The sequence below is a fragment of the Spermophilus citellus genome, assembly GCF_964194105.1.
Source record: "Spermophilus citellus genome assembly, chromosome: 17".
Taxonomy (NCBI): Eukaryota; Metazoa; Chordata; class Mammalia; order Rodentia; family Sciuridae; genus Spermophilus; species Spermophilus citellus.
Genome location: NC_138199.1, coordinates 1674953 through 1725936, shown reverse-complemented (window position 1 = coordinate 1725936; position 50984 = coordinate 1674953). Strand labels below are relative to the sequence as shown.

General features: G+C 46.0%; 1 protein-coding gene across 1 annotated transcript; it reads right to left on the bottom strand.

The window, feature by feature from the left end:
* Window positions 1-4327: 4327 nt before the first annotated feature.
* On the bottom strand, window positions 4328-42982 carry USP22 (ubiquitin specific peptidase 22). Its single transcript, XM_081270810.1, has 13 exons — window positions 42335-42982; window positions 29392-29524; window positions 20130-20243; window positions 19624-19725; window positions 18811-18980; window positions 16241-16388; window positions 13698-13803; window positions 12309-12467; window positions 11000-11126; window positions 10155-10246; window positions 8797-8859; window positions 8191-8340; window positions 4328-7344 (listed from the first exon to the last, which is right to left on the bottom strand). Exons 1-13 carry the CDS (start codon window positions 42503-42505, stop codon window positions 7302-7304), a joined length of 1578 nt encoding a protein of 525 aa, XP_081126936.1. The 5' UTR covers window positions 42506-42982; the 3' UTR covers window positions 4328-7301.
* Between the last annotated feature and the right edge of the window lie 8002 nt (window positions 42983-50984).

The following is a 50984-nucleotide window of genomic DNA, read 5'->3' as shown; positions in this document are numbered from 1 at the left end:
TGTTTGAAAAGGCTTGCTTTCTTTTCTACTTTTGAAAGACATTCTTTCTAGGTATAAGATTGGAGATTGACAGTGGTTTTCCTTTTAGCATTTTAAGGGTGTTACTCTGTTATCTTTGACTTGCGTCATTTCAGACAAAACACATGCTACTAATCTCTACCTTTGGTCTCGTAATGTGTGCCTTTTTAATATTGTTTCAAAGTTCTGGTGCTTTATTATTTTGTTACCACTCATATATATATATTTTCTTGTGATTCCGTTTGGATGCTTTCCATCAACCTTCAAGTTCACTGATTCTCTCTTCAGCTGTGTTGAATCTACTCATGGGCCCATCAAAAGCATATTCTTTTTTCTATCTTGCCACTTTTTCTTTTACATTTCCATTTCCCTCCATTGAAGTGTCTCTGCTGAAATTCTTCATCTATTTAAGCATGTGGTCCACCAGAGCCCACTGTTGATAGATTTGTCTCTTGATGGAGGGCTTTTTAAAAAAACTTTGTTTATTTTTACGTAGTGCTGAGGATTGAACCCAGGGCCTCACACGTGAGAGCTCTGCCACTGAGCCACAGCCCAGCCCAACGGGTTTTGCTTGCTGTTTTATCTTGCAGCTTTTGGTTGAAGGCTAGATCTGCAGAAGAGCAAAGACTGATGAAATGTGCCTGTCTTCCTCCTGCAGTCTCTTAGGGTGAGGGGTTGAGTCATCTAGGCAGGAATCCAGCTGGGTTTGGATTTTGAAGTCACTGTTTACTTTTAGGGGCTTCAAGTTACCCTGGTGCTATGCTCTTGGGTGACAATGCAGGTCACAATATTCCTGTTCCACCCTGGGTTTTACTCCTTTTGTATGGACCTCTGCTACCACGTGGGTGCTCTCCATGCTTCGGGCCCTCCCTCCGTGGTAGACCACTGTTGATGATCATGACTGTGGGGACAGGGGGATTGTCTATAGTCCTGTTCCCAGTCTCAGTCTGAGGCAGGCCCTGGTCTCCCACTCGGCATGTGAGGACCCAGTGGAAGCTGAAGTCGTGGAGGAGAACTTGCATGGGTGTGAACTGCCCTGGGCTGTTTGGATACCACCACCACCCCATGCCCCCAACACCAAGGCTCCATGTGTTGAAACTTGGTCCCCACTGGGCGGTGCTACGACGACGAAGGAAACTCGGTCCAACTCTTGCGTTTAGAGATGTGGCCTACGGAAGTTGCTATGGGATAAGGTCATTAGAGACCCTGTGACTGAATCCTGGTGGCTTTATGAGAGGGAGAGAGACCAGAATAGACACATGTTCCTGCTGTGTGCTGCCTCAGGACTCTGCCAGGGAGACCATCAGCAGAACTGTGAGATAAATGAAAACCTCTTTTCTTTACAACAAACCCAGTTTGTGGCATGGTGTACTAGCAACAGAAAACGGACAGAGACTCTGTGGAAGTCCCCTGAGTTCCACACCCAGCCTGCCCTACACCCAGCCCCCGGCAGTTTTTACATTTTCCCCATTTTAAAGATGAAGAAACTGAGTCTGGAGAGCTCAAGTGACTTGCCAAAGACACCCACAACTGGGACTGGAGCTCAGGCAGCGGGGTCTGTATTACCCAGTCGTTGGCCTCCACTGCAGAGGTTAAACTTAACCCTGGACTGATGAGGGAGGCTGGAACCTCACATGCAGCGATGAAGGCTCTGACCAGGCAGAAGAAACCGCATGCACACACTAGCACAGGAAGCATGGCGAATTCCAGCTAGACACCAGGCAGTCACCCCACTGGCTCACAGTGAGCACCAGTCTGTGACAGAGGTACAGCTGACTGTGCCCACACTCCACTCTCAGAACTGACTCGATGGATAGACTACACTGAACTCCCCAGGGCGCCCCATCCACAGCCAGGTGTTTTACCTGGAATGTCCCACCTTGATGGCCCGGTACTCCTCGGGTACTGCAGGCCTCGGCTCCAAGGTGGTCACATTGAAGACCTTTCCCCACCCACGCTGGCCCTGTCTCCCTGCCTGTGCCTGTCTCCATAGCACAGCACAAGCCCACTTCTACCCGCCCGCCAGACCGCGCCCTCTACTTGTGGGGAGGACTTCGGCTTTGGTCCCTTCGGGATATCGCACATTGAATAGTTGTTGAAATGAATGGACTTGAGGGTCAGACAGGATCGTCTTGTCTTTTTAGACTTTCCAGTTGTTAACAATCCACAAAAATGACTTCCTCTCTGCTGTGGTGTGTCCCCAAAAGATCTCATGCTGGATATCTGGTGCCCAGGGCAGCAGTGTGGGGAGCCTGTGGCAGGAGAGGCTGGGCTAGCAGTGTGTGCAGCACGTCACCCTGGGGTGCCCACCACGCAAAGACGTGGCCCGGAGCTGCTCGGCAGATGCTGGCACCATGTCTTTAGACCTCAGACTAACCCCCTCCTCTCATTTTCCAGAAGAGGGTCTGGGGGCCTCAGAGGGGAATGGCTAGTTCAGGACCCCGCCGAGCCCCAGCGAGAACTCCCATCTGCTGAGAAGCTCTTGCTCTCCACAGCATCCTGCTTCCTGTGAGCGGCAGGATGGGGTGGGAGGGGCTTAGTCAGAGCGGGAGGGGCTTAAACACTCCGGATTCGCCTTGGGGAATTTGTTGCATGGATATTGTCTCAGATGAGTTCCCAAGTCCTGGAGTAAAATGGGTGTGATTTCAGGGGTGTGTGTGCACACTTGAAGGCAGCCATTGAGCTGGTCCAGATTGGGGCTTCAGGTTCACTCTGGTTGCAACTCTGTGCCTGGTCCTTTCACCCCCAGTGTATCAGTGAAAAAGATGGGGCCCACAGCTCTCTTCCTTTGCAGGTTGACATTCGTATGATACCTTCGTGACCTTCTCTCACTGGTTTAACTTCTCAGGGGTGCCTACAACACAGTTCAACTAGTCTGGCAGTCCTTAACTGTAGGAAGTGATCTGACCTGCTCCCCCATTGTCCTGAGGTGGCTGACGGTGGAGTCTGTGAAGGTTCAGTGTGGTCTTTCCTCTCCCCAGCCTCTTGGGCCTCAGCACTCACCAGGACCTCTGCGGCCCCAGGACTTTTGCTTGTGCTGTCCTGTGTGGAACCACCAACCCCCACCAGCTCAACTGTCACTTCCTTGGCTGGGATCCCAAAGCACTAAATGTCAGGGAACACACAAAGTGGGCTGCAGCACATCATCCTTGTGATGGACAGACCTCTCAAAATAGGCAGACACTATGAAGATGTCTATATTCATGCTCCCTTTGACCTCTTTGGTGGGAGCACAGAGAACTCCCACAAGGGACACTTAAATGGCGTGCCTATGCATGTGGCCCACTTCTCTTAGCCCTTCACTTGCTCAGGGGGCCTGTGAACATGGCCACTGCACAGCAATAAGGCCCAACAGGATCAACATCATCTGCCCTCCCTCACCAAGGCCCACCAGGTGGCACTCCCAAAGCTCCTCATCTGCCCCAGACAGACTCTGGCCAATTCTGGGCCCAGCATCTCTTTCAGCATGAAAGAGCTGTCTGCCTTCACTAGAGGCCAGCCATGTCTAGGTACGGATTCGCCTGCCCTCCCATCGGTACCTCCACCCTGTCTCAGGCCCCCACCAGCGACTGCTCTGGTCAAAGCCCGATCCACAGCGAGGACCTGCAGGAACAGGCACTCATCTGTGGGACTTAGCTGCTCTAACACACCACCTGGAAGTCGCTGGGCTTACGGAGAACTTGGTAATGGTGAAGGGATGGGGCTGTGACAGGGGAAATACGGTGCTTTAACTATTATATGACCCACCCCAACCCCCCGACACAGCCAGCCAGCACACAGGTCTGAGAATCAAGGTATGAATGTGGAACTGCCTCTTAATACACCCAGCTGGGCTGGCGGTGTGGCTCAGTGGTAGAGTGCTGGCTTATCATGCACAGGGCCCTGGGTTTCATCCCCAGCACTGGAAAAAAAAAAAAAAAAAAATCTGACAGACACAAAGCCATGGCTCTACTTCTCCTCTGCTTACACCCACAGCTTTCTCATCATTGGGAAGCTTGCTACCAGTGCACCTCCTGTGCCACAGCCAGGCCAGCGGATCCCACCCCGGCACGATTCCTGCCCCTGAGGGTCCCCGGGTGACTCTCATGCACGCCAGTCTGAAGGCATGTGGCTGTCCTGAACCCTCCACGTCCTCTTCCTGTCCACACAAGGAGAAATGAGGTCAAACGGCAATGGGCCAAGGAAGGGTGCACAGGGCTTCCCAGGCCTAGCACGACCCAGGGGCCAGGCCACTTCTCCAGCTGCTGCTGGCACTCCGAGGCTCACACTTCCGGCCACCCTGTGTCGGTAAGGAAAGAACAGGCCAGACTGCAGAATAAAACGTAGCTTTATTATGACATAGGAAAGACTACAAGCCATCAGGGAGCAGAGTGCCAAACAGCCCCTCAAAACGACAGGGAAAGGGCAGGTGAAAACATCTTGGTAATAAAATCTCCAACCACAACACAATCATTGGAATTTTTTTTTTTACAATTTTTGTTTTTAAAGTTATAGTAAATGAAACGAGTCACTTTGAATTGTCAAAAAGAACTGCGATTTTACACAAGTGAAAGCATACACACCAAGCCAAAACACAAGAGCACTCGGGTATGTCTCAGGGATGCTGCTAACAGGGACGCGCAGGGGCCATCCTGGGGTCCAGGGGAGCAGAGCCCGGGCCCGGCCCCCGGCTGCTGCCTGGCTGAGGAGTCCCAGGCACAGGGACGCTGTCCACACCACCCTCAGGCCCCCTAGGCCCCTCGCACTCCACCCAGCTCAAAAACCTTGCCTCCAGTTTCCTGAAAAGGGTGAGTCCACCTGTCTCACCATGAAGCACTGAATGACAGCCAGCATCTCAGACGTGCAGACTCTTCCTAGCACACGGTCATGAACGTGCAGGGGGTGTCACCCAACGAGTCCCTTCACGGTAAGACAACTTTGGGACAATCTGAACACCTCCCTACACAGGGTGGTTAACTGGGAAATGGCAAAACCGTTCTTCTGACTGATGAGCCAGACGGGGAGCTAAAACAAGGGATCCCTAAACCCATCAAATAAATATGCTGCTCCTCACAAAGTCAAGTCACATGAGCAGAAACACGGACCCAGTGCTGAGGGTCCTGGCCGAGGGCAAGGCCCAACACGAGCTGAGTGTCCAGGGGCCTCCCAGCTGGACAGAGCTAAGTGCTAAGAGTGCCAAAGGCTCAGTAAAGGAGGGAATCCACCTGAATACGACGTCTCCAATGGTGCCTATAAAGAGGAGCGCAGCTCCATCTCCCTCCCCTTCTACAGTCCCAGTGCAGTGGCACAAGCTGAGACCGGAGGGGTGTGGCAACACAGGACACAGGCCCAGCCCAGCCACATTCGTCTGTACACTCTGCAAGTCAGGGTGCTGAGGCTCCCCGTTCAGACGCCTGCAGGCTGCCTTCAGTTCAGCCTCCTTTCCAAAAGATTTGTTCCTGATTAAAAGACAAAAATCTGTTCCCAAGAAGATCTTCACAGCACAGTACACAGACGGGCCGCCTGGGGCTGTGCCTGAGAACCTGGCCGTCCATGCTTTCCAATAATGCTTATTTAAAAAACATGCTTCAGTTTATATTCTTTGAACACAGAAACACAACAGAGATGAACTGGGAAGTGTTCACAGACCGCACCACAAGGCTTTGCCGTACCTGCCGACCCCGTGGCAGGTGTTTGGGTTTCTTGGGTTCTGAGTAAGCAGCAGCTTCTCAGCTCAGGTCCCCTGCCTGCCTTTGTGTGGCCTGTCAACTATGAGAAACTTTCTTATTTTCAAATAGTTAAAAAAAAATTATTTTCTTGACACATGTAAATTATACAAAATTCAAATTTCAGGGCCCATAAATAAAGGAGTACTGGAACACAGCCCAACTCACTGTTCACATATCACCTATAGCAGAGACCCTAGAGCCCACAAAGCCTCAGATGCTCACCCGCCGGCTCTTCATGAGAAAACTCTAGCTAGCCCTGAGACCGCTCACTTCCTTCTCCCCAACACCAGGATCCTGCAGTCCAGGCAGACAGCGCTCCCGGGCAGGCAGAGCCGCAGAGATGGCCATTCACACACTAGGTCCCAACAGCGCTTCTGTCCCCAGGTCCCCAGGCTGTGATTTCTCAAAAATGGACTAACAATCTAAGTTTGGGTTTGAATAGCTAGATACATGCAAGATATCTTACAAGGAACTTCCTCAACCAGCTCCGAAACAACCTCATCACAAAAGCATTTCATTCCTGCTCCAACTGAAGTCACAGCAAGTGCAGAGAGGCACCCGGCCTCCAGCACGACCACTCAGCTTCAGACCCAACACACCAGCCACCACGCGGCCCTACACAGGCAGCAAGACCAAAGATCAGGAGGAAAACGGGGGAAAGGGACCATGGAACCACGGGACAACGCTCCATTGACTCCAAGATCAAGACGCTGGATCTGAGCTGCAGCCCTGTCCCCCGTCCTCCTCCGCCACCTCTGCCTGCTGCGAACCACGGAAGGGGGAGAGCGGCCGGGCGGGGTGGGAAAGGGCACAACAGAACAGCACCAATTAAAAAGCAAGACTCACTCTTGAGAATAAAGAAATTATCTAGATTTCATTATAAACTCAATAGTCATTCACTTTACTATCATTACATTTATGAAATACACCATCGTGGAAAAAGAGAAAAGGGAAAGGGGATAAGAAAATGTCTATTTCTAGAAAACTGAGAACATCTGGGCTGATGCTTCCACATGCAGTTGACACTAAATTACCTGCAGAGCAGACCAGCTTGGAACCTGCACCAGCGCCCCCAGGCCCTGGGCCCCGGGCCGCCTTCCAGCTGCAGGAGACAGTGGGAGGATGGGCTCCTGGCCCACACTCAGCCCGCCGCCACCCCAGACCTCTGCCCTGGCCTCCACCTTGGTCTACACGCGGTGGACCCATTATTTTCATCAGGTGGGCACCTTTTTAAACTGTGTGCGTGGTAGGACAAAAGGAAGCACCAGGCAGAGGCAGTTTTATGCCACGAGGGTGCCCCAACCCCAGATCTCCCAGTTTTAAGGAGCACAGGAGAGACGCCAGTGACAGACTCCCTCGGCTCCTTTCCCATCCAGGGCACCGTCCTGACGTATGCTCGGGAGGGCGGTTCACGTCCACTCTGACACCTGACTCCCGGGTGCAGAAGGATCACATGGGCAGGCTCATCTACACAGGAGGGGTGCCGTGGTGGTGCCATGTCGGGGAAGCTGGGGGTCTTCTGGTGAGGCTTGCCAACTCCTCGCCCTCCTTTTCTCTGACCAGCTGTGGATGAGGCTACTCGTACTCCAGGAACTGTTTGTGGTAGAACAGCAGGTATCTGAGGAGGCAGAGGAATACTGGCCTTATTCCAGTTCCTAAGACATTCAAATCCAACAGCCCACGCCAAGCAAGCACGTGTGCCTGTGGCCTGCATCTGACTTCTTGGCTGGTTCTGGTTTTTGAGTCCTCAGGGACAAGAGTCCCCCTGCTGAACTGCCCTGTCCCCATCAAAGCGGCCTAACCACCCGTTGCCTGCCAGGAAGTCACCACAGCTCATCCGACCCCCGCAGCCCTCTGGCACTGCCTCTTCTGTCCCTGAAGGACACTGCCCTCACGGTGGGCCTACTGCTCCTGTGACCACCACGACAGGGCGGCCGACTCCTGCCATGCTCTCAAGGTTGCACTTCATCAACACACAGACCTACGCTGAAAACCTCTGCGGGGGCTACCCGGATGCTCTGAGTCCATGTTCATCCCCAAAGGAGCTCCTGGCAGCTGGGCGGGCCTCACCCCTGGGCCAGGAATCCTGCTGTCCAATCAGGAATAAGGACCTAGGGTAGCTCAAGGTAAATGAGAGGGGTCCCCTCAGTCCCGGAAGGGGCAGAAGTTTTCTGTGCCCAAAGGAACAAATCCATGAGAGAAGAGAGGAACTGATGAAGAGCTGACGGGCCCGGACCACAGCGTGGGTGCTCTGGGAGTTAATGGCACGCTCTCCTCTCCACCGCCCGTCTAGGTGCTGTCCTACCTGGAAGGAGCTCTCATTATTTCAGGAAATAATGTGAACATCAAGAGTCACTCTGAGGCACTAGAAAGAGACGCGGCTTTGGACCCAAATGACAAGGGGGCAGAATGGGATACGGCTGCAACCATGAGGCCTCCTCCAGCCCCCACAGGAGCCACGTACCCTTCGCTGTCCAGCACGTCCTTGATGCTGGCCTTGGTGATGATAGCATCATCACACTTGAACCACTGATCCTTGTGCTGACGGATGAAGCTGGTGTAGTGGCCACTCTCCAAGGTCCCTTGGTGGTTGACGACAGCAAACAGGGAGTACCTGGTAGGAGGAGGAGTGGGGAGAGAAGAGCTAACTGAGGGCACTCCCAGCCCAGGCAGGCCAGGTGGCCACTGACCTGACCTAACCCAACACCAGCGGCAGCAGGAGGGAGCCGGACCTGCCTTCTAGCCCTCCCAGCTCTCACCGGGGTGCAGCGAATCCCCAGAGCCACACTCAGCAGAAGTGGGGATCAGTGGTGGAGGCAGTGGTACCCACTCTACCTGTGCCACCTTTCTACAGTACCAATGGCAGGCAGAACAGAGCCCCTTAGGCCTGAAGAAAGTCAGAAGCCTGGGCAGGGGCAGCCCCCCACCGGAAACAGCCTTTGCTAACAGAGGTAACGGGAAGCAGGCGAGGAAGCAAGAGGCCACAGAAAAAGGGACTTCTGCTGGTGCTGCTCCCCATGTGCCCACCCTGCCAACCCCGCCTGGGACATCCCCACAAGCCACCGCGTACTTGTTGTCGTTGCTGAGGCTGTCCGTGGGCTGCTGGTACTGCCCGTTCATCCTGCTTTCTTTACTGTAACAAAGAGCAGCAAGACTCAGCATCAAAGAGACAGGAGGCTCTGACAATCACCAACACTGAGAAGGGTTCCAGAAACGCCGCGAGAGGGGGCACGTCACAGGCTCTAAGCAGAGACTGTCCATGCTGCAGTGGGGAGTCTGTGATGAGCCATCCTCCCACGGGTGGAGTGAAAGTTAGACCATCACCAGCTCCCTCAGAAAGATCAAAGACTGCTTACCCCTCCACCAGCACTTGGGAAAATGGGAGGGGCTCCTGGAAACGAGAAGTCCCGAGTTCTGTTTAAGGCATTCACCCACCAAAGGCTAACAGAAGGCAATGAGATCTCTGAGACCTCACTGCGTCACCTCCCCGACACGGGAGTCAAGGTCACACTGACTCGTTTTCCCAGGGTGGGCTGACAACGCAGAGCTGTCGTTCTGAGGATCTCATTGTATTTGGGATGGAAACCTGTGGACCTCGGGGACAGGGCCACCAAAAGAAAGGACACGGGAAGATGTGGATACTTAACCACAAAGACTTGCTTGAGATGGTGCAGTGAGCTGAACTATAGACCCTAAAAAAGTAATGTTCACCTCCCAATCCTCACGACCTGTGAGTGTGACCTGGTTTATGAATAAAGGTCTTTGTGAACAAGGACGCTGAGCCTAGATTACCTGGGTGGGCCCTAACCCTAATGACCAGTGTCTTTATGAGAGAGAATCTGAGGGAAATCAGACTCAGGGGTAGACCCCGAGGCCAGGGAACGGGAGGTGGTGTGGCCACAAGAGGATCTGGAGCCACCAGAAGCTCGAAGAAGTGAGGAACAGACGCTGCCAGATTTTCAAAAGTGGGCCCTCTCCAACCCCGATCTCTGGCCTCTAGAACTATGAGAAAATAAACCACTGTCACTGCAAGCCACCAAGTTTGTGGATGAAAACAAATACATCAGTAAGCAGCTTGGTTTATCTAAAGGTTAAATTTTAAGTGTTCTATAATATAAACATCTGAAAATAAAGAAAACAGAATCCACAATCAAAAAATTCAGCTGTTTATCAGCACTTCAAAATCTGTTCCTTCTCCTCATATCTCACCTTGATGAATTTCCAAGTTTGAAAGCTGATAAAGACTTGCTAGAGAAAAATTCAAAACAAACTATCCAAGGAAAAACAACTCATTTAAGTGGATCTTGGGTAGGATCAGGATAAGTAATTACATTTATGAAAAGTAAGCTTCTTATTACTTGTGACAAATGCCTCACCCTGGAAAGCGGGTGCTGCACGACCACCCCAACAGGACACAGCGACTCCTACCTGGAGGCCATGAAGGGTGTCATGTCCAGCTCCAGGGGGAAGGACACGTACGTGGTGATCTTCCGCCTCAGCTTGGCCGAGTGCTCAAATCGCTACAGAAATGGAGGAGGGAGAGGGAACAGCAAGGAGACTAAGTGACAGCAGCCCGTGGGCTGTCAGGGCGTCCCCTTTTACTTTCTGAATTGCCTTTGGGTCACATCTAGTGCTTACAGTTAGATTCAACAACCCAACGCTGACCCACACAGATCTGATGTATGAAGTTCAAGTCAAGCCTTGAAATGATGATCATGCTCCATGATAAACACCAGGGGTACAAGAAAGTGGCCTCATGACAAACCCAGCAAAGTGCAGAAAACAAGACAAATACCCTAACCTGTGGCAACAAAAATGAACAGTTCCTCCATCAAATGAAAGGCATTTCTAGGACTATATGTGGGCACCCAAATCCAGCTGTAGACCTAGCACCTTTCTTTTAGCATTTTGAAGGTGTGTTGAAATAAGAATATGCAACATCAATATTTGATATAGTGCCTCAAATATTGATTTCTGGCCCTTTCCAGAAAAAGCCTGCCAACCCTGGACTAGATCATAATTGCTTTAAGTAAAACAGACTAGGGGAGAGAGATGGGAGAATTTGGGAAGTAATAAAACTTTTACACACACATACACTGCAAGTTGCTCACTCCTATCTAGAGTCACTTGCTTTCTGTTACCATCACAAATCTGTGCAACAGAGGGCAGCACAGGATTAGGCCTCGCACCCTCTTGCTCCTTTGGCATGCCTACTGACTGGCCAGTTAAAAATGCCCTCAAGCTGCCACTGGGCTGTTTTCTGGAAAACTCACTTTGAGATGGAAGCAGGCCACAATGGGCAGCTTCTTCATGGTGAGCTGCTTGGTGGACTCCTGGTAGCTGTGGCACCCACTGCATTTGATCTTGGCACTGCTTCCCAAGTGCTCCGGTCTGGTAAATCTACAAGACATTTTTAAAAGGTTTTTAGCTGGGCATGGTGGTGCACACTGGGAATCCCAGCAACTCAAGAGGCTGAGGCAGGAGGATCAAGTTCAAGGCCAGCCTGGGCATCTTCCTGTCTCAAAATAAAAAGAGCTGGGTATATATAGCTCAGTGGTAGAGCACCTGCCTAGCACGTGCAAGGCCCTGAGTTCAATCCCCAGTATAGGGGCAGAAGGGGAGTTTTTAAGGAAAAAAGGAGGGAAAGAAGAGGGACAGAAAAGGAAGAACAAAAGAATATTTTATCACTTCTGTTAAGACTTGCCACAGAAAAATTTAAAGCATAAAATGTCCATCTGAGGAGAAGTAATTCACAGTTACGGTTTATAATTTTCCACAATGAAAAAAACATGAAACTTCTTTTCCCATAATCTTTTCTCCAAACTTTTTATATTACTGAAATTTATGACTATGTTAAATTAAAAAGACTCTTAGAAAATATTTTTGGTTGGTTGTTTGTTTTCCACAATCTGATACCCTATTATTTACTATCTGGACCTATCAATCCAACAAAGCCCATGTAGTTAAAAAAATTTAAACATGCAGCAAGATAAATCATAAAACCTTGTCCCTCTTCTAAGGAATACTTCCCTTACAGAGAACTCTGCAGAGCCTTTGAAGAGCATCCTGAGTCTTATCACCTATCTAAACCAATGAAGTAGTGAAGGGACAACTTTAAAATGGCTGTTAAGTGCAAAACACCACAGATGTTCTAGCCACTTGCAGGACAGGCCACACATGTGGGAAGTAGGACCAGTGTTTAGTCCACGCTGTGGTGCAGGTTGCCTGCCACAAAAGGTGGGGAGCATCACGTTCTGCTCTTTGCTCTCAGCTCACTCACTGGGTTGGGGTGAGTGGGAGAAGGTCGGTGGTCTGTGATACAGACATGCAGTCGTGCAAAGCAGAAGACAGAAATATTAAAAAAAATTGAAAAGAGCCAACCAGCGTGAGCTCCTGGGCACGTGCAGCCATCTGTAGGCTGACGTTGCACATTCTCTCTATTCTCTACTCTGGGCAGCAGAGAGAAAATGCTACCCTGGTCTGGCCCTGAATTTACAGCTTTCTCCTGACCAGCTACCACTTCTAAACAGCTTCCACAAGGGAGATGTGGTTTTCCCTGCCCAAACGTCATGGCTGCCTTACCTCCGTAGGCAGTCGGTGAGTGTTGTGGTGCCCGACGCGTGGCTCTCCCCGTTCACCACACTGCCCTCGCTGCCTGGGCTCAGGGGCCAGAACGGGGTGGAGGAGCCAGGCAGATCTAAGCTGATGTCCCAGAAGGGGTCTATGGTGGTGGAGACGCCACTGCAGAAAGTGGAAACATGTCATGAGGGCTGAGGGCCATCTGCGCTTCTGTGCTTTCTTTGGGGACATACCAACACAGCCCTTTTGTCCCAAGAATGCCTAAGGGTGGGTGCTCAAGCAGGAGTACTTGAACCTGTGTGTCCTGGGTGGCCCAAGGTAAGGATGTGTATAAATCCAGTAATGCAAGGGCTGCCCCTTAATGTCAAAATCTGGGAGAGCACCACCTTCATTTAGGGATTTTAAGAGTGAATTTCCCAAGCCCCAGGTTCAGAGGCTCTGAATCCCTAGGTATACCTCAGCTGCATGTGGGAACTGGAGTAGCACCAATACCCAGAAACTGGTTATTGCTGCCCAGGGGGATCACAGAGATCCCCCCCCACACACATATCACACTGAATGTACACTGACCAAGCTGAGCAGACTCTGCAGAATGTAGACCACTGGATTTAGCAAGGCCAGCTCCTCCTTGGAGATTTAATTCAAGTATTAAAAAAGGGAAACTCTTCAGAGTGGGATATTTGCCCAAGATATTTAAACAGAATATAAATCTGAAACAACCCCTTGCTCAGAACTTGGTAGGTAAGGGTCAGTGAGAAACTCTATAATGCTCACAGCCAAGGCCCAAACAACCTCTGCTATGTACAAGAAAACTGTATCTGCAACGCCAAGCAGCAGGGACCCTTTTCCAGGACCCCACAGGGACTGTGGGTGACAATCCACTGTGGGCTCTCAACAACCTTAGTAGATTGTGACCAGGGCTTTAAAAAACTAAACTGAAATAAAAACACGCATGTGCACTGAGGGGGAATGCCAGGTCCTCTGGTTTCACTGCCAGGTGATGCTTGTCCATGTTCTGAGGCCTGAAGTGCTAAGTGGTGGCTGCACCTGGCAAGAATGAAAGTCACCACCCGGGAGCAGATGGACACAGGAACCGTGGTGGAATAATCAGATAACCCACCCAGATGACAGACGTCAAAGAAATGTGAAGGATAACTCCCAAGAACACCCTGCTGGATTGAACACTAAGGGCCACATGTTCATGAGGTTTCTCCCTTACCCTTCAGGACTCAGTGTAACAAGCGATGCTGATTCCACTTTAGTGTTAAGGGTTCACTTAAAAAACTCCCAGCACAACAGTTCTGCTGACTGGGGCTTGTGCTAAGATGTCGGCGTGGCCCACCCAGGTCCTGATGCTGCAGCGGACTGTGTCTGGCTGAGGGCTGCACTTACTGGCAGACCTGGCACGTGACGTCGGACTGCAGCCCGCCTGTGAAGATCTGGTCGATGATGCAGTTGCAGTGGTTGGGGTTGTTGGCCTTCTTCCCATTGTCATCACCTGGGGACAGAGCACAGCTTTGTCATCACATCTGTGCATCTCCAGGACAGCAGACAGCATGTTCCCTCACCCACCCAGGAGAGGCAGGAGGAAACCAGGAATACTGACACTTTAAAAGGTGGGTGAAGACACCTGTGATTCCAACGGAGACTTGACAAAGGGGCACATGATGGTTTTAATCTCATGAGAGATCCAAGCACCTAGATGCTAATGCTCTTTGTTCTCTCTCCTTAGCATCTGTCTCGGCAACGAAGTGTCCTAACACCTAACAGCTTGGTAGGATTATCGATTCTGTTTTTCATATGCAGAATAATTGAATAAATATTCTCCCAGAGAGAAAGCCCAATAATAATGATCTGGATCAGTCATACCAGAGAAGCACCTTTCTCCTCCCTCAACCAGACCATGCCTCCCTCAGGATGTCTCGCAGCAGCCCCAACCCACCGTTCCTCATCAGCTCCACACTTCCTGACTCCCAGGTCCTCCCTGGGTTCCATCCACACTCTACTTAGATAAGCAGATACACAACTTCAAGAGCAGAGTACAATATATATTTAAAATGTACATTATAACTTCATTCAGCTAAAAGGGGGATGATGATGTAGCCATTTACATATACATTATGTATCAAAAAAACAGAATTATTACAGAATGAAGAATGTCCAGTCTTAAGAGCAATCATCCAGATTTAAGATTAGAGGAAAACACTGCCCAAAAGAACCTCGAATTCACAAGGCAGAATGTTACAAGGTATGGAAAGTGCGTACAGGAAGATGTAAAGAAAGATGAGCTGAAGATGCCCCAGAGCTGACAACTCATGAACAACACAACCAAGCGCATCCAGGGCCCACAACCTGCGCCAAGTCTCTGATAACTGCATTTTTTGGGTTTGTTTGTTTTGCAGTGCTGGGGATGGAACCCAGAGCTTCGGACTTGTCAGGCAAGCTCTACACACGAGCCACACCCCAAGTCCATGACTTTGTTTTTAATGAGAAGAGCTGACATTTCTTTCCAGGAGTGGGCAACAGTGGTTTCACGTTTTTTTGTTCTACATTTTAACAGCAACGCATTTTCAAACAATTTTCAGTACAGACTTCTCCTGCTTACGGAGGTTCTTAATTACCTTCGTAAGTTGCTTATAGTAATAATATTTAATTTAGTAATCTTTCATGGTGGCTCTTTCTGTATGTATGACACACATCATTCGAGAAAATCCAATATAATCTAAGCTATTCAGCAACCTTCATTTGGTTCTCAGGGTAAGTATTAAAAGCACATATGTTTTAAGAGGAAAAAAAAAGCATGAGAGCTGATTCAAACAAGCCATCTCCTGTCAAGCGCTGGGACTCTGAGCTGGTGCCCTAGGCTCTACAGGGCACTGGTGCAAGGGCCACCATCCTGGACATAGCCTCAAAAGACTGAAGGGCACTAGGAAAGCCAGCTGCTTTGTTCTTTAAAAGATACCAATTCAAGAGAAAATGAGCTGGGCAGGTACCACCTACATTTAGCTGAACTAGCCCAGATCCCAGGAAACGCGATGGGAACCAGGTCTCTTCTTACTGCAGCAGTGCCTTCAGAGGTGAGATCTGAACCTGCAGCCACGGCATCACCCTCCCTCAGACCTACTGAACTAGACACCAGCAACGTAAGAAGCCAACAACCCACGTCCAAGCTTCATGGCAACCTGCAAGCCCTTGGAACTGGGAACTCTACCAGAACCAGGAAAAAAAGGAAGGGACCCAACCATGCTTCCAGCTACCCACCACTCCACCTGAATCTCAACTTCCTACCCTAGGAGACACCGTGCCTCCTCCCCACCTCAACCATCAAATCCCACCCATATCCAAGAACCCGCGAAGGGGGACCGTGCTCCCAGGCAGGCTGTGGGACTACAGTAAGGCCATGTTCCATTAAAATCCCAAGAAAGAGCTTAAAATAAAAAGCCTTTGATCAGAATCAAAAGAGGACTGCAATCAAAATCAGGGACGCACCAGCAGGTGAACAGGCTTGGTCCCCTGATCCCAGTGCTCTATTTCAGAGCAGCAATTGTTTGTGGTCTCCCCAAGGGAGAAGGATAGTTCTGACCATCAGTCACATTCAGAAGCCTCAGACATGACAACTCAGAGGAGCCACAGAGCAGCCACAACATGCCGAGGCCTCCGAGCTTTCACTGTTCACGATGATGGGTCACAGGGGATTCCTACCATGCGGCTGCCAAAGGACACGTGAAACTCTTTCTCCTCTTTTAAAAATAAATACAAGGAACCTCCTTAGGAAAATATGACCATATATGGTCTATGCAACAAGAGTGGGGGTTCTCGGCAATGTCCCCCAGTTTTGGAGGTGCATGCACACTTCCCCTCTTTGCTCCCTTTCAGAGGGAGACTCCTGTCATAACCTGAGGAAGGGCCAGGACAGAGGGGGCAGAGCGGCCCACCTTTGCAGTGCCGGTGAAGGACGTCCAGGGCCGCGATGAGGAACTCGTGCGCATCCTGCTGCTCGTAGCCAGCCAGGTGGCGTGCGTGGGTCCACACCAGGTGCAGCAGCTTGTAGGGGATGTGAGGGGACCGGTGTCCAGAGTAGAACTGCTCGGGGAGAAGGAAAGGGGGACTGTGGGAGCACACCAGACCTGAGCATGCGACACAATGGAGTGCTGAACGGCTGCCCAGGAAGGGAACCGTCTGGTTTGACAAAACCATCCTCTCTTTCTTTAAAGCTGAATTTTATTTTTATTTGGACTTTCTGGGCTTTTGGAGTCTGCATAGGATTTTCTCCTTCCCACCACCTATTTTTTAAAGATAAACCCACATGATGAACTGTAACTTGCTAATGAAAGCAAATGAAAATAAGAATACCTTGACCTCTGAGGACAGGACACACACCTATAATCCTCGTGACGTGGGAAGGTGAGGCAGGAGGATTGCAACTCTGAGGCCAGCCTCAGCAACTTAGAGAGACCCTAAGCAGCTTAGCAAGACCTTTTCTCAAAATAAAAAAAATAAAAAGGGCTGGGGATATAACTCAGTGGTAAAGCACTCTTGGGTTCAATCGCCAGTCCAAAAAAAAAAAAAAAAAAAAAAAAAAGAGGACTTAACATGCCCAATGTCACCTCATACAAAGCACCAGGCAAACCTCAGGTCAGGGTCCCCACTGACATGAACATTTCGGATCTTACCATCTGACCTAACATGAACTTCATTTAGAATAGAATAGACTCATAATTCTGAACAAAATGACATGGTAACCAATATACCATTATTAATGATAGGCTGGGGGTGGAGTTCAGTGGTAGTGCTTGCCTAGCATGCACAGGGCACTGGGTTCCATCCCCAGCTCCACAAAAAAATAAGTAAATCAAGAATCTCAAAGTTAGCTTTGTTCTTTCAGATTTAGAAGAATTCACACACTCATGAGATTCCTTTGCTTGACAGTAAATGGCAGTTGTTCACCTAGCAGCAGCATAAAGTGGACAAGGAAACAAGATGCTCAACTCCTCCACAGGCTTCAAGTCTTACACTTGTAAGACGTTGAGAGGTGGACAGCCACTATAAGAAAGAGATGCTAGTACTGGGTTAGCATCCCTAAAACTGAAAATCTGAAATCCAGAAGGCTTTGTAACCCAAAACTTGAGAGTGCATGGTGTATTTTGGAGCATTTTGGATTTCTATTAGTGATGATCAATTAGTAAGGTCTATCAAATACAATACAAAACACCCTGAGACCTGACACACTTCGTGTCCCAATCACTTCAGGTATTCTGGTCTCCAACAATTTCAGTCTGTTCAGTAATACAATCCCCACAGTTACCAGTATGTTGTAGGAGTCAGAAACGGGTTAGGCTAGGTCTATGGCTACACCACTCTGAATGCACTGATCTTGCCCAATCTCAAAAACTAAGCAGGGTCAAGCCCAGTTAGTACCTGGATAGGAAAAGTGGCTTCTGCCAGGATAGACTGGCAAGCTGTTTCTGAAAAGAGCCCAACAGAGAGTGACTTCAGCTACAGGCCACATGGTCTCTATCCAACCACTCAACTCTGAGGCTGTGGCCACGTTCTGACAAAATAGCAAGATGAGTGATAAAAGCAGGGGAGGCTGGGCCTGCCAACTGCTCTTCTTAGAGGCCTATAGGGCAGGCAGCATCCCCATTTTTACACTGGAGTAACTGAGTGACCTGAGCTCTAAAAACCCAGTCGGAGGCACTAAGCTGGTAGGTCCTGAGGCCTCAGGACCTCAGATGTGTCTGGACCCTGTGTCCAGAGTTCCACCCTGCACTCTCTCTCTAGTCAGACACAGACATGGATGGACACACTGAGTGCAGCCACAGTCAGATCAAGGGAACAGAGCCACCCAAGCAGGGCAGAGGCTCACAAGAGAAGAGGCCTCTGATAAAGCACGCCTGGCAGTGACAGCCACAGAGCAGACCCACTTCCCTCAAGAATGAAACAGGAAAGAGGCCAGCACATCTACTGGCCTTCCCGAGATCCAGTGTGGCCGACAACAGGATTTAAGAGTGAATTGCCAGTATTTACGGAGATGAATGTGTTCCACCAGCTGACTCTGCCACAACCCTTGCAAGGGCTCCTTTTCTCATCCTGGGTCAGCAGTGTGTCTCCAAAGGCCATGCCCACAGCCTCTCATCATTTAACAATCTCTTTTGGAAAAACTGTCTTCCATAGTTAAAGCACATATCAAAAATTTATTCACTACATAAAGTTCTGGAAATTTATCATGGCCAATCCTTTTTAAGGCAAAAGAAAGCAGTTATAAAATATTCCACAGGGCTGGGGATGTGGCTCAAGCGGTAGCGCGCTCGCCTGGCATGCGTGCGGCCCGGGTTCGATCCTCAGCACCACATACCAACAAAGATGTTGTGTCCGCCGAGAACTAAAAACTAAATATTAAAAATTCTCTCTCTCTCTCTCTCCTCTCCTCTCCTCTCTCACTCTCTCTTTGAAAAAAAAAGGGAAAAAAAATAAAATATTCCACAGCTGAGTTGGCAGCACTCACCTCCTGGAAGAGTGAGGACATCTCACAGACCAGACAGGAGCTGGGGCTCTGCATCTCACACCGGTGTCTGTCAGACAGGAAGAAGTCACGCAGGAGCGGTGTGTGGGTCAGAGCCTGGACGATGCAGTTCATGAAGCACGTGTTCCCAAGGTTGATCAGCCCTCGCAGACCTGAGAATGAAGCCAGAGACATCGGGAGTTACTAGTGCACTGAACTACGGGTAGTATACTGCCACGTGCTGGGGGCTTCCTTTAGGTCTGCATGATCACCTTCCTTTATTAGTTCACTCAAGAAGAAAAGAGCAAGAAGAAATGTAATACTTTCCTAATTTTGAGACCATTTTTATATGAACTGTGTTGAGGAATGTCCACTACCAACATCCCTTCTTTGGCCGTCATGTTTTTAAAACCACTGCCCAATTGTGTTTTCGATAAAAATACAGGTTGGAAAAGAGCCTCCAACAAAACAAATCGCTTTTAAAATGTTCTAAAATGCATTTCTCACTTCTCACAATACTTATCAAACACCCTCGCATAGCCACATCACTTCTATCACTGAAGATTAACCTGGCCAAAAAACACTTGGGTTCCTTAAGACATGCAAACTCTAAAGGTCACAGGGCAGGAACCACCTCCACTCGTTCCTCTGCACCCCAGGCCCATGGCACTCCCTGTAGAGAGCAGGGTGCTTGTGACCTGGATGCTGAGCAGGCCAACCAATGACATGCAGTCAAGCAGGAATTAAACAGACTCCTGCTGCATTATGAGCCTAGGAGTAGAACAGACTCTGCTTGGCAAGATGCCCTCTACCCACCTATGGTGCAGTTAGAGGTGATCTTCCTCCTTTTAGGATTGTGTTTCAGCAGTTCCAGCTCCCGTTTGGTTGGTTCCCAAGTTGAAAACTTCTCTCCAGCACCTAAGGAGATGAAAGATGGTTCCAAGTGCTGTTGGCTCAATTTTCAAGTGTTTATAAACAAAAGTTGCGGGGTTCTATACTCGTTATCAGGCTGTATTTGAAAGAGGGGCAGCCCTGATATCAGGGTTTTCTAACCCCCTACTACACAGATGGGTGACCGGCTCGCCTTTGGTGGGGGTCTATGAATACACCACATTTCCTGCAAACTGCCCATTAAAGCCACCCCAACAAGAATGCAAGATGATTCCTTTTTCAAATGCCTCCAGTCCCTGAGTACAGAGACTGCAGCATCCGTTTCACTCAGTCCTGGGTATTCTCTATGACTAAGTTTTGCTCTTGACAGACCTGAGGAGACCACAGGGTTAAGAGACAAAGCAAGTAAGTAAATTCAGGCAGAACCCAACCTTGCATCTTCCAAGCCTTCCGCTGTTCCTCTTTGGCAATTATTTCCATGTCTCTGTCATAGATGTAGTCCTGACACAAAAAGCAATAGATACCTCCATACGTGAGATCGATGGCTGCAGAGAAAGAAGGGAGACAAGGAAATTCAATTTTTTTTTTCAAATTTTTTAGTGATGGAAAACAATATCTTTATTTTGTTTATTTATTTTTATGTGGTGCTTAGGATTGAACCCAGTGCCTCACATGTGCGAGGCAAGTGCTCTGCCACTGAGCCACAACCCCAGCCCAAGGAAATTCAATTTAACATGGAAGGCAATGCTTCAGGACTCAGGCATACAAGTCAACTTACTTAGACAAAGTGTGACATTTAAAACTAGTATTTTAGGTTCATAAGGATTCCTGGCCACCTGACAGGGTAAAAATGCTTTACTACACTGAGAATTCCTGGTCCTATCATGAAAAGGAAAGCAAGCGATGTGTGCTGTTACTTCACGGATAAAGGCTATTAACTGCTCTTTTTCTAAGAACAGAGGGGAAGAGTTTCTAATCAGACAACTCTGACTTCTCAGCCAGAGCTGCCTCCCGCCCACCTGGACATGGATCTTTTATGCTTTCTCAACTGCGCCATCTGGAGAACAGGACCAATACCTGGGCTCTTAATTACTTTATTCTATAGACAAAGTCCTTTGGGCACCTGAAATACACTTTTTGAATTCAACAATTAAAAGGGGGCGGAGCTGGGGTTGTGGCTCAGCAGTAGAGCGCTCGCCTTGCACGTACAAGACCCTGGGTTTGATCCTCAGCACCACCTAAAAATAAAAAAGTGAAATAAAGGTATTGTGTCCAGTTACAACTAAAAAATAAAATTTAAAAAAAAAAAAATGGATGTAGGGGCTGGGGATGTGGCTTAAGCGGTAGCGCGCTCGCCTGGCATGCGTGCGGCCCAGGTTCGATCCTCAGCACCACATACCAACAAAGATGTTGTGTCCACCAAAAACTAAAAAATAAATATTAAAAAATTCTCTCTCTCTTTAAAAAAAAAATAGGTGTGCATCAAGCACCATCAGATGTATGGGACAAGGAAGGAGGATAAAAAGCATAGATTTAGAACAACTTGGATTAATCCTCGCTCTGCCAACTACCAGTTATGCACCTTTCATAAATTACTCCACTTCTTTGAGTCTCAGTTTCCTCTTTGGTAAAATGGTGACAGTACAGTAGCACATCTCTTAGGTTTGTGTGATTATTAAATCAGGACATATAACTTAAGTACATCACATGACAAATACTAATGTCTCTTAATAAAACAGATTTTTGTGATACACTGGTCCGTCAGCATCTGTGGGAGATTAGTTACAAGACACCCCTGGATATTAAAATCTGCAAGTGCTCAGGTCCCTTATGTATGGAGTACAGTGTTTACATATAACCTACACATATCCTCCTGTGTACTCCAAATCATCATTACATTACATATAACACCTAACACCATGTAATGCTAGGTAAACGACTGTTAGGTTGTACTGTTAAGAATCGGGGGGGGGGGGGGGGGGGGAGGGGGTTGTCCTGTATGTGTTTAGTACAAGCACAAGCTCCTCCCTGACCCCAAATATTTTCTATTGCAATTGGTGAAATCCATGGATGCAGAACCCAGAGGAAAGGCCAACTTTCTTTAATGTCTTAAGTTACTATGACTCAGATTAATACTCTTGAGAAAATGGTGCCAGGACAGTGTGATGTCCACACACAAATGAAGCTGGATCCCTACTGCACACCACATGCAGATATCAACTCAAAATGGACCATAGACCTAAACATGAGATAAAACTCTCAGGAGACAGCACAGGGATAAATCTCTATGGCCTGGGATCTGGCAAAGGATTCTTAGATTTGACAGCAAAACATGAGCAACAGAAGAAAAACGGATAGCCAGGCATGATGGCGCACACCTGAAATCCCAACCCCTAGGGGTGCTGAAGCAGGTTCCATTGAAACCAGCCTCAACAGCTTAGTGAGACCATGTCTTAAAGTCAAATAAAGACAGCTAGGTGCCAGGCGCAGGGGTGCAGACCTATAATCCCAGCAATTTTGGAGGCTGAAGCAGGAGGACCACAAGTTAGAGACCAGTCTTATTAACTTGGTGAGGCCTTAAGCTGTTTAAGCAAGACCCTGTCTCAAATTAAAAAACAAAAAGGGATGGGAATGTAGCTCAGTGGCCAAGCACCCCCGGAATTCAATCTTCAGTACAGGTTCAATTCCAGTAACACCCTCCCCGACCAAAAAAAGAAAGAAAAAATAGGTAAGATTGACTTCATCAAGATTAAAACTTTGCCAGGCACGGTGTCATACACCTGTAATCCCAGTGGCTCAGGAGGCTAAGGCAATAAGATCTCGAGTTCAAAGCCAGCCTCAGCAACTTAGTGAGGCCCTAAGCAACTCAGTGAGACCTTGTTTCTAAATAAAATGTAAAAGGAGAGGAGGGGAATGTGGCTTAGTGGGTTCATTCTCTAGAACCAAGAAAAAAAAAAAAGTTAACTTTAAATCAAAAACCATCATCAAGAAAGTGAAAAAGACAACCTAAAAAATGGGAGAAAATACTTGTGAATCATACATCCATCCGGAATAGAAAGTTACACACATCATAATATTAGGAACAAAAAGAATCCCATTAGAATATGGGCAAATGGACTCAAACTGGTATTTCTTCAAATATACAAAAATGACCCAAAAGGTGCACAAAAAAAAATGTTTATCAACATTGGTGATTAAGAAAATGCAAACTGGGGGCTGGGGCTGGGGCTCATTGGTAGAGCAACTGCCTTGCATGCGTGACGCACTGGGTTTGATCCTCAGCACCAAAAATAAATAAATAAATGAAATTAAGGTGCTAAAAAAATCAAAATCATATTTAAAAAAATAAGAAAATGCAAATGAGGCTGGGGAAGAATGCTTGCCTTGCAAGCCCAGGCCCCTGGGTTCAGTCCCCAGTACTGCAAAAGAAAAAGAAAAAAGAAAAGAAAATGTTAATCAAAGTCACGGAGATATGACTTCATATCCACTCTGAAAGCTATTTTTAAAAAGAAAAGGGGGAAAGTGTTGGCTGGTGAGGATGCAGAGAAACTAGATGCTCATACATGGTGTCGGCTAGTGAGGAGGCAGGGAAACTAGAACCCTCATACATCGCTGTGGGAGGATAAAATGATGCAGACACCACAGAAAAGTTTGGTGGTTTAGCAAAAGTCAAAACACAAAATTAACAAATGACTCAGCTGTTGCATTTCTAGGTTTATATCAAAGAAAAATGAAAACATATGTTCACCTACAATTACACATAGGTTCGTGGCAGTATTTATTCAATAGGAGCCCAAAGGTGAGAACGATCCAAATGTCCATCAACAGATCAATGGAGAAATGTAGTAGATACACAATGGAGTATTATTCAGCTCTACAAAGGAGTGGAATACCAACACATACTACAACTTGGATGAGTTCTGAAAGTACACTGGAAACAGAAGTCAGATACTAAAGGTCACATACTCATGATTCCATTTACAAGAAATGTTCTGGACAGTCAAATCCTCAAGACAGCAGACGAGACGCTGCGGGAAGTGGAGGTGAGAGAGTATGGTGGACAGGAGGTAGTGTTCTGAGTGTCCCCTCCTCTCTCCCCAACTCCTGCAGGACGCTCTCCCATGCTCCAGGCCATCTCTCAAGGGACAGCAACCCACCCCCCTGGTTCTCTCATGTGCGGCCATCTGAGGAGGACGATAATGTAGGCATCACAAGCACACCAAACAGGTTTCCCCCTTTAGCCAGGGAGAAAGGAAAGGAAAGAGTAGGGCAGGAGGGGACAAGGAAGTTTTTGCTAAAGAAAGCACACAGGCTTTGAGGTCTGCCAAGCCAGGACTCCAATGCTGGCACTGCCCTATCTCAGTCCTGTTACCTGAACAAGTTCCTTCACCCTCCTTACTCAGCCCATGTTACCAGTGGCTCAGCAGGGCATCTATTTTTTCCCTGCAAGGCACCGGCACAGCACAGGGTCTGCTTCAACCTAAGGCTCCATCTGTGGACAGGCAATAATGTTGCTGACCCTGTAAGGTGACAGAACACTGGGCTCAAATTTGTACCTGGTCACTGAACTGTCTGAACTCAATGAGGCACACAAGTAATAGCACATTTCATCCAGCAACTGTCTTTTAACTTTTTAATATGCTCCATAGCTTTTTGATCATGTTACACTATAAGAATAATCTTTGGGAGAAAATAGCACTCATTTTCAAATACTAAAACGTTCTGAATTAAAGCCTTCCATCTTCCACTGGGCATGCCTGTAATCCCAGAGACTCAGGAGGCTGAGGCTGAAGGATTATGGGTTCAAGGCCAGCCTTGGCAACTCAGCAAAATAAAAAGGACTGGGGATGTAGCTCAGTAGTAAAGAATCTCTGAGTTCCATCCCCAGTACCAAAACAGAAATCAAAAAGCCTTCAATTTTCTATCATTTGCACAATTTTCAGCCCCTCAGGCCTGTGGGAATTTAGTCACATGGCCTATTCCTTTTTTAGTGAAATATCATTTATATACCATAGAATCCATTCAAAGTGCACCTATATCCACAGGGAATTGATTCCAGAATCCCCTGTGGATACCAAAACTCTGGGTGCTCAAGTTCCTTACATAAAAGGGTGGGGCATTTGCATATACCTACACATATCCTCCTATTTACTTAAAAGTTATCTCTAGATTACTTAATCACACCCAATTCAATGTAAATACTATGTAAATGGTTGTTACACTGTATTGTTTCAGGAATAATGACAAGAAAAAAGTCTGTATATGCTCAGGACAGACAAAACCATCATAGGTTCAACTACGGAGTGATGTCAGCAATGACATAATATTTCAAAAATATTTTCAATCAACAGCTGGCTGAATCTGCTCATGTGGGATCTAGGGATATGGAGGGCTGTATCAATAATTTTCTTGTAAGCATTTTTTAAATTGTGGTAAATATATACAAAATTTGTCATTTTAACCCTCTTGAAGTGTGCAATTCAGTGACATTAATTACGATCATAATGTTGTAAACCTATTATTACTCTACATATTTCAAACCTTTTTCATTACCTCGAACAAAAACTGCAACCATTAAGCATTAAGCCCTTGCCCCATAATCAGAGACTGATGCAAAAAAGGCACCTGACAAAATTCAATACCCTTCCAAGATAAAACCAATGAGTTAACTAGAAGGAGAAGGCCAGTTCCTTGATATGACAAAAGACACATGAACACACAGCTGAAATGACAGTGGTGACAACCTGAAGCTTTTCTCCAAGACCAGGAAAAAGACAAGAATACCTTTTATACTATTGCTATTCAATACAACACTGCAAGGTCTAGCCAAAGCAATGAGGCAAGGAATGAAAAGAAAAAGCACTCAGATTGGAAAGAAAGTAGTATCTGTTTCCAGATGACACAATATTTTATGCAGAAAACCTTAAAGAGTCTACCCCTTCCCAAATAAATAATCCATAAAAACTAATAATTCAGGGGCTGGGGCTGGGGCTGGGGCTTAGTGGTAAAGTGCTTGCCTTGCATATGTGAGGCACTGAGTTCAATCCTCACTCAGCACCGCAAAAAAATAAATAAAGATACTGTGTTCATCTACAACTAAATAAATAATTTTTTAAAAAAACCAAAAAGCTAATAATTCAGCAAAACTGCAGGTTACAAAAACCAACACACAAAAAAACAGTTTTATTTCTATGTAATAACAATGAGCAAAACGAAGAGGAAATTAAGAAAATGATTTCACTTACAACAGTATCAAAGCTAATAAAATAGCTCAAGAATACACTCAATCAAGTTTTATCATACACTAAAACCCACAAAATATTGCTAAAAGTTAAGACAAATAAATGAAACATGGCATGTTCATGGGCTGGAAGATTTAATGTTAAGATGACAACACTAGTCACCTGCCTATAGTGTCAACTACAAGGCTGAGGCACAAGGACTGCTTGACATCAGGAGTTCAAGGCCAGCCTGGATGCCGCAGTGACAGCATCTCAACAATAAAAAGAGGAAAAAAGACAATTCCACCCCGTAATCTACAGATTCAATGCAGCCTCTACTACAATCCCAAAGATATTCTTGTAGAAAGAAACAATCCATCTAAAACTCATGTGGAACCTCAAACGACCCCAAACAGCTAAACAATATTAAAATAGAAGAACAAAGTTGGAGGATACATTTATTGATTTCAAAATTTACTATACAAAGCTACAATAATCAATTGTGTGACACTGATTAAAGACAGACATACAGACCAATGGAACAGAGCACCCACAAATAAAATCACTTGTGTACAGTTAAGTGATTTTTCAATAGGGTATCAAGATCCTTCTGGGGAAAGTCTTTTCAATAAATGATGCTAGAAAATCTGTGTCCCTAACATGCAAGAAGAGCAAAACTTTAGCTAACACCATATATAAAAATTAAGTGAAAATGGATCAAAGACCATCAAGTATAAAATTTAAATCCTAACTTAAGGGAAAGAAAAAGGCGGGGGGAACCTTCATGACTTTGGATTTGACAATGATTTCTTGAACATAACACTGAAAGCACAAACAACAAAAGAAAAGAATGTACTTGTCAGATTTTTGAGCTCTGTCTTATCAAAATTTAAATCCAAGGTAGTGAGATTTTTTTCTTCTTCACATAAAAATTGATACTGAAAGTGACTGAAAAAATAGGTTTCAGAACCAATGATTATTTTCTTCTACCAAAAAAAAAAAAAAAAAAGGAGACTGACGAGGTTCTCAGATGGAGAGAAATTTATTATAACACAATTACAAGACTGCAGGTGGACGCAGCAGCAGAATCAAAGATGTGGGTACTTGGGCTGCAGTTACAGCTCAGTGGTAGGGTGCTTGCCTGGCATGTGTGAAGCACTGGATTTGATCCTCAGCACCACATAAAAATAAATGAATAAAATAAAGGTATTGTGTCCATCTAAAACTAAAAACAAAAACAAAAAAGATATGGGCACTGGAAGTAGCCTATTCATGCATCACGTCGTAAACGAAACACAAAACACACACCAGAGGGCCACATCTTTCTCCCATTCCATGGTTTTGTTTCCTAAAGCAACATTTATAAAAGCTCACTCATTCTAGTTGAAGTAAGGGCAAAATTTATCACTCAGGTTGCTAAAATGAATTAACATCACATTTACAAAGTGATATTTACAGATCATGTTGGGTTAATAAGATTCTCCAGAAAATTTTTAAGTAAAAATATATTTCCAATATTCCATATTCTTTTAACCATACCATTATCTGGTTCTAAACTGATCTGAAATTCAATTACAGCAGGAACACGTCATTTGCACTATTAGAAGGAGATATCACAGATGTCTATTAGAGCCACACTGACCTCTCAGTATCCCTTCCCTCACCCATCCAATACAAAAAGTCATCACTGACTGTGGGCCCCCTTTGGGTTTGAGCCCTATGCACCATTGTCTCTCCTCCCTGATAGGCCAGTTAGCTCACTGTTACAACCGAAGCCCCCAATTCCAAGCAGTCTTTTTACAGACAATTGCTATTAGATGGAAATCAGGTCCACTGGAGATGACTGAGTTACTATGATTTCTCCTATCTCAAAAATAAATAAATAAATGGCCCCTCACAAAACTTGAGGTGAATTACAAAGCCACATGACAAATGGCTGAAGGGCGATGGAGACTGAACCCAGGGGCACTTTGCCACTGAGCTCCATCCCCCGCCCTTTTTATTTTTTAAGCATATAAAAGATAAATTCATCTCGATGCCATGCGATGTTAATGCTAAGTGGCCAGGGCTGGCCCAACTTGCAGTCCTCCCGCCTCAGTCTCTCGGGGCACGGAGATCACAGGTGAGAGTCACCGTGCCCTGCGGATATTGGATTTTTATTTGAACTTTTGTATTTGCTTTAATATGAACTAGTCCATGTCAAACAGAAATTAAGAAACGTTTCCTTTACAACAAAAGTGCTGCTGCACCCAGCATGATGCTGAGGTGACAGCCTCCGTGCCCCCACAACACAGCAGCTGGCTCATAAACACATCACACAACCCAGACGCCTGTTCTGCTGTCAGTCTCCTCGCTCTTTCAAGGAGACTACAGAAGACACGTGTCTACTTTAGTCTTAACCAAAACACGGGGCTCAGGCTTCCCGTGTACACTGCCTACAGGGAGTCTGTGCAGCAACATGACAAACCTGCATCACGTTGTTTGTGATTAGGATGTTTAGGCTAATGTGTTCCAGAGAGCATGAGATTACAGATTTTTAGGAAAAGAAGCAGAAAAACATCTTTTGCTAGGTCCACATGAAGCGTTTTCCAAAAGAGTTTCTCTAGCTTGGACCCTCTGAAAATGATCTTGTAAAGGAGAGTCTCAAGACCTCACAAGCATTTAACTGAAGGTGCTACTTTGCAGGAAACAAAGAAATATTTAATGACAACAGTATTTCCAATGATTTGGGAGACTGGGGCAGGAGGACTGCCAAGTTCAAGGCCAGTCTCAGCAACTAATCAAAGCTCTAAACAACTTAGTGAAACCCTGACTCAAAAAATAAAAAGCAAAGGGGATGTGCTCATTGGTAAAGCACCTCTGGGTTCCATTCTCCAGAGCCGAATAACTAAATAAAGCCAAGATAAAACAGTTTAAGTAACTTCAGAATGTAGGGGTTTGAATTTTTAAAAATTTTTTTGTAGTTATAGATGGACAGATGCCTTTATTTTGTTTATCTTTATGTGGTGCTGAGGATGGAACCCAGGGCCTCACGCATGCTAGGCAAGCACTCCACCACTGAGCTACAGCTCCAGCCCAAGGAGTTTGAATTTTTAAGCATATGAAAGAAATGTATCTTGATGCCACACAATGTTGAACTTGTCTTTTCATGAACTTGCCTACTTTGGTTCCTACTATATATTTCAAAGGGAAAAATGAAGATCTGATATTCATTCATTGGGAAAGCACTGAAGAATACACATCAAAGTTTCAAAGAAAGTTAGCCAAACACAACAAACAGTAGCTGCCATTTATCATTTAAAGTCACATAAAATGTTAAAACAACTTAATAAATCTTCAGGCAAACTGGGCACACCATCCATCTGAGCTCAGTTCCTCACTTCCTCTGTAGTGTTTTACATGGAGACAATCACAAAATTTACAGGACAGAGAGCTGGGCGGTGCCCATTCCCGCCTCAGGAGGGCGCCTTACCCAGGTTGTGCCGCTTGGACTTGGCGTGTTCGTGGATGTGTTTCTTATTGAAACAGCCAAAGAAGACGCAGTAGAGGCAAGAGTGGAGACGGTTCAGGTGGACGCCACAGACATGGCAGACGCAGGACTTTGCCTGAAATTCAGAGAAGAGAATCAGTAAGTAGTGCAGGAAGCAACAGGAGAGGTAAAAGGGAAATGCCGAAGCCAAGCCAAGCCATCCTGGAGGAAAGGAAAGGGAATTTAATTGCAAATGACTGTTCATCCTTTCAATTCCCCTTAAAGAGATTTATTTCATTTATCTTAAAATTAGCGCCATATGAAGACAGCCCATGACCTCAATGTCAAAACCCAGTAAGTAGCCAGGTGTGGAGGTAACACACCTGTGATCCCAGTTACCTGGGGAGCAAAGGCAAGAGAATCATGAGATGAAGGCAGCCCAGCAACATAGCATGACCGTACTGTGGAAAAACAAAAACAAAAACAAAGCCCGAAAAGCTAGTGGCATGTTTACCACATTTTCCTCCCCAATCCCAACAGGCACCCTAACCGACAGGGCACTGTCCCATTGCAGGCCAGCTACCCACACGGTGAGTATCATTTGAGGCTTGATAACCCTGGTTTCCAGAGCACACACACCTAGAAGCAAAAAAGCAAAACAGAAACCACACACAGCTGTAGGGGGTGGTGCACACCTGTAATTCCAGCAACTTGGGAGGCTGAAGCAGGAGGATGGCAAATTCAAAGTCAGCCTCAACAATTTGGCAAGACCCTGTCTCAAAAAATAAAAGAGCAGGGGTGGGGTGGGGGGGGGAGAGAGTGGGGGATATTGCTTAGTAGTTAAGCACCTGGGTTCAATACCTGATTCCCCCAGCCACCAACCTCCAAAAAGAAAACACCACACACACACACACACACACACACACACACACACGGAATAGGAGAGGTTGAATCAAAGCAATATACACAAACAAGAAAAAAGTAACAACAATTTACTGCTAAGAAATAGACCACATAAACATAACATTTTAACAGCAGCAAGTATGAGCACAGTGGTAAACAATTCTTATGCAACCGCAACACTCAAAAGGAAGGCTGACTTCCAGCACTACAGGGGACAACTAAAAGGAGATGACATCTTAAGGAATTTCAGCAAGAACAAATCATTTACATTGAGTAAAAATTCCAAGCCCATATTGAAATTAATACTAGAGACACACACACTAACTCTAAGTCATCTTCACAGGTGAATTCCAACTAACAATTATAGTGGAAGGCCAAAAATATAAAATCTCCACTCTATAACCATAGTAATAACTGATTTGAGCAAGAATCGGCAACGGACTCTAAAACCACTGGGTAAAAAAATATCAGTAATTCACAAAAGCTAAAATGGCAGAAACAGACCAAATACCTGCCAAAAGATGATGGGGTAGACAAACTGCAGTGGAGTGCAATTCGCCATGAACAGGAAGGAGGACTCGACAAGCCGCAAGGCAGCAACCCTTGAACACATGACCCAAGTAAAAGAAGCCGGACACCAGACACCAAAGGCCACGGGGAGTAGGATTCCACCCACACAGAACACTGAAACCACAGAGAGGACCCAGACTGCCAGGGCTGGGGAGGAGAGCAGGATAAAAACGGGCTGCAACCCGAGGAGGTGGTGGTGGTGGCCGCAGGACTGAGCACACACTCACAGTTGCTGAAGTGGATGGTTTTAAATGGTTGATTTTATATCATGTGATTTTACCTAGAAACTCAAAACGTAAAAGCTTCCTTTCGGACTGAGAGCTTGGGTCAACACCACCTTAATCAAACTGAACTTTCCCCAGCAAAACAACCCAATCCATGACACAGCACTGCCTCCAGCAAGGTCCACACCTGACTCTGCTCAGGAGAAAAACTCAAAAAGTCCAAACTGACTCTGCAAAATATCTGTTCTGTGCTCTCCAAAGATACAATGTACAAAGACAAAAAGCTGGAGAACTCTAGATGAACAGAACCTGAAGAGACACACACAAAAAAATGCACTGCATGATCCTGGGCTGAATCCTATGACCAAATGATCTCAAGTCATAAGCAGCATTATTGGGAAAGCAGAGCTGTAGCTTGGATTTGGAAGCTTGGAGCTTGGAGCTACTGGGAGGTGATGGAAGCTCTTTTAACAGAGGGGCCTAGTGGGCCGTCTCTGGGCCCCTGGGGGCATGCCCTTGGGGGGCACTGTGAATAACCAGTTCTGCTCAGCCACTGGCTCCTGCCACAATCCCAAAGCAATGAGGCCAACTGACATAGGTTGTAACCTCCAAAACTGTCAGCCAAAATCAACCTTTTCTCCTTATAAACTGATTATCTCTGGTTTTTGTTAGAGTTTCGAAAGGCTACCAAGTGGGGCATTTAAACAGGGATATGTTAGAAAATATGATTCTATTAAAACTACACTTGGATTGGGATCGCTGCACTGTGGTTATGGAGAATAATGAGCTGGTTCTTAGGGGAGGTGCACTTAAGGGTAGATACCATGAGAGTCTACAACAAACTCCAGAGGACTCAGGAAGAAAGGCATACAGAAGCATAAATGAAGGGCAAAAGCCGAACCTCTGGGAACTCTACGAAACTATGTGACATTCACACAGTGCTCTTACTATTTGTTGTAGGTTTCTTAATTTCACAAATTCAGGGAAAGCCAGTATCAAACTGCATGAAACCCAGCAATTCCACTTCTAGGTTTACGTGCAACAGAAGACACTGCAGATCAGAATTTCACAGCAATGTTATTTGTAATACCCCAACGTAAGAAGTAGGCAAAAATATTCCCCATGAGGAAAGATGAATGGATGTGTGATCAGCTCGTAGAAGACTACACAGCAAAGCAAGGGGCCTATGGGGCACTCTGCGGGGTGCAGGACTTCGCACCACACTGAGGGGAGCAGTGAGACAGGCAAATGCATATGGCGGGCTTCCCTCACAGAAGCAGCAAAGCCAGTCAAGGGCTGTGGAAATCTACACCAATGATTCCCAGAGGGCCAGGGGAGGGACACAGTGGCTTGAGGGGGGTTCTGGGGTGATGAGTGCCATCCCCGTGCCCCCTGCAGTGGTGATGCACATTCACTTTATGAAAAGTCACTGAGGTGTATGTTTTAAAAGGGGTGAGAAACCACAGCATAATAATAAACAACACACAGAGAATCTACACACATATGCTTGAAGACATACATGAAATACTATGATGATTAAAAGAAGAAAAGCATATCTGATCATGGAGGGTTGGGGGAAAATCAGAGAAGTTTGTACGTGAGAGATGGAATTTGAGCAGAGAGCTCAACACTATACGGCACAGCCCTTGTAGTCAAACACAAGGCCTCACACTAGTGGGCAGACAACTCACTGAACAGTCCAGTTCAAAGAAGTAAACGAGCACCATAAAAACAAGCCCACAGGCTTGGGGTTGTGGCTCAGTGGGAGAGCGCCTGCCTAGCACCTGTGAGGCACTGGGTTCGATTCTCAGCATCACATAAAAATAAAGGTATTGGGCCGGGGTAGTGGCTCAGAGGTAGAGCTCTCGCCTAGCATGTGTGAGGCGAGCACCACATAAAAGTAAAATAAAGACATTGTGTCCACCTATAACTAAAAAATGTTTTTATAAAAAAAGGTATTGTGTCCATATCTACAACTAAAAAATCAGCACACAAGTCACACATTTTCAACTGCTCCATTAAAAGCAGATAAGTTTAAGAAGGTAAGTCTAATTCTCATACAGTGACTTTTTTACCACCATGAACTTGATATAATTGAAGCACCAGGTGAAAACATTCTACTGTCCGTGAAAAACCAAGGGAAGACCTGAAGCTGAAGCCCTGACTGGAATCAGACCAACTTCTCAAACAAGCCCACAACTCTGGAGCCCCTGAAGGGCCAAACTCGGACCTTCAACACAGACAGAGCGCTAACATAGATCTCAGCACCCACCTAGTCAAACCCTTCATTGGGCCAATGAAGGACCAGCTAGCTGTGTTCTCAAACGGGCCAAGAGACCCACCTGCCAGGCCTACCAAAAAAGGCTACCAAGAGTACCAAACCAAATTACGTTATGTGTGACAAGTGCTCTACAAAATGTAAACTGCTGGATACATGTGAAGTATCACAATCACAAATGGGAAGCCCACGTCACACATCTGGCAGAAGCAGGGATGAAGTAAAAGGCTCTGGTACTAATGACTCAGCCAAGCAGCCTCAGCTTCCCAAGTGTCAACTGCACATGCACATGGAGCAAGCAGATCACCCTGAAGCCTTATTTTAACCTGCTGTTCTCCTTTGGTTCCCAGAGTCTTATATATAAGAGCTGCTACCAAGTCATGATACCTATTACTAACACTCAATTCTACTTTAATTCCTGTTCTTCAACACTTTCTACAAGTGCCTGCCAACATAAAATACTAGAAGATGATTCAAGTGTCTATATTGCAGATCATTTAAGTCTCCAAAAAGTGAGTTTATCTACTTCCGATCTAAGAATCTGTTCAACATCAAGTGGATCAGATCTGTGTGTCGTTAAAGAAGACCTAGCACAACTTAAGATCTGGCCAAAGGAATCAGGCTGAGCCAGTCCCTGGATCAGAGACCAATCTGTAGCAGCTGATCCAGAGGACAGAAAAACAAAATGCAGACAATGAGAAAGTCAGCAAGTCGATACCTACAAGACATCACTATAACCATACTCTGGAGCAATGCATGTCACCCAACAAAAGCAGCCAGTCTGAAAAGACTATACTATAGGAACCCAACTCTAAGATTCTGAAAAAGAAGAAAAACACAGATGGTAAACAGATCAGTGGCTGCTAGGGATAGGGAGAGTTGAGCAGGGGAAGCAGTGAAACTGCTCTGTATGTGACCCTAGTGGTGGGTGCATTTGTCAAAATTACTGAACAGGGACAGAGGCTGTATCTCAGTAGCAGAACATTTGTCAGCATGGATGAAGCCCTGGCTTCACTTGTCCGCACCACCAAAAAATTCACTAAACTTTACAGAACAGAGCCAACCTCCACTGGTCATGCAGGCTCACACCAGTACTCCTAGCTACACGAGGGCTACGGCAGAGGGATTCCAAATTCATGGTCAGCCATGGCAACCTAGGAGAGACCGTCTCAAAATAAAAACTAAAAACAAGGGCTCAGGGTATTGCTCAGTGGTAGAGTGCCATTGGCTTCAATCTCAGTGTCACATACAAAAAACAATCATCTTTTACCCATGCAAAATTTTACATGACACAGTCGGAGGATGCCAGAATGGAATGCAGCCTATGAGAGAAGAATCTGGTTGTCCTGCAGGTAGAGGACATACTGCACTGAAAGGGGTAGGAAGAAAGTTCCTAAGTAACTTGGCAATGAGTGAAGGTGCTCACTAAAGGAAAGGTGCACCCAGCACTAGTTCTGAAACCTCTACACATGTCCACAGAGACTGAACTATTTCAAAAATGGACTGTGGGTGATGGGAGCCAGGTGTCTCTCTGTTGGACACAGAAGTTACAGATAACCAAGAAGGGAAGACTAGAAAATGATCCATATAACACTGTATTAGAGTTGGAGACACCATGTATGGCTTAATATGAATGCAAAGGGATATACTGAAAAAATTATAGATGTGTGTCCAGATGGATTAACACACAACAGGTCTATTTTTTAATGCTATCCTCAGACAGTCAAGAAGCCACCATATCCCAGTAATTAATGAGCACACCAGTGCCCAGATCCCGGTTTCTAATTTCATTCTCTAATAAATGGAACCAGGGATCCTTGGAGAAATGGCAGAATCTAACACCAGAGCAGAAAATATATAATTTGACCCTGAAATATTTTGCAATACTGGAAAGTAATGAAATGCTCAAAAATGACGAACAGAATAATGTGGAATTACTTGGAAGGCTGAAGTTGGAGGATTGCATGAGCCCAGGAATTCGAGGCTAGTCTAGGCAATGTAGTGAGGCCGTGTCTCTTAGGGAAAAGAGAGGAACCAACAATGATATGTCAAAAGGACACAGAAGCCAACTGAAAGAGCTCCTAGTAACTGAAGCTAGAATACGAGCAACAAAATAACATGAGGGCTGGGAGTGTAGCTCAGTGGTAGAGCACTTGCCTAGCATGTGCAAGGCCCTGGGTTCAATCCCCAGTATATCAAAAAATGAATGAATATTGTATTATGTTTATATTTATTTAACATCCACAAGTTCATCCTGATAAGTAAATGATTGAGTAAACACATAAATGAGGGAGAATGGGCAAATCTTCCATATAGAAAAACTCCAATGTATAGCCACTCTGACCAGGCACAACAGCTCACACCTATAATGCCTCCAGCTTCTCAGGAGGCTGAAGCAGGAGGACTGCAAGCTTGAGGCCAGCAAGCTTGAGGCCAGCCTGGGCAACTTAGCAAAACCCTGTCTCCATATAAAATAAAAAGGGTTGGGTATGTACAGCAGTGGTACCAAAAAGGGAAAATAAATAAATAAATTATACACACACACACACACACACACACACACACACACACATCTTCTCTGCCCTTGAGGAGGAACAAAACTACCCACAAAAGTATGACCTGTGCAGTGACTTCCTTCCAATGAGGACTGTGTAGAGGAAAACAAAAGTTACTCTGTAGTGGACAAACCGACATATAAGATATCAGCCATATGGTTAAGTTCACTATCAAGAGTGGTAAAACATCGCGCACAGTAGTGCATGTCTATAATCTCAGCAGCTCATGAGGCTGAGGCAGGAGGATCACAAGTTCGAGGCCAACCTCAGCAACTTAGCAAGATCCTGTCTCAAAATAAAAAATAGAAAAGGATAGAGATGTGGTCCAGTGGTATGTTGTCCCTAGGTTCAATCCCTGGTACCAAAAAAAAAAAAAAAAAAAAGGAGTGGTAAAACATCCCGATAGTATTATCCTTCATACGGTATTATGAGAAGGGTACTTTACTTCTGTGGTCTTCCTTCCCTAGCCCCATAATCACAAGAAAAACTAGACACACACAAAGGAAGGGATATTTTACAAACCACCTGACTACTGTTCTTCAAAACTAACAAGGTGCAATGTGTGTATATGCAATCCCAGTGACTAGGGAGGCTGAGGCAGGAGGATCACGAGTTCAAAGCCAGTCTCAGCAAAAAAAAAAAAAAAAAAGAGGTGCTAAGCAACTCAGTGAGACCCTGTGTCTAAATAAAATTCAAAATAGGGCTGGGGGGGGCTGGGGATGTGGCTCAAGCGGTAGCGCGCTCGCCTGGCATGCGTGCGACCGGGGTTCGATCCTCAGCACCACATACCAACAAAGATGTTGTGTCCGCCGAAAACGAAAAAATAAATATTAAAAATTCTCTCTCTCTCTCTCTCTCTCTCTTAAAAAAAAAAAAAATACAATGTATGCATGTGTGAAAATGTCAACATGAAATCCACTAATATGTATAATTATTATGACTGAATAATTATATATAAAAACAGTTTTTAAAACTTAATCAGAAGCGGTAGAGTGCACCTTTAGTCTCAGCTCTCAGAGGGATGAGAAAGGAGGCCTGCCTGAGCCCAGGCTTCCAGACCAGCCTGGGAAACAGGGACAAACCATCCCCTTGAAAATAAAGTATTCCTATTCAACCTTTTTCTCTAAAGGGAATGACCTATCAGGGACGGTGTGATGATTTGAGAAATCAGCTCCCCCCAAAATAAAGATAAAGCAAACTGCTGATTCCTCAAAGAGAGGGAAAAAAAAAAAAGTTTGAAAAGGGAAAAAGTCCACTTAAAAAAAAAAGACATGGAAACGTGAGCTAAAATAAAAATAATTAATGAAAGAGGGGAGAGCTCTCAACAGTGTTCTTACCACCACTCTGAGCCAATGAAGACTAATTCAGTCATCAATGGAGCTAGTGACACAGGCAGACTTCCGGGTCCCTGGTGTTGTGTTTTGGGCAGTACTAGGGATGGAACCCAGCGCCTTGCATGTGCTAGGCAAGCAAGCACACTGCCATGAGCTACGGACTCAGCCCTTTTAAAGATTTTATTTAGAGGCAGGATTTCACTACATTACAGCAGCTGGCCTCAAACTTGCAGTCCTCCTGCGTCTCCAGGATTACAGGTGAGCACCCACACGCAGAGCTGGCCCTCAGCCTTCCCTGTGCCAGACTGCACGTCCTGAAGTTCTTCCTAGTTATCTTCCAGAAACTTGTTCCAGGACCACCCCATACCAAACTCCCAGGATATCAAAGTCCCTTACATAAAGTGGGATAGGTTCTGCACAGAACCCAAACACATCTTCCCCCATCACCTCTAGATTATTTAAAATACCTAACAGAATGTAAATGCTAGGTAAGGAGTTGTTTTACTGTTAGGCATAATGACATGGGAAGAGCAATAGATGAATGGATAAAAAAAAATGTGGCATCTATACACAATGGAGTACTATGCAGCAATAAAAAATGACAAAATCATAGAATTTGCAGGGAAATGGATGGCACTAGAGCAGATTATGCTTAGTGAAGCTAGCCAATCCCTAAAAAACAAATACCAAATGTCTTCTTTGATATAATGAGAGCAACTATGAACAGAGCAGGGAGGAAGAGCAAGAAGAAAAGATTAACATTAAACGGAGACATGAGATGGGAGGGAAAGGGAGAGAAAAGGGAAACTGCATGGAAATGAAGGGAGAACCTCATTGCTATACAAAATTACATATAAGAGGTTGTGAGGGGAATGGGAAAATAAACAAGGAGAGAAATGAATTACAGTAGATGGGGTAGAGAGAGAAGATGGGAGGGGAGGGGAGGGGGGATAGTAGGGGATAGGAAAGGTAGCAGAATACAACAATTACTAATAGGGCATTATGTAAAATTGTGGATGTGTAACTGATGTGATTCTGCAATCTGCATTTGGGGTAAAATTGGGGGTTCATAACCCACTTCAATCTAATGTATGAAATATGATATGTCAAGAGCTTTGTAATGTTGTGAACAACCAATTAAAAAAAAAAAGAAAAAATATGACATGGGAAGAGGCTGTACATGTTCAGTACAGACTCAACCTTTTTTCCCCTAGTATTTTCAATCTATGGCTGATTAAATGTGGACTTTGGAAATTAGGAGGGCGGACTACAAATCCTTCTCTAAAACACATGGCACGGTACCACTAATTCAAGACAAATAACCTAAGATCACTTTTCAACTAAAATGACCTCCTTTTCCCTATCACAAACAAAGGCCTACACCACCCCCCAAATACCGACTGCACAAGCTGCTCCTCTTCTTATTGTACACCAACTGAAAACTCCTATGGTCACCTGTAAAGATACAAAAGGGAAGCCAGGACACCATGCCTGTTCACTATCTTACACTTCAGTGCTTTACACTGTGTTTCTCTCTCCTTTTAACCATCCTGGCCTCCGCCCGGATGTTCAACACATGGAAGTGAACTTTCAGATGCAGTCTTGGCCCTGCCCTAGATCATTCCTTTTTTTGTACTAGGGATTGAATCCAGCAGTGTTTACCACTTAGCCACAACCCCAGATCTGCTTATTTTTTGAGACAGGCTCTCATTAAGTTGCTGAGGCTGGCTTTGAACTTGTTATCCTCCTGCCTCAGTCTGCTGAGTCCCTAGGATTACAGTGTGCCTAGCCAGCAGATTATTCCTTCTTTAAACTGATTAACAAGTTTAAGGCAAAAATTAGCATGCTATTTCACACCTACTGTTTCGGGGGCTAATTCCAACTTCAAGTCCAGAAGGCACAAACTCAGGGGTGAGTCCACAAACTCCTTCAGTACTTCAGCTGACTCAGAATTAAAGAGAAAATGGGTAGTCCAAAAAAGACTCAGCCCCTTTCTTCCAAAGGGTGTCCATTTCTTATTCCTCCAACAGTGCTATTAAGACTCCAAACACAGAAGCGGGAACGTGTTTCCTTACCACATGAATTCACCCTTCGCCCTCACCTGGTCCTGCCCAGATAGGTCTCCCTCCTCTCTAGCCCTTTCCCAAACTAAAAACTTTCCCTAAGCATTTTTACCAGAAGAGTTGATTTCAGACCCAAATTCTGTGCATTGAAAGCTTTCCTCCGAAGGAGAGGCTGCCATAAAACTTAAGAGCAAAGAAAAGAGAAATGATTATTTAAAAACAAACAAACAAACAAAACCCTGTTTTCCAAATATCTACATACTCAAAATATAATGCAGAGTATGTTAAGTCACAATAACCAGTAGAACTATTACACTTCCTGACTTTTTATGGCCAGTTGCTGTGTTTACACTTACCTGAAGTGGTAAGACATTTGTTACATTTAACATACACCAGAAATGCAAAGAGCAGACAGGTAATAGTGAACTCCAAACCCTGGGAACATTTTTACATTCAGCAGTACAAGATTTGTACTGCAATTCAAGCCTAATTGGGAAGAAATCTAATAACTCTGATCATGTTTCCCCTCATTCCCTTATCTAAAGAAGAAGCAAAGTTTGGATACAAAACTCATAACCTGCCTCACCTCAAATGAGAAAATTTGTCACTCCTATTCATACAGGGATTCATTCCAATGGTTAAATTGTAGCTGAGAATGGCAACTCAAAAAGACACCTTCATTTACTCAGGAGGCTGAGGCACAAGGATCATGAGTTCAAAGACAGCCTCAGCAAAAGCAAGGCATTAAGCAACTCAGTGAGACCCTGTCTCTAAAAAAATAGAAATCAAGGCTGGGGATGTGGCTCAGTGGTTGAGTGCCCCTGAATTCAATCCCTGGCACCCCTCCACCCCCGAGAAAAACTACAATTTAGGGCCTGCCCTAGTGGTCCATACCCATAATCCCAAACACTGGGGAGACTGAGGCAGGAAGATTGCAAGTTGGAGGCCAGTCTCAACAACTGAGCTAGTCTAAGACAGAGAAGAGGGGGAGAAGGAGGGAGGCAGGGGGAAAGCTGAGGGGTAGCTCAGTGGTAGAGAGGACCCAGGAGCCACTCCCAGTACCACCAAGAAAAATACGTACATACATTCACTGAAGTATTGTCAAAGTTCATATCTTAAAACTAAATACATTTTAATCCTATACAACATGGAAAATGTATGTTATTCCCTGTTAATCACCATAGTTAAATTGTTTCTCAAACTAAATTTTCCTAAACTGGGCCACTTAGTGTTACAAATAGTCACGTGGGATGTGAAATAATACAAGAAAATAACTCCCCACCCTCCCAATCAAAGAAAAATAGATTCAGGATTAATTGTTGGTAGACTACTAAATGGCAGTGCAATAATTGACAGTCCTGAATTTCAAGAGAAATATTTATCACCGCCTGTCTGTAGCTTAAATCTTTACTAGAGAACACAGATGTGGTTCAATAGCTTTTAAACTAAGCAACTAAAATTAGATATTAAAAATACTAATCTAAGCCGCATTGCAAAAAATAAGAATTTCATATCTTAGAAAACTAGGCTCAGGAAGCTGAAGCAGGAGGCTCACAAGTTCAAAGCCAGCCTGAGCAACTCAGCGAGGCACTAAACAATTGAGGGAGAACTTGTCTCAAAACGTTAAAAAAAAAAAAAGGGGGGGGGGGCTTGGGGTTGTAGCTGTTGTGGCTCAGTGGTAAAGCAAATCCTGGTACCAAAAAAAAAGGGGGGGGGGAAGGAGAGGGAGAGGATTCACTATTTATTCCCACGTAGAAATGCATTTTACATCAAGTCTTAATCCAGAAACGAACAAAACAGTTGCAACAAGATTATCAACTAGTTTTAAGAGTCATAATTCCATAAGTAGCAAGAATCTCACTGACAGTAAAAAAAAAAAAAAAAAAAAAACTGTTTCATGTAATCTTAGTTCATTCTCAATGATAAGTATGCCCAGCATCATTACTATCAAAAAAACAAAAAGAAAGAGAACACTTAACAAGGCCTACAAACCCAGCAGATCTATTGGTTTTCCCATTACAAAGTGCTATTCAAGGTGGAAATTGATAACGACTCCCAAGTTAGGGTTGTCATTTGCAAAACTGCGTTGAATTATTAAAAAAAAAGTTTAAGAAATAATATTATTTCCTGGTTTCCAAATATTAATACGCTTAATTGCTTGGATGTACACAATTGGATGGTATCACTGTGACTACCTCAATGGTTCCTCATTGCAGAGGCTCCAAGCCCCACCTTTACCATCAGCCAAAAAAATATATATTTTTTTTCAATTCACTTCTCCGTAGCTACAAGACAAATCCTCAGTGGTCGTGGCGACGCGCCGCTCCACAGCTAGAGGATTCGCTCGGCTCATCCCCGCCCGCCCTTCTCTCCCCGCCCCAACCCCGTCCATTCCACAACTGAACCAGGGGAAAAAAGGGACGCCCTCGCCCAGTCGGTCCCTGTAGACCCTGGCCCTGGGGGGGTACCCTTTCCAGTACCCTAGGAACACCCTAACCACCCAGGTCCCGGGCACAGGCTCCTGGTCCCAGCACTGGGATCCGAGCCCGGACCTGCACGAATGGACTCTCGGATGTCACGGAGCCTTCAAGACGGTTGGCCAGGGTGACCGCCGCAGATCACCCCAGGCCCGGGGGGTCTTCCTCTCTAATCTTTTCCCGGCGCCCCCATCCCCTCCCAGTCCTGGAAGATTCCTGGAACCCTGGAAACCCTCTCCTGCAGCCCCAAGCTGCCCTCGCAACCCGGTGGCAGAACCCCCCCTCCCAGTTTGCATTCGCCCTCCCCCGTCCCCACCCTCCGCGTCCAGAGGGGGAGGTGGGGGGATGGGGAATGAGAACGCTCCTGCCCCTCCCCCCCGCTGATGCACGCAGCCCCGGAGGCGGCGGGAAGGTCGCAGGCCCTCCCCTCCCCACCCCCATCGGGGGCCCCAAGACCCCTAATCCCCGCGTGCCGCCCCGCGCTGCAGAAAGAGGGGGGTGTCCGGGGCCAGCCCAGGCCGCGGAGCTGGCGGGGGTCTCACCTTGCGCTTGCGGGCCTCCGCGGTGCCGCTCCACACGAAGCACTGGTAGATGGCCCGCAGGTTCTGTTTCCAGTTGTCCACCTTGAAGCTGCCCAGGTGCGAGCAGCCCGGCGGCGCCACCGAGAGCTCGGCGTCCATGGCCTCGCCCTCGGGCTCAGGCCGGGAGACCATCGGGGGCAAGGCCCGGCCTCGCACGGGGGCCGGCGGCGAGGGGGGCGAAGACGACGCCAGCGCGGCGGGAGCTGCTGGGTTGCGCGCCCCGTCGGCCGAGGCGAGGGCGCCGGGGAACAAAGCGGGCGGCCGCGGCGCCGGCGGACAAAGACAGAGCTGCGCGAACGCCGAGGGGAGGCGGCGGCGGTGCAGGCGCCGCCCCCGAGCTGCGGCGGCCGCGGGCCCCTCAGCGCAGAGCTCTCCGGGTTTGCGGGCGGAGATTACGTCACCCCGAGCTAGCCGGCCGGCGCCGCCCTAGTGCGCAGACTCCGGCCGGCAGCAGCCCCGCCCCCCGCCATCCCGGCTCCTCCCGCGCCCGCAGCTACGGGGCGGTGGAGGGGAAACAAAGGCCTGTCCTCACGTCTACGTCATTGGCTGCCGCGGCCCCCCGCGGCACCTCCGGCCATGGTCATAGGCTGACAAAACCATCCATCTGGCTCAGGACCGCCTCTCGGGATGCCGGCGACTGGACTTGCCGGGCCTTCCACTCGGAACTGCGGAGGCGGGGGGCGTGCTGAGGATTGGGTGGCGCTGGATGTCCGTCAGGGCGCGGAACCGGTTTGCACCGGCCTGAGCTCTGCCGCAAAGAGGCGGGGCTACGGGCGGGTGGGAGGTGGGAGGCGGCGGAGTGGACTCTGAGTCTGCGCTCCCCTCTCCCTGGGCGCTTCCCTGATGTGCTGTGCTGCCCTGGCAACCGGACCCCGTCCTGTGGGACTTTCTCGCAGGACCCTACCGCCTTCGTAGCCCGAGTTCCCGCTGCAGTGTCGGGGGCGTTAGATTGAACCGCGAGCCTCCTGTTTGGCACTGCTTCAAGGATGCAGTTGGGGTCCCTCCCAACCAGGAGCCCGCAGTCCAGGGGAAGACCTAACCACAGAGCTGTCCAGTTGAAACAGGATGCCAGTCACGTACCGAATTAGAAATTTCATAAAACCTGCATTTTTTTTTTAGGTTGCATTTTATTTTTTAAAATTTATTTATTTTGCATTACAATTCTTAATACATCATTACACAATAATTTATCATATAAAACCTGCATTTTTTTTAAATCGAAAAGAGGAAAAAAAGGCGAAATTAATTTCAGTGAGACAGCTTCGACAACCCAACCTAGCCTGAATATCATTTCGCCATGTCAGCAATACTGTAAAATTGTTAGTGAGATATTTTCCAATTTTGCACGAAGTCTTTGAAATCTAGTGTGTGTTTCAAGCACATCCAGTTTGTACCAGCCACATTTCAAGTGCTCGCGGCTGCTAGGTGGGGCACCCCAGGTCTAATGAGTGCAATCAGCCTTCTTCTCTGTGGGTTCCACGTCCAAGGATTCAATCCACCGAGGATAGAAAATATCTGGGGGACAGGGGAAATGTCCTGTACTGAGTGCTACAGACATTTTTCTTGTCGTGATTTCCTAAGTGTCATTGTTCCCTAAGCAATGCAGCGTGACAACTATTCATATAAGCCTTTACGTTGTGTTAAATATTAGAAGATCTATGGTTTTAAGTATGCAAGAGAGCCAGGGGCGGTGGCACACACCTGCAATGCCAGTAACTCTGAGGCATGAGAATGTCAATTTCGAGACCAGGGAGGCAAGGTCTCCAATTTTTTAAGAAAAAAAAAAAAAAACTTGGGGATGGGTAGGTGGCGGTTTAGAGGGGGAGGAAAGAGATCTTGGGAAACCTCTTGGGTGAGGTGAGATGCTGCTCCCCTGTACTCAGCCCATTGCTTGAGAGTTTGCAGCACTCTTCCACAGATAGGAGAAAACCAGTTGCTCTCCAGAGCTGTCACCAGTTGAAAAATAAAGATAGAGGAATCATGGTTCTTAAAGCTACAGCGCTTAATTTGTTGACTACTGGATTAGAGCATTTGTATTGGGGGGCAGATTGCCAAACACAATTTTGCCTCAGAGCCTTTGAGTCTGTAGTCTCTCTTTATGCCTAAAATGCTTTCCATCGCACTCCGGCATTCCACGGTTTATGCTCCCTGAACTCTTTCCAGGCTTTATCAGAAACTACCTTTTTCATGAGGCCATGAGGCGTTCCACTGCCACTCTATTGAAAACTATACCCTCTATTCAAAATTCTGCGTTCCCTTACCCTGCTTTTTTTAAATTTTTTTTTTGCTTTTTTAAAAATTTTTATTATTAGTTGTTCAAAACATTACATAGTTCTTGACATATCATATTTCATACATTTGATTCAAGTGGGTTATGAACTCCCATTTTTACCCCGTATACCCTGCTTTTTTTTAAAATACTTTTTTTTTAGTTGTCAATGGACCTTTATTTTATTTATTTAATTTAATTTAATTTAATTATTTATTTATATGAGGATCAAACCAGGGGCCTCACACATACCAGGCAAGTGCTCTACCACTGAGCCACAACCCCTGCCCCCATACCCTTTTATTTATTTATTTTTGTTGTTATCAATGGATATTTATTTATGTATTTATATGCGGTGCTGAGAATCAAACCTTGTGCCTCACACATGCTAGGCAAGCGCTCTATCAATCACTGAGCTACAACCCCAGCCCTTAAACCTGCGTTTTTTTCCCTCCAAAGAACTTATCAACTATCTGATATAGCATTCATTTACTTCTGTATTTGTTGTTGTGGTGGTCTATTCTCTCCAAAGCATGAAAAAAAATCCATGAGGATGATGACAGCATCTCCCAGTGCCCCAAAACATGAATGCCTGCTTTCGGTGTTCCCAAATTGCCTGCTGAATTAATTAGCTACCTAATCAACCACAAACAGATAAGAAAATCTAATAAGACTATCCTTGGAATAAAACACTGGTTAAGGCATGGTGTATTTGAGGAAGAAATATGGGCTTACTAAAAAGGGAAATCACAAATAGTTAATAAGTCTGGAAATAAAAATTATGTGGGACTGAGTGTGGCTCAGTGGTGGAGCACATGCCTAGCATATTTGAGGCCCTGGGTTTGATCCCCAAGACTGAAAAGAATAAATAAAAATAAAAGTATATGTGATTCCAGGCTGGGGTTGTGGCTCAGAGGTAGAATGCTTGCCTGGCATACATGAGGCACTGGATTCCAGCCTCAGCACCACATAAAAATAAAATAAAGGTTTTGTGTCCACCTCTAACTAAAAACAAATCAATAAATGTTTTTTAAAAATTCTATGTGATTCTCTCCATATATACTGAATGTGAGGAGTGCGCTGACTTATAAATGATTTGGTTTCAAGCATGTGAATTTAGCATTCAAACCCTAATATTGGTCTATTTTAATCCATATTAATATTTTAAAAAATGAAATATTAATATATAATTATATATTAATCAATATGGTCATTTAACTTCAGAAGAACTTCTTTGCTCTCTACTTGAATTAATACATAAGGATTTAAAATGCTCTATAATCAGAACAGGCTTACTCACAATATAAAAACTGGAATATGCTCGAGAAGCAAACTCTAACAGAAACATGGACAGTGCTCTTTAGTACATTTTTTTAAATAGAGGAAAAAGTGGAGCCAACCTAAATGACCATTAATAAGAGAATTGTTGAATAAACTATGGAATGGCTGATCTAGGGAATACTCTGGAGCCATTTATAAAATGGAGTATATAGCAGAGTACGGTGGCACATGGCTGTGACCCCAGCAACTCTAGAGGCTGAGGAAGGAGAATCCCAAGTTCAGGGCCAGCCTGGGCAAATAAGCAAAACTCAAACCATAGTAGTTATATAAATATCACTATGGTGTGAATATTTTCAAAAATGAAAAGGGCTGGTGGGACACGCCTGTAATCCCAGCAGCTTGGGAGGCTGAGGCAAGAGGATCTCAAGTTCAAAGCCAATCTCAGCAATGGTGAGGTGCTAAGCAACTCAGTGAGACCCTATCTCTAAATAAAATACAAAATAGGGTTGGGGATGTGGCTCCGGTAGAGATCAGTAGTAGAGCATTACCCTAGCAGAGAACACTGGGATCAATCCCCAGTGCCACAAAAAAAGAAAATAAGATACTAATAACATTAATTTTAAAAAGAAGTAGTTCTATAAATATCACTGTTTTGAATATGGCTTGTTCTCTCCAAAACTCTCTCCAAAACTCATGTAAGATATTTTTGAGACCCTGTCTCAAAAAAGCAAAAAAAAAAAAAAAAAAAAAAAAAAAATATATATATATATATATATATATATATATATATATAAAGGGCTGGGCTGGGGATGTGTCTCAGTGGTAGAGTGCTTGCCTAGCTGAACAAGGCCCTGAGTTCAATCCCCAGTGTTACCAAAAGCTTGGTCCTTGTCCCCAATGCTTATCCAATAATGAGGACAGAGCTGGAGCTGGAGTTGTAGCTCAGTTGGTGGAGCACTTGCCTACCATGGGTGAGGCATTGGGTTCAATTCTCAGTGCCTCATAAAAATAAATAAATAAAATAAAGTTCCATCAACAACTAAAAAAATAAAATTGAAAAAAAATATTACAAGGGTGTTCAGAAGTGAGACCTTTGAAAAACAATTAGGGTTAGATGAAGTCAGCAGGGTGAGACCCTCATTGCTGAATACATACAGTGGCTTATTAAGAAGAGGGAGAGAGAACAGATTGGCACATGCTTTCCCTGTTTCTCACTGTACCATACCCGGGAACTCTGCCAACAAGAAGACCTTCACCAGATGAGGCTCCTTGTCCTTGATTCAGAACTTTGAATCACAATGAATCTCTTTTCCTTATGACTTATCCAATCACTGGTATTGTGTTATTAGCAACAGTGGGATAAGACAAGTACTGATGTGAAGTCTGTAAATCATCAGTAAATAAAACAAATTACAGAAAATTACAGATGATATCCTGACACTAATGAGAAAACAATACTCTATGTGGGTATGTATTAAAAGTCTGGAAGAAACAAACCAACCCATTAATAACAGCTAATTTACGGTGAGGGAGAAGTCAACTTGGATTCATCTATAATGTTGGATGAAGCTGTTGTAGGGACAAACGAGGCAAGGCACCAAAGATAGCAGGAAACAGTTTTATGTGGCTGCAGCCAGGTTCAGAGGGCACAGCCTTTGCTGTAATCAATCAATCCCCTGAACCCCGAGTTCAGGGAGTTTCAAGAGTTTTATACCCAGCATGTCAGGGGAGGGGCTCAGAAGTTCACAGTCTGCAGAAGTTCACACAAAAGCAGCTTTTTCTTTCACTGTTCTAGGCAAGTTAACTCTTCAAGGACAACACCTGAGAAGGGGAGAGCTTCTTCTCCCCTGTCTTTCCTCCCCCTGCCAGCTGTTACCATGGAGCCCGTTTGTAACTTATCTTAAAAATGTAGACATCTCTGTGAAGCCCAGCTCAAGGCCAGAGGCCTTGTTTACACATTTCTACAAACTACTATACTGGATATGTTTGTGAAAAACTAGTAAGGGGGTGTCCAGCACCTGGAGTGCTGGTGTCTTCCCAGCCAGTGGCCAAGTAAACAGGGTGACATGAAAATAGGAAGTTTATCTACAATGGACTCTTTTGCTGACAGTCCTAAAATCAGCCATGGTGAAGAGGGCTTTTCCGTGGAGAAAGGGGGTGCCACTTTAAAGCCAGGCACAGTGGCACACATCTGTAATCCCAGTGGCTCAGAAGGCTGAGGCAGGAGGATTGCAAATTCAAAACCAGCCTCAGCAGCTCAGGGATTGAACCCAGGGGCACTCTACCAATGAGCTACATCCCCATACCTTTTTTCATTTTTCTTTTTGAGACAAGGTCTTGCTAAGTTGCCAGGCTGGTCTCAAACTTGCAATTCTCTTGCCTCAGCCTCCCGAGTATCTGGGATTATAGGCATGCACCACCTCAGATTGTTTTTTTACAATGAGAATTAATCATATCTTATTTTGTACTTAAAAATCATCAAAACTTTTTAAAAATGACTAAATATGATGATACAAGATTGTGGCGAGCCGCTTCTGCGGACTGTGGTCACCATTACAAGATGGCGCTGGCCTTGTGGTGGTCTGTGATAAACAACTCCTTCTTTGGGAGAGTTGGCACATGGTTCTTTGACACCCTACGAGAAAGCTCCACGTGGCAGCTTCGCATTGGGTGTTTGGATACTTTATTAAGGCTGGGAGGGACTTCTGGGAGATTAGAAGAACTCGGAGATTAGAAGAACTCTCGAGAGCTTGAATAAACAGCTGTAAGAAGATTCCCGGTGTTGCGTCTTCCTTGCGGGCAAGGGGGTCGCGACAAGTGGTGCCGAGACCCGGGAAAATCAAAACTTGCAAGTCGTCAGAGGTGGTGCACTGAACAGTCCCGGTAAGTGGGACCCCATAGTCCCCGTGGGTGGGACCCGACAGTCCCCGTGGGTGGGACACGACAGTCCCGGTGGGCGGGACCTGATAGTCCCGGTTAGTGGGACCCGCAATCAAAGCGGAGTCAGCTCCTCTACAAAGACAGAGAGAGCCTCATATTTTATTGCAGCTGCACTGTGTACTTTTCTTTTGTTTCTGTGTACTTTCGTTTTGTCCTCTGTATCTGTTCTGTTGCTGTGTCATGGGTGTCACATCTTCAAGCCCGCTTCTTCTGGCACTAGACGGCCTGTTACGTTCCAAAGGCCTGAAAGTGAAACATAGTATCTTACAGAGATTTTTGCAGAAAGTAGATGTTGCTGCACCGTGGTTTGCATATTCGGGCAGCCTTACTATGCCTTGTTGGGATAAATTGGGCAAGGATCTTGACTTTGCTTGTGAGCAGGGCATATTGGAGGGTGGGGTGATTCCCCTTTGGAAGATAGTCCGTAGTTGCCTCACAGATGACAGATGTCATGACGCACTTGCTAAAGGACAGGAGGTTTTAAAAAAGTTACATAAGGAGAAATCGGAGACAGCAGGCAGTGCGATATCTCAGGAGGATGGGAGTGTGCGGAGCGTGAAACAGGGGAGGAGACGATTATCTCTGACAAAAGGTGAGGTATCTCGGGAGGATGGGAGCGTGCGGAGCGAGAAGCAGGGGAGGAAACGCTTGTATCCAGATCTCAGTGCGCTGCGCACACCCCCATGTGGAAGCGGGTCAGAAGAAGAGGAGGATGAGGAGGAGGAGCTTGGGAGGCTGTCTCGCCAGCTAGGGAGTTTAGCTGCTGGAGAAGGGAACGAAGATAGACCGGGGCTCAAGAAATGTGATCCTCCGGACCCACCGCCGTATGGTGGGGGTGTTTCGGGGAGGGCTTTCCATGCTCAAACATGGAAGGCTGTTAACGCTGAGATGGGTCTTGCTTATCCAGTTTTTCAGGATGAGAATAGGGGAAGATTTTCGGAGCCTTTAGATTTCAAAATTGTGAAGACCCTGGCAGAGTCTGTACGCACTTATGGGGTGGATGCCGCCTTCACATTAACTCAGGTGGAGAGTCTGTCTAGATTCTGTATGACTCCCTCTGATTGGGCTAGCCTTGTTCGGGCTTGTGTTTCTCCGGGCAAGTATTTGGACTGGAGAGCATTTATGCTAGAGGGCGCAATAGAGCAGGCCGCCCAAAACCATGCAGCAAGACATCCTTATTGGGATAAGGACATGCTTTTGGGGCAAGGTAGATTTGCTAATCAACAGACAGGATTCCCTCCTGAGGTATATGATCAAATTAATAACATTTGCATTCGGACATGGAAGTCACTTCCAAATAGAGGAGAAGTGTCTGGTAATTTGACCAAGATTTTACAAGGCCCTACAGAACCCTTTTCAGATTTCGTAGCAAGGATGGTGGATGCTGCTGGAAAGATTTTTGGGGATCCTGATAGAGCCATGCCCCTTGTTAAGCAATTGGTCTTTGAGCAATACACCAAGAAATGTAAAACAGCAATCGCTCCTTATAAGAACAAAGGCATAAAAGTATGGATGAAAGTGTGTAGAGAGATTGGAGGGCCTTTAACTAATGCAGGTCTTGCAGCTGCTGTCCTTCGGATTACAAAAGGGGGCAATCCTGCCGCCAGAACATGCTTCCATTGTGGTCAACCCGGTCATATCAGACGTGAGTGTCCCAAAAATGTCAATTTTACTGGACCTCCTCACGGTGGCCCTTCCACTGGCCTTCGATCACCGGGATTGTGTCCAAGGTGCAAAAGGGGGAAACATTGGACAAAAGAGTGTACATCAGTGAGGGACATCCATGGACAGCTTATTTCAGCTGGGCCAAAAAACGGCCGACGGGGCCCCCGACCCCAGGGCCCGCAAATATATGGGGCAGTGGAGAATGTCACACCCGAACCCGAGACATGGCCATCTCTACGCCATCCCATGAAACGCGGAGAGCCACTACAGGTGCCGCGGGATTGGACCTCTGTTCCACCTCCAGACTCGTGTTAACACCTAAGATGGGAGTCCAATTGGTGGAAACTGAGTTCAAAGGGCCTCTACCACCTGGCACTGTAGGTTTGCTAATTGGACGTGCATCTTCCATTTTGCAAGGTCTTCATGTTTTCCCTGGAGTCATAAGTCCTGATACTG

Coding starts and splice junctions, on each gene's coding strand:
- USP22 (XM_081270810.1), bottom strand. CDS start 42,505: ATGGTCTCCCGGCCTGAGCCCGAGGGCGAGGCCATGGACGCCGAGCTC. Junction 19,726..20,129: donor GAAGGCTTGGAAGATGCAAG/GTTGGGTTCTGC, acceptor TCATCTCCTTAG/GTGCTGGAGAGAAGTTTTCA. Junction 13,804..16,240: donor CCTTCACCGGCACTGCAAAG/GTGGGCCGCTCT, acceptor CTCTGTCCCCAG/GTGATGACAATGGGAAGAAG.